The sequence below is a fragment of the Peromyscus maniculatus genome, chromosome 16 (genome assembly GCF_049852395.1).
Source record: "Peromyscus maniculatus bairdii isolate BWxNUB_F1_BW_parent chromosome 16, HU_Pman_BW_mat_3.1, whole genome shotgun sequence".
Lineage (NCBI taxonomy): Eukaryota > Metazoa > Chordata > Mammalia > Rodentia > Cricetidae > Peromyscus > Peromyscus maniculatus.
In genome coordinates this window covers 36,547,055-36,619,143 of record NC_134867.1, presented here as the reverse complement: position 1 = coordinate 36,619,143, position 72,089 = coordinate 36,547,055, and the positions used below count along the sequence as shown (strand labels likewise).

Genomic DNA, 72,089 nt, shown 5'->3' with positions numbered 1-72,089 from the left:
AGGATTTCTTTCTACAAATGAGCATTGCATGTTGCTTAGAATTATCTTTGCATGGAGGAAGAATATGATATTCACCGCTCCACTGTTAGCTGCTCACATGTTATAACAGTGTGGCCATTTGTATATAGGACAGACACGGGCTCCATGCACAAGGCAGTTTACACAGAGTCTATAATTATCAAAGTATAACAGACACTCCATCGCTGTGAGCTCTACATTTACTCCGACAATGATTTACATAGCATTTGCATTGTTAAATATACCTAATCTGCAGATGATCTTTTGGGGTTGCATGCCATTTTATATAAGGAACTAAAGCATCAATGGATTTTGATATTCAAAAGATGTCCGAGGCCAATCCCCACAGACACTGAGGGTGACTGTAATTATTGTGATTTATACATAAGCTTCTTCCCAATGGGAAGTCCAGGGACATGACGTACACACTAAAAATGTCTTGATGTCACAACAGTATAGTTGCTTATTACATTTCAACCAAGTCCATGCTGATGCCTGAAAAACTTGCACTCACCTCTCCAGTGTGAGTCTTGGTCTTTCTTCTATCATTCCTGTTCTGTCTTGGCTAGAGTCTCCATCTCAATAGAATTTCCCCAAACTCGAGTAGGTTCCTACAATCAGTGTGTTTTGGTTGTCATAGATCTCCCACAGCCAATTCAAGACCATATCTGTGTAGAATTCAAACATGCTGCCGTTATATGGTAGATCGTTTTTAAAGCCACCTATCAGCATTTTCACCAAGATGTTCCAACATGTTTATTTCAACAATTGAGAGAAATTTATAAATGCTTGGTCATTAACAATAAATGCACAGTAAATAAATTAGTGATAAAACACCAGGAGGGAACTAGCTGCTCATTAGCAGTCTGTTCTGCTTAAGATCAAAATGTTAAAGAGGAACATCTGATTGGTCTAGACTTGTCCTCAGCTAGCAAGCATCAGGCTTTCTTCTGATCACAAGTGATCACAAGGCTTTCTTCTGATCACTGAAAAGGAAACAGAAAGCTTGTAAGAGTCAGGAGCTTAGGATACAAGCTGTTAGATATTTTCCCCTAGACATAACAGAGAAAATGTGTCCATGAACTCTCCACAATATGGTGGTCTGAACAAGACCAACAAAAAGACAATACCAGTTGACATGCAAATGTAGACATGGGAAGTCCACCCATAGGTAAAGAGCTACAGTTGGTAAATGTTTCCTCAGAGAAGGGAATCAGTTTCTTCCAAGGATGAGCTCCCACACAGGTTTCCAGTCCTAAATGGTCAGCCCTGGACAGCATGTGTACATATGAGCAAAGCTAAATGAACTCAGTAGCTTGTGTGTGTGTGTGTGTGTGTGTGTGTGTGTGTGTGTGTGTGTGTGTGTGTGTTTATGTAATAATAATAATACTTAAAGGAGCTGGGCAGCGGTGGTGCATGCCTTTAATCCCAGCACTTGACAGACAGAGCCAGGTGGATCTCTGTGAATTCAAGGCCAGCCTGGTCTACAGAGTGAGATCCAGGACAGGCACCAAAACTACATAGAGAAACCCTGTCTCAAAAAAAAAACAAAACCAAAATAACAACAACAACAACAACAATAATAATAATAATAATAATAATACTTAAAGGAAAGATTCAGAATTTGGGGACATGGGAGAAGTTGGATAGTTGGATGGGTAGTGATCATGTATGGAAGTCCTCAAATAAAATAAACCTAGGGCCGCCGGGCGTTGGTGGCACACGCCTTTAATCCCAGCACTCGGGAGGCAGAGCCAGGCGGATCTCTGTGAGTTTGAGGCCAGCCTGGGCTACCAAGTGAGCTCCAGGAAAGGCGCAAAGCTACACAGAGAAACCCTGTCTCGAAAAAACAAAAAAAAAAAAAAAACCAAAAAAAAAAAAACAACAAAATAAACCTAGGGCCAGGTATAGTAGCTCACATTTTTTAATAGCTTTTATTGTTTTGTTACAGCATATCACTATGTAGGCCTTGCTGTCCAGAGCACAGTATGTAGCCAGCACTGGCCTTGAATTCACAAAAGCCATTAAAAATAAATAACCTTCTTAGACAGAGAGGGAAGTGAATGCAGGGCTGTAACATACAACAAAACACAGTCACACATGCAGCCGTTTCAGGAAACAATGCTTTTTTTGTCTACGTTTTCTTTTTTACAAGACTAAGAACCAAGTGCTTGTATAAAATCCTAAACATAGTTTCTTACAGGACTTGAGCCCTGTTTTAAAAGTATGGCATGCAGACCTTTGATTCGGACTATGCTCTGAAGTAGAACTGATAAGAATAATATGTACCTTGGAAATGTCCTAATCTTAACAAATACAAGCACACATTTCACAAGAAAAAAGAGACTTGGTTCTTGCCTCCTACCTCCACAGCCTCCCTGGGGAAGGCCAGGTCCCAGTGGGGTTCAGTTGTCCTGTGTCTTCATGATCTGTACTGACTGGGCAGAAGAGTTATGAGGAGCCTCAGTGCTGCCAGCATGTAGCTGGCATGGGGCGGTCATTCTTGAAGTGCCACTGGCCATGATGTGTGGCCCAGTCCAGACTCTTCCTTCCCTCACAGCTTTTTGTGACAGGTGCAGCCAATGAACCCCTGCCACCGTCTTCCTTAAATGCACACAAATAAAGCGTTACCAAGTCCTGGAGGTGAAGCTGTGCCTACTTCCATGAATCATATCTTGTGTCCATGACGCTGCAACTGGGAATGAGTCATTTCGACTTAGTTAGTTCCTCCAAAATAAGAAATACCCGTGCTAACGATTTAGTAGCTACGTGGGAGTACAAAGACAACATCTAGAAAAGTGTTGATTTACACACTTTTACCTCAAACACCAAGCATATTTTGTTTGCACTCTGTCATCAGAACCCCGAATGAACCCTGAGAGTCATGTGCTGAAACGGACCAGTCTCCTATGCATGCAGTAGGAAGACAGAGTCGAGGGCAGGTATTCGGTGTTATGGAAGCCAGCCAAGGGCTTGGAAGACATTCATGGACAACAAAAACAGACACAAAACATGCTCATGCATCTTTGAAAAATCTGTATTTATGTTTGATAATGTTACTAAATTTAGAGCCAATGACAGAAATGCATGACACCTGCTTTTACTTAGGTAGCCAAATCCCAGCTGTGAAGAAACAAATGCACTACCAGAAATACTCATAATTTTGTATATCTCATGCTAGATTTGGGTTTGGATTTGGGTTTCTTGTTTCATTCTGTTTTTTTAGTACGAATACATGTGATCAAATATATAGGGTGAAGTATACCCTATCTTCCAGTTTATATCTCTACACAGTTAAAACTTATGGACACAAAATTCAAATGAAATTTAATAAGAGGATTAGATGGTTTGGCACATAGCTTGAATCCTTTTCCCCCTTTAAGCAAAACAAAATAATAGAGCCCAGCTAAAGAAGTCTATGGCTGTTGATCCCAAGAATATTGCATAACATAGCAGGTGGATCTCCACGAACTCTGGGTCTGCAATCTTCCCGAGAACTAGAGGTTCTTTGCATGACCAGCCATGCCCTACTCCAGTGACAGAACAGAAGAAATGAAAACTCTCTTGGCACTATGAAGCTCTTCTTTTCAGTGCCAGAAGCAAAATACAGACAACTGGTTAAGTAAATCAGATTTCCATAGCACTTCTGTTATAACCCATTTGTCTATTTCCTTGGCCACAAGAGCTAGAATTGGCCAAGGAGTGTTCTGTCAATTTTTCTGGTAGTTACTGTGTTTTGGAAACTGTGCTTGAAATGTAAGGGTGAATAAAACATGGTACCTTCTTTCAATAGATTCACATTCTAATGGAAAAGTTACCATATGAATAATTACAAAAGAAAATAAAGAATTCTTAATAGTTTTAGAAACAGCATTCTATAAGGGAGATTTTTAACTAGAAGAATCAGAGATGAATCCAGTAACTGAACTGAACAACAAAAAAAATACATATTTCATTAGGCAGGAAGTAGTAAGAAGATATTAAGATATTATACATTATGTATTCTTTTATAGCTGGCTTATTTCACCTGCATAGGACATTTTCAATTCACAAATGTGTGCATTTGTAATATGTTCATTTTTATTACTGTGAAGTATTTTGTTAATAATATAAATTTCATATGAATATATCACTGAGTACCTACCATTTGTCTTAACTCAGTCTGGCATAACAAAACACAGACTTAATGGCATACAAGACAGAAATTTATTTTCTCTGGTTCTAGAGGCTGTCAAGTCCAAGATTAAGAGGACAGCATGGTTCATGTCTGGTGAGGGCTCTCACCAGGGGCTGCAGGTGACCATCATTCCATGTGTCCTTATCCAACCTTGTTGCCCGCCTTTCCCTTTTATTGTAAGGACAAATTGATCCTACTATGAAGGGCCCATGACCTTGGCTTCATTTTCCTCAAATAATATCACATTATGGGTTAAACATCAGCATGAATTTTAAGAAGACACAATCTCTTCCATACCATCATTTTCTCGTCTTTTTTATTTTATTTTTTCATATATATTTTGGCTCTGTCTTGGACCCGGCCATGGATGTCTGCAGCTGCTTTCATCAGTCACTGGATAAGGGTTCTATGATGACAGTTAGGGTATTCAGCCATTCGATCAGCAGAGTAGGCCAGCTCAGGCACCCTCTTGACTATTGTCAGTAGTCTACGGTAGAGTCATCCTTGTAGATTCCTGGGAACCTCCCTAGCACTCTGCTTCTCCCTGTTCCCATGATGTCTTCATTTATCATGGTATCTCTTTCCTTGCTCTCAAACTCTGCTCCCATTTCAGCTCAAACCTCTTGTTCCCCTAAGCTCTCATGCCCTGTCCCCTGCCCTCCAATACTCCCCTCACCCCCAGTTTGATCATGTAGATCTCAATCATTTCTCTATCACTGTGCGATCCATGCATCCTTCCTATAGTCCACCTTACTAGTTAGCCTTCCTAGATCTGTGGGTTGCAGTCTGATTGTCCTTTGCTTTATATCTAGTATCCACTTATGAGTGAGTACATATGATGTTTGTCCTTCTGAGTCTGGGATACCTCACTCAGGATGATTTTTTCTAGTTCCATCTATTTGCCTGCAAACCTCATGATGTCATTGTTTTTCTCTGCTGAATAGTACTCCATTGTGTATATATACCACATTTTCTTTATCCATTCTTCAGTTGAGGGGCATCTAGGTTGTTTCCAGGTTCTGGCTATTACAAATAATGCTGCTATGAACATAATTGAGCATGTGTCCTTGTGGTATGATGGAGTGTTCCTTGGGTCTTGAGGAAGAATGATTCCCAATTTTCTGAGATACTGTCATGCTGATTTCCAAAGTGGCTGTAGAAGTTTGCACTCCCACCAACAGTGGAGGAATGTTCCCCTTGCTCCACATTCTCTCCAACATAAGCTGTCATCAGTGTTTTTGAACTTAGCCATTCTGAAAGGTATAAGATGATATCTCAGAGTCGTTTTGATTTGCATTTCCCTGAGGACTAAGGATATTGAGCAATTCCTTAAATGTCTTTAAGCCATTTGAGATTCTTCTGTTGAGAATTCTCTGTTTAGCTCTGTAGCCCATTTTTTTAATTGGACTGTTGGATATTTTGATGTCTAGTTTCTTGAGTTTTTTATAGATTCTGTAGATCAGCCATCTGTCAGATGTGGAGTTGGTGAAGATTTTTTTTCCCATTCTGTGGGCTGTGGTTTTGTCTTATTGACCGTGTCCTTTGCCCTACAAAAGCTCCTCAGTTTCAAGAGGTCCCATTTATTAACTATGCTACTGGTGTTATATTTGGGAAGCGATCTCCAGTGCCAATGCATTCATGAGTACTTCCTACTTTCTCTTCTATCAGGTTCAGAGTAACTGGATTTATGTTGAGGTCTTTGATCCACTTGGACTTAAGTTTTGTGCATGGTGACAAACATGGATCTATTTGCAATCTTCCACATGTTAACATCCAGTTATGCCAGAACCATTTGTTGAAAATACTTTCTTTTCTCCATTTTACAGTTTTGGCTTCTTTGTCAAAAATTAGGTGTTACTTGATCTGTGGATTAATATCAGGATCTTCAGTTTGATTCCATTGGTCCACATGTTGGTTTTTATGCCAGTACCAAGCTGTTTTTGTTACTGCAGCTCTATAGTAGATCTTGAAGTCAGGGATCATAATGCCTCCAGAGGTTGCTTTATTATATAGGATTCTTTTAGCTATCCTGGTTTTTTTTCCATATGAAGTTGAGTATTGTTCTTTTCAGGTCTGTGAGGGATTGTGTTGGGATTTTGATGGAGATTGCATTGAATCTGTAGATTGCTTTTGGTAAAATTGCCATTTTTACTATGTTAATCCTACCTATCCATGAGCATGGGAGATCTTTCCATTTTCTGATATCTTCTTCAATTTCTTTCTTCAGAGACTTAAAATTCTTGTCATACAAGCCCTTCACTTGCTTAGTTAGAGATACCCCAAGGTATTTCATATTATTTGTAGCTATTGTAAAGGGAGATATTTCTCTGATTTTTTTCTCAGCCCTTTTATAATTTGTATGTAGGAGGGATACTGATTTTTTTGAGTTAATCTTGTAACCTGCCACATTACTGAAGATTTTTCTCAGATGTAGGAGTTCTCAGGTAGAATTTTTGAGGTGGCTTATGTATACTATCATATCATCTGCAAATAGTGAAAGTTTGACTTTTTCCCTTCCAATTTGTATCCCTTTGATCTCCTTTTCTTGTCTTATTTCTCTAGCTAGAACTTCAAGTACTATATTGAATAAATATGGAGAGAGTAGACAGCCTTGTCTTGTTCCTAATTTTAGAGGAATAACTTTGAGTTTCTCTCCATTTAAATTGATGTTGGCTATTGGCTTGCTGTAAATTGCCTTTATTATGATTAGGTATGTTCCCTGTATTCCTGATATCTCCAAGACCTTTATCATGAAAGGGTGTTGGATTTTGTCAAAGGTCTTTTCAGCACCTAATGAAATGATCATGTGGTTTTTTTCTTTCAGTTTGTTTATACGGTTTATTACATTGACAGACTTCCATATGTTGAACCAACCTTGCATCTCAGGGATGAAGCCTACTTGATCATGGTGGGTAATTTTTGATATGTTCTTGGAGTCTGTTTGCCAATATTTTATTGAGTATTTTTGCATCAATGTTCATGAGGGAGATAGGTCTATAATTCTCTTTCTTTGTTGCATCTTTGTGTGGCTTGGGAATCAGAATAACTGTAGCCTCATAAAAGGAGTTTGGTAATGATCCTTCTGTTTCTATTGTGTGGAACAATTTGAAGAGTATTGGTATTAACTCTTCTTTGAAAATCTGGTAGAATTCTGCATTGAAACCATCTAAAGTCCTAGGCTTTACTTGGTTGGAAGACTTTTAATGACTGTTTTTATTTCCTTGGGGGTTATTGGACTATTTAAATAGTTTATCTGGTCTTGATTTAACTTTGGTATGTGATACCTATCCAGAAAATTGTCCATTTCTTTTAGATTTTCCAGTTTTGTGGAGTACAAGTTTTTGAAGTATGACCTGATGATTCTTAGGACTTCCTCATTGTCAGTTGTTATGTCTCCCTTCTCATTTCTGATTTTGTTAATTTTGATGCTCTCACTCTGCCTTTTGGTTAGGCTGGATAAGGGCTTGTCTATCTTGTTGATTTTCTCAAAGAACCAACTCTTTGTTTCATTGATTCTTTGTATTGTTCTCTTTGTTTCTATTTTATTGATTTCAGCTTTCAATTTGATTATTTCCTAGCATCTATTCCTCCTGGGTGACTTTGCTTCTTCTTGTTCTAGAGCTTTCAGGTGTGCTGTTAAGTCATTAGATTTCTCCAAATTCTTTATGTGGGCATTTAGTGTTATGAATTTTCCTCTTAGCACTGCTTTCATAGTGTCCCATAAGTTTGGGTATGTAGTACATTCATTTTCATTGAACTATAGGAAGTCTTTAATTTCTTTCTTTATTTCTTCCTTGACCCATTGGTGATTCAGTTGATCATTATTCAGTTTCCATGAAATTGTAGGCTTTCTGTAATTTTTGTTCTTGGTGAAATCTAACTTTAAACTATGGTGGTCTGATAGAATACAGGAGGTTATTCCAATTTTTTTATATATCTGTTGAGATTTTCTTTGTGACTGAGTATGTGGTCAATTTTAGAAAAGGTTCCATGGCGTGCTGAGACGGAGGTATATTCTTTTGTGTTAGAGAGAAATGCTCTGTAGATTTTGATTAAGTCCATTTGAGTCATAACATCAATTAGGTTCCTTATTTCTCTGTTAAGTTTCTATCTGGCAGATCTGTTCAGTGGTAAGAGTGGGGTATTAAATTCTCCCACTATGAATGTGTGGAGTTTGATGTGTGATTTAAGCTTTAGTAATGTTTCTTTTACATATGTGGGTACCCTTGTATTTGGGTATAAATGTTCAGAATTGAAATTTCATCTTGATGGATCTTTCCTGTGATGAGTATGTAATGTCCTTCTCAATCTCTTTTGATTGATTTTAGTTTGAAGTCTATTTTGCTGGATATTAGGATAGCTACACCAGCTTGCTTCTTAAGGCTATTTGATTGGAAAAACTTTTCCCAGCCTTTTACTCTGAGCTAGTGTCTGTCTTTGAAGTTGAGGTGTGTTTCTTGTATGCAGTAGAAAGATGGGTCCTGCTTTTGTATTCATTCTGTTAGCCTGTGACTTTTATAGGTGAATTAAGTCCATCAATATTAAGGGGTATTAATGACCAGTGATTGTTAATTCCTGTTATCTTTTGGTGGTAGTGTGTGTGTGTGTGTGTGTGTGTGTGTGTGTGTGTGTGTGTGTTTTTCTCTCCTTTGGGATTTACTGCTGTGGGGTTATTTGTTGCCTGTGTTTTCGTGGGTGTATCTGACTTCCTTAGGTTGGAATTTTCTTTCTAATGCTTTCTATATGACTAGATTTGTGGATAGGTATTGTTTAAATCTGGTTTTGTCTTGGAATGTCTTGTTCATCCCATCTATAGTGATTGAAAGTTTTGCTGCGTATATTAGTCTAGGCTGGCATCCATGGTCTCTTAGTGTCTGTATTACATCTGTCCAGGACCTTCTGGCTTTCAAAGTCTCCATTGAGAAGTCAGGTGTTATTCTGATAGGCCTGCTTTTATAAGTCACTTGGCCTTTTTCCTTTGCTGCTCTTAATATTCTTTTTCTATTCTGTATGTTTAGTGGTTTAATTATTATGTGGTGAGAGGACTTTTGGGGAGGTCTGGTCTGTTTGTTGTTCTATAGGCTTCTTGTATTTTCATAGGTATTTGCTTCTTTAGGTTGGGACAGTTTTCTTCTATGATTTTGTTGAATATATTTTCTGTGCCTTTGAGTTGGTATTCTTTTTCCATCCCTATTATTCTTAGGTTTGGCCTTTTCATGGTGTCCCAGATTTCCTGGACATTTTGTGTTATGACTTTTTTTGACTTTTGTGTTTTCTTTGACTGATGAATCTATTTCCTCTATTTTATCCTCTTCACCAGAGATTCTCTCTTTCATCTCTTGTATTCTGTTGGTTATGCTTGCATCTGTGTTTCCTGTTCATTTACTCAGATTTTCTTTTTCTGGCCTTCCCTCTTTCTATGTCTTCTTCATTGTTTCCGTTTAACTTTTCAGATCTTGAACTGTTTCCTTCACATGTTTAATTGCTTTTTCATGGTTTTCTTGGCTTCCTTACAGGGATTTATTGATTTCTTCCCATTTTTTTTCTTTTCCTCAATTTCTTTAAGGGAATTTTTCATTTGCTCTTTAAAAGCCTCTAGTATCTTCATGAAGTTATTTTTAAGGTTGCTTACTTCTACTTCTACATTGTGATGTTCAGGACTTGCTGTTATAGAAGGGCTGGATTCTGGTGATGCCATATTGCTCTTTATGTTGTTGTATGTATTTTTGTGCTGGTGTCTACCCATCTCTTCCTCCAATAGGTGCGAGAGGTGCCTGTGTCTGAGTGAGTTACTTTTGGTCCAATCTGTGCTTGCTGTTCTGTGTCTCAGGGGGGCCCTCTAGGTCCAATCTTGGCTCTTGGTCTAATTGGAGCTGGGAGATTCTGTATCTCCAGGAGCTGCTCTTGGTCCAATCCAAGCTAGCTGATTCTGTGACTCATGGAGCCACTCTTCATCTTATCAGAGCTCTTGGTCCAGTCAGAGCTGACCAATTCTGTATCTCAGAAAGCTACTCTTGGTCCAATGAGAGCTGGAGGATTTCATGTCTCAGGAAGTTACTCAGTCCAATGAGAGCTGGTGGTTTGGTTTCCATTTCTTAGGAAATTACTGGGGTCACAGGCAGATGGGCATTGGGGTAGGGCATGGAACCTGTAGATTGCAGGGTTTGATGGGGGCTTGGGGAGGCTCCCACGGGCGTTTTCCCTGCTGGCTGGCAACTGGGGCAGAGTTGGGTGGGGGTTCCTGGGGACTGGCTGTGTCCCAAGGCCTGGGTCTTAGAGGCAGAACTCTCTGGGTGGGAGAAGACTCACTCACCTCTTGGTCCAATGAGAGCTGGTGATTTGGTTTCCGTGCCTCAGGAGGTTACTGGGGTCACAGGCAGATGGGTATTGGGGTAGGGCATGGAACTTGTAGATTGCAGGGTCTGATGGGGAAGGGGAGTTGGCAGGTGGGGCTTCCTGCAGTAGTTTTCCCTGCTGGCTGGCAACTGGGGCAGAATTGGGTGGGGGTTTCCAGAGACTGGCTGTGTCAGAGAGCCATTTTCTCATCTTTGAGCATTTGTACAAACCATTATGTGGACATGAGCTCTTGTGTGTGCTCTATGTCCCTAGAATCAAGAACCCAATGACTAAGTTTAGCATCATCAGAGAACGCATATAAAAGAGTTTTCTCAAGTGGTCACAAAACTTCAAACTCTAAATTTCCACAGCAATGTTTAAGAATTTTAGCTGATCTGTATCTGTCCTGCATTTAGTATTAGCCATGCTTTCAAGTCTAATTAAGCTGGTAGTGTTCAGGATTATTTCTAATGGTTTTTATGTGTGTTTTCATGAAGGGCCATGATATTTGTAAAATGTGGACTCATCATCTTTCTCAAAGAATGGCTTGTCTTTTTAGTTATTTTGTATCTTACCGTATTAATTTCTGTTTTTTTTTTTTTGTTCTAGAATGAGTTCCCTAATGTATATAAGCAAAGCTAATGCCTTTTCCTGAGCTATCATTTTACTCTCATGATGGTATCTTTTGATTGCTGTATATCCTTAATCAATTAATGGAAGTCAGGTTTTTTATTTGGTTGTACAATTAGCTCTTGTCTTATTCTGTTTAAGAAAATTTTGTCCACCTTACATTTTCTATAAAAATTAATAACCTTTATTGCTCTATCTTTCATAAAACTAGATCTAAAATTCATATTTCAATCTATAATCCACTGAACATTATATTTTGTATCTGATATAAGTTAAGGATCATAATTTGTTTATTCTAAAAATGTATCAATTGTTCTAGCATTCTTAACTAAATCGACTATTTTTTCCTTAATTGCAACAGGAATTTCTTAAATTAAGTTGTCGTATACATGTAGGGTGACTCCTACACTCTTTATTTTATTCTACTGGGTCTCTTGTTAGTTTTTTTTGAAGTCATCATTGTGCCAGTACATACTGCCTTGGTGAATGATAGTGGGTCTTTAAATAATGCAAAACATAAATCATCACATTTATCTTTCTCAAAGTTATATTGTGTATTCTAGAGTTGGACTGACAATTTTCACACATGATATATTGCAGCTGAAGTTTTCCTGTGCCCACCCAGCTCCTGTGTTCTCACAGTCTCACAGCTGCTCAGACTCATGCCACATCACAGCAGAGGGGGTAGAAAGTACATAAGAGCCAGAAGTTGGGGAGATGTGAAGCAAAACATATCCTCTGGGTATGACATAGCATTGAACTCTTGAATGCACTGAAGCAATGGTTATCTACATGAGATTTGCACAAAATTGGGCCTGTCAACATTTCATCATGGATGGGTAAGAGCCCATGAGGCCCTATCCTTCTGTGAGGGACTATAGGCAATTAATGATTGGGGTAGGGTGTCATTTTCTCTAGTTGTATAGTCATGAATAATTTGCCCTTGCTCCAGTAAACAACACTCTACCCACGCCTGGGTAAGAAACTCTAATTAAACTCAGATGGCCATACACAAAACAAAGACATGAATGTAGGAAAGGGACATTTTGAGAAGCCTACTCTTCTAGTGGGAAAGGGATGAGAATGAGAGATAGTAACGGGTCATGAAATAATTAAATTCATTACATAAATGTACAAAACTCTCAACAACAACCAAACTTTCTTTAAAGAAATCTGTCTTACAGTGAGAAGGTTTTGTTTTTAAAATAATATTTTCTGAGGAGAAACCTATTCTCACTGAAGAAGCTCACAGAAATTCCTTGTCAGAGGTCCTTTCAGCCTGTGAGCTAGCTCACTTTGAGAAATCTGTCAGCTCTGCCCACATCAGGGCATCTGTGAAATTGTGAGAAATACAATGACAGTTTGGGTCCAGAGGAATTAGACATGAATCATTTTCTTATGCACATGGCTTGTAACTTTGGTCTTCCTTTCCATGTGTTCCAGTCACGGGACACTAACTCTGCCTTTCTCATCAGGCTGCTTCTCTCAACTGCAGAGTGAAAAAAGCAAAGAAAACATTTCTTGGGAACCCAACGCCATGGCTTTGTTCCTTGGAGTGTTTCTCTGTCTAGTGCCCCTGCACACATATGAAAGAGGTTTCAATGCTCAGGAAATCTCAGAAGCCTCAACATGAGAAGGAGACAGAATAAAAAATTCTAATGTAGTTTTGAGCTGCTCTCTTTTTATTCTAACATAATTGACATCTTCAAAGCAATGATAGGAGAGACATAACTTCGAAAGGAAAAATTCCAATGTAAACTAAATTTAGAAGAAACTATGTATAACCAAATGTGCTTGCTTTCATTTCAGCAAACAGCAAACTGTAATTTTGGAAGGAATGAAATATTTCACAGAAAAAAATTATTTTGCAATGACTCTATCTCCCAAGAAACACCTAAAAATTCAGTTACCTAAAATGTAACAAATTTAAAGTTTATGAGTATATTTCTTTGTGACTTATATAAACTAAAATTGAAAAGGAAATTATTAACATGAATAGAAATAAATGGTAGAAATAAAAATATATTTTAAAGGTCTGGAGAGTATTAGGACACACAAACAATGCCATTTGGGGCAACTTAGAATATCAGAGCTCTATTCAGAGTTCCTTTAGTTACAACACTGTACTTGGGCATTGGAGTGGAAGCCAAGATCATTGCTGGTGCTTGGTATCACAGCAGGGTGGCCATAATAAAGGGCTGTGCTATGGAAGAACAGTCAAATCTGTCTCAGGTGTCCTCAACTGTAAAATTAGGATAAATGTTGGAAGATACACTAAAGTGATTTTCATACACATAAAACGCAAGATTATGAGAAGTCCAGAGACTTTTCATAGTCAATTTCCTGATCCAGCAGCAAGCCTTCATCTGGGGGACCAAGTGACTATTGTACAATCACCCATGGCTTATGGAAATCATTTCCTAGGCCTTGAGCATTTAAAAATCTGTATCATGAATTCAACATGTTTGTGTGTCTTGTCTTGAATTTTTACTTTGAGATGTCATTTTTCTTTCCTTAAATGAGGATATACCGATTTGAAAATTAGATTTATTTGTGGAGTTTTTTGCCAAAAATTTGCATCAGTGTGTGTGTGTGTGTGTGTGTGTGTGTGTGTGTGTGTGTGTGTGGTGGGGGATCAGGGTATACATGATAGGCATGCTATGTATATATATTCATGTATGTGCATAGATGTGTGCATGCCACAGTACACATGTGGAGATCATAGGACAACCTGGGTTTTGAATCTTGCCTTCCATCTTGTTTGAGGGGATGACTTTGTTGTTATTCCTGTGTGTTGCAATCGAGCTGACCCACAAGCTTCTGGAGACTGCCCTGTCTCTGTCTCTCATCTCACCATAGAAGCCCTGGGGTTTCAGGCACACACTCCATCCTCGGCCTTACATGGATTTGAACTCAGGTTCTCATGCTTGCATGGCAAGCACTTTACCTACTGAGCCGTTTTCCCGGTGCCCTGCCCCCCAATTCTTTAAAATAAATGCATTACATAAAATGTTCACTCATGCTGGGTGTGGTGCTAGCTGCCTTTAATTCCAATACTCAGGAGGCAGAGGCATGTAGATTTCTGTGAGTTTGAGGTCAGCCTGGTTTACAGAATTCCAAGCCAGCCAGAACTATATAGTGAGATCATGTTTCAAATTAAAAGTGTGTTTTACAGCCAGGGTAGCAGGCAATATGGAATAAAAATTAAGGAGCAAGAGTAAACACAAATGTAGGTGGAGCCACTTACGAGACTGATGAAGGATTTAAACCAGTGGTTAAACCAGAACTTCCTAATGTTGAGAACATTTAATACAGTTCATGTTGCCGTGGCCTCCAACCATAAAAATATTTTGCTGCTACTTTATAACTGTAATTTTGCTACTGCTATGAATTGTAATGGAAATATCTGTGTTTTCTGATGGTCTTAAGCAACCCCTCTGAAAGACTCATATGAGCCACAAAGGGGTTGAGACCCATAGGTTGAGAACCCCTAACTTAAACCATCTGTGACCAGCCTGGATAATTTAGGAATCAGACATCTCAAAAGAAGGCAAAAACATTTGTTTACAAATGACTAAATGCATCTCATGAACCTTCAAAGACATACATTTCACCTATACAGGCTCTGTTATGAGCAACATATCAGTGCAGAGCAGGATGGGCTACACTCCTTTCCTTCCAAAGGTCTCTGAAAGTCGGTAGACAGCTGCCTTGGAGGTGTTCCTTCCTGCTTTGAAGTAGAATGGAAATGGCCACAGAGGACCTTTTGCATTAACAGACTTCTATCTCAAAGTGATCTTACTTTTTTATCTTATTTTACCCAGCAAGCTCTCTACAGCAGTAGCAGGAATTAAGAAATAAAAGCACATGTAGGTAGACTTTTCTGTCCCACCAGCCAGTTCCCAAATTACCACAAAGAGACTTATTTTTTAATTATAAATGTTCGGCTGACAGCTAAGGCTTTTTACTAACTAGTTCTTACATTTTAAATTAACTCATATTTCTTATTTATGCTATACCATGTGGCAGTACCATTTTTCAGTATGGCAAGTTCCTCTTGCTTCTCTCACAACTCTCAGCTCAGCCCTCCTTCTTCCCAGTGTCATCTTTGTCTGGTTCCCCTGCCTAACCTTATCCTACCCAGCTATAGGCCAGTCAGCTTCTTCATTAACCCAATCACAGGTGACATATATTCACACAGTGTAAAGGAATATTCCACAAGCACATGTCATTGAATTGACCCAAGTACCACACAGCTAGCTCATGATAAATTAGACCCCCAAGTCAACTCTGAGCTGAATGATCTAGCTGTTAACTAAACTTATCAGCAATGAAGATTAAAGATAAAAACATTTGCCTTCTTATAATCTTTTAATAAAGCTAATTTTTTAAAATTATTTTTTATTTTTTCATTTTTCTTTATTTCCTGAAAAAGGAAAACCACAAATCAAATAGTAAATGGAGCTTAATATAAATGTTTCTCTTGAACACTTTGTCTTGTCTACAAACATAAAAACAATATGAACATAAAATACTATTTCACTTAAAGTAATTATCATGATAATAAAATTTAAATGTTGAAAGGTGAGATTTGGGTGATGTCTGACTTGGGGGTCTATATATTTTTCTTATTTCAATGGTATCCTGACATTCTATTAGTCAGTTTAACATCTCTTAGTCTTTGAAGACCACAATTATGCTTATTATTAGAAAGGCAATGTAGAAGTTGAAATAGGTATAAAAGTCAATGTGTCTCTCAAAAGATTGCAATCTAATTAATAAAAGAAGTCTAAGACAGTTGGAAGAAATAACAATAATTAATTTAACATCACAGCCATATTCTAAAGAAATGTATATACCTTTTGAGAGCTGTGCTTATTCACTGAGCTCTTTCATTTATAAGATAAAAGATTTGATTTTGTTCTCTTTCTATTCTGAAACCCTAATATCTCTTTTATAATAAATAAAAATAAAAAAAAATATCAAGAAATGTAGGCATTCTCCAGAGAATGCAAAACAGAGCAACTAAATAGTCATTAAGTAAATTTTGCAAAGCAGTATATAAACAATGTCATTATATACATTTTAATCAAATATAAAAATACTTTAAAGTAGGGAGGGGGCAGGAAGGGGGAGAACAAGGAAATCTGTGGCTGTTATGTAGAACTGAATAGTATTGTAAAATAAAATAAAAAAAAAGTGAGTATTCTGCATTCAAAAAAATACTTTAAAGTAGTAGTAAGTTAGTTGGCAAATAATTCTTATTCATTATTCATGCCATGTACTGTTGTAATAGCTGCTCTTATACAGACAAGAGTTTCATGTCTATAAAAGTCTATAACAGAGCTTATATTCTAGAATAAGGTATATGAACTAAAGCATAAGCATTAAGTTCATTTGATAGTAAGAGCTACAAAGAACACAATAAATGGGAATGTGATGACTTCATCCAGGGCAGATGTGAAGACTACTGTACTACTGTTTGTGAGTCTTTCAAATATGATGACTTATAAGCAGAACTTCCCCCACAAAAGGCTCAATGGCAATTCAGAATTTGTGAGGAAAAGAACTTGAAAACAAGGCTAAGAGCCAAGAACCATGAGTCGAAGCCAAGAATGATCAACGTCATTTTTTAAAGGCCAACAGAAGAAAATCTGCATTACCAAGAGCTAAAAAGACTAGAGAAAGTTGAGATGAAATCCCCAACAGAGCCGTGGACAGTGCTCATGACTCCAGATTTTTTAGAAGATACATTACCAAAAAACTCAGTCATGCATGATTCAATCCTAGTACTTTTCACAAGTCTGGGGAGCACTACCCCCAAACTAGCACCACCACCAATGGCTATTGACTTCTTCTTGAAGTTCTATCATCAAAGGCAAATCCATCTGTCCTCTGGCTGGACTTTTTTTTTGCCTCTACTGCCAATAGACACTGAGTACCTGCTTCCCCGTAGCTCTTGTAAACTAATCCCCGTCCACTATTTCATGCATGATCTATGGATGACCCCATACATACTCCACACTGACAAACTTAAGGATTGCCAATCTCAACATGATCACTTTAGTCACTCAAACCCAAATGCCCACTCATCATAGGCCTTTGTGACTATTGATGTGGGTCTAAGCACTGACCAAATGCACGAAGTGTCCTGAAAATCCTCTTTGTTTGATTCAAGAAAATGGAACTCCCAGCATACCAATACCTCTTTCTAACATCCTCTCTCTTTCCCCAGATTTACACAAACAATTGAAAAAGATCTAGTTTTTAGCCATCTTCTTTGAAATTGCAGCATCTGTATTCAAGTTTATAAATTTTTGTGTAAGTTTAGGAAAAAGACATGGGAACCTATTGGACAAGGATCCTCAGTAGAATCCAGAAGTGAGGAATTGAAAAATAAACCACTCAGTTTTCTCATCAACTAAATTTCAAGGCTCAAAATTTGGGAGTGGTAAATCTATAAAGTAAAAGAGACTGAAAGGGAGCACAAATGCTATAATGGACTAGACTGGATCCCAATTCAAATCTATAAGGAGAAAGAGGTGGAGTAGAAGGAGAAAGGGATATTATTATTGGATGTTTAATGATATTTAGGAAAACAGTTAAATTTCCAGTTAAACAATGCAGTTGTGTTGGAGTTGCATAATTGTTCAGTGACACATATGAAGGTATTCATAGGTGATGTGAGATGATGTTTAGAATTTGTTTTGAAATAATATTCTAGCGGAGGTAGAGGGCATAAAGAAAGCAAAAAGGGCAGTCATGTGTTCAAGCCCTATGATAGTGGGACTCATGAAACTATTCTACATTTTTGTCCACATAAAATGTCTATGTACTTGAAGTTTTTTCAACAAAAGTAAAATAAAATAAAATACTGCCTCATCACCTCACAGCTTCCTTTGAAGTTTAGTATTGTCTTGATGTTTTATGCAACTTTCATTTTCTACTTTTCCCATTAAATGTGCTAAAAGTACCAACATGGCCACTGCATGGGTTGGCTGGTACATTGCTGCTTCTACCATGCTGTATTGACTTTCCTTGGAAACTCTACTTGGATGCCTGAACTACTCTTTCCCAGACCCCTTTACAACCATGTCTAGTCAGACTGACCATGTAGAAGCAGCATGGTATAGAAAGCACGTCTCCAGATCTTTAGTCTATATGCCATTTCCTCTTCTACTCTGGCAATTCTCAAAAAAAAAAAAAAAAAAAAAAAAAAACCTTCTACTGTGAAGTTTTGTATGGAAGGCAGTCATACTTCTTATCAGTCTCAAGGGGTGGGGAATTTCATTTAAGACAAGCACTTTAAATGACAGGTATCAGTGCTTACATTTTTGTAACTCTTTAACATAATATTTTACCATCAATGATTTATGGACTATCACTTGCACTTTTGGTATACTCTGGAATCAAATGCCATTTAGAGTCTTCCCTACAATGACATTATGCCATTCTAGATCCTTCCTCTGGGAGAAAAAAACCTTTTTTAGTATATGCTGTAAATTTTATGATTAGTTGCTGATACGTGGTTCACAGAGCCCAAAGTCCTTATGCTTCTTTATGTGTTGTGTTCTTTATTAGGTCATCCAAAAATACTAGTGCCAAAAGTCATTAGAGAGATAGACATTTAGAGGAATTTTAGGATGAAGCTCATGAAAAGCAGATTAAAGAATAAAGATCTGCATAATATTCCTGCTTACGGTTTCAATTTCTTTAGACCCAAAATTCTTCTTTTTATAACATAGGTAAAAGTGAAGGCAAAGTAAATGTTCTTGCTACTATTAAACATTACTTATTACAGATGTATTCCAGATATCCATCATTAATATGTCATAAATTATCTAAATTTTCCTTATCTTCTTAGAAAATGCCAAGGAAATCACAAACATACACACACACACACACACACACACACAGAGTGAGAAAGAGAGAGAGAGAGTCAAAAATGTCACTGAAATCATAGCACTGAGTAGAATTCCATAATATCCTATTTTCATTTTCTGCATAACAAAATAATCTATTTGTAGACATACAAAAATAAGTCAAGGAGTCACCCTACTGATCTAGAATATAGGGACAATTATGGGTTGGAAGGGGAAAGCAGGGGACAAGAGGAGCGAAAAGAGGGGGATCTGTGGTTGATATGTAAAATGAATAACAAATTTCTTAATAAAAATTTTAAGAAAACAAAATAAAAGTGTCTCTTTTATGAGTCACTAGGGAGAACAGCAATGTTTGGACTTTATATATTCTCCATTTGGAAAGAGCAGAGACAGAACAGATCTTGGACATCAAAATGTTTGACAAAACATTGGAAATGTGTTAAAAACTTATCATCGCCCAAAATCAAGGAGCAAACTTGAGGAGCAAACTCGTTAGATTAAGTAAAACTTGAACGTGGTGAGCAAAAAGAGCAAAACAAACCATCCTGGTAGTGCTTATAACCTAACTGCAAGTCTCACGCCTCACAGGAAGAAAATGCATCCGATAACTGGACTGTCAAAAGTGTCTTGCCTGTGGCCTGAAGGGTACTGAAACGAATGTCACAATGTAAATAATAGCTGGCGATGTTAGAATATCACCCAGAAGTGAAAAAAATCACACATGCTACTGACATGATTAAGAATAAAACCCAGAAATTGTCTTTAAAGAGTATTGCACTTTTATTGATTGCTTCAACTTTTGAATGCCATGGTTGTAAGAGTAAATGGATGATTAATTCTTAGTGAATGTGTACTAGAATGTGCAAGGAGTTGTTCTGCAGGATTTCTTGCCATCTTGCTAGCACACTATGAGAAGGTAGACTGTCATGACTGATTCATCTTATGAATGTATTAAGTAGACCAAGCTCTGAAGGATCAGAAAGGAAGATCAGCCATACTTGGGACTATGCTAGAAAGCACAGGTTAGAAAGTTTGTGGAGTTGACAAATTATCAGATCAGAGAGAAATGACCTAGCTACTCTTCCCCCTGCTCCCTGGTGCCAACTCTTCCCTTCCAGAGCTCTCTTCAAAGCCATCTGCATAGTGGAAAGTTGTGAAGGGATTCTTCATCATAGGTGGTAAAGACTTTAGAGAATAACAGGAAAAGACAGAATGAAATGTTGCTTTAGAGGTGGCATTTATATGACATTCAGAGGTTCTTGGATGTCAAAACTTCCATTCCCTGAAAATAGCATATAACTAAGCAAACTGTGAACTCACTTTCTCAGTACTTTTATGATGAAGGAGAATAACATATTGCTGGCCTGTCTAAGATCAGGAAGATGGACCAAAAGACTTCAAGGTTTTCCTCCATGGTAGTTGACTTGGGGTGACTTCCGGGGAAAACAGTCTACTGTTAGGCCTCCGGCTTACTCTCAGGTGACTGAGAGGCTTCAAAAGAACTGAATAAAAAGAGTAGGTCACACGAACTCATTATAATAGCGTCAATACACTTACACCCAAATCCCTGAGGATGTGCAAAATCTGTTTCTACTGATCTTGTAACTACAGTCTACCCTCCTTAGCAAATATAGCACCAGTGTAGTTCTAGCACTGAGGCAGGGGTTTCAAGTTACTGATGAGGTCTTCTGCCTCTTTAAAGGTGGTATTAAGAGTACCTCAGAGTTCTGAGCAATATCATCCCTTTTTAGATCTGTCCATTCATCATGATCCTTTGCCAGAATTTGTTAGGTAAACATGATTGACAGACAGCCATCTTTATCCTTTATATGGCTGGAGGTCAGCCGTGGTGGAAAGTAATGCTTTTTTAATTAGCTGTTAGGGGATCGAGTTTCCTTTGTGTGGCTGGCAGAAGGTTCTCTCAGCGCCAGCCACCAAAGTGGATATCTCTTCAGCCTTGCATGTTTGGTATAACTCAGATGACTGAAGAACAGCCATAAAAAATTCATATTGAAGCTGTTTTCTTAAAAAAAAATCGCACAGCTGGAAAAAAATGTTATGGAGAAACATACTTGAAATAACAGAGTTCTCTGAAAGGAAAATGAGTTACATTTTTAAAGGTTGTCCTGGCAAATGGTAGTTATAAAGAGAAAACTATCGGGTCATTTTTTTTCTCCTGCAAAAATAAAACAAACACAGTTTGTGACTGTAATGTGCAAAACATAATTTCCCTCCTAGGAATTGGTCCTTCCATTGAAAGGTAAAATAAATCCCTGCAACAGTTTTGGAGTGGCAGAGTTTACAAAGAGTAAAGCAGAAATACACACAAGGCAGGCATTCGTGACTAATTGAAGGGCCTTGGACCCCTGTACTCCCTGACCATCTTCGGCAAGGCAGGGTGCTCGCTTCCAAAACTGCTTCTGCTTTTGGTGCCTAAAACAATTATTTTAGTAAAATGCGAAGCCACTGTGAAATGAAACATGGGTGTGCTCAAAGTATTAATACACATGTAAAAACACATGGTTTTCATTTGAATGTAAAAATTATTGGGCTGCAAAAGAAACACTTTCAAACTCACAATAAACTCTGAAGTAGTTTGAGAGGACAGTGATTAAAGGTGATATAAGGGCTAACATATTAAGATCCTGAAATGAATTTTCTACATTATAAATCAAAAGTAAAATCAATGGTTTGTATACAATATATAAATCAATGCACAATCTGTCTCTACTTTCTGGTTCCATGTCCAAACTGGTCTATTGACTTTGTTTGCAACTCCGTTTATTTCTGCTCTTTGTTATTTTTCCATCTTCTGTTCAATATATCTAAACACATGTCAGCTCCATGAGGTGAAGTTAGCGGTTAATCTGCTGTCCTTCACTGACGCTCTTTCCTCTTCCTGGGGTTTCCTTGCCCCACAGTTTTAAGAGGTGGAGTGGCTTGGAAGAAGGGAAACCTGGAGGCAAATTGCCTGCATTTGAATCCCAACTCTCCCATCCACGAGCTTTGTAAATTAGAGAAAATTACACAAGCTCTTTGGAACTCTGTTTCCTACTCTGTGAAAGGGGTCTAAGATATTTTTGCTTGTTAGACCATCTTAAAGAATTAATGAGAAAGTATACGTGAAGAAGCTGGAGATTCTTTGCAATACATGGAATGTACAATGCTCACAAAATGCACATAGTTATCAAACACTCTACCAAAAATAAGCTAAAATCATTTAAATAACATACCAACATTTATAAGTATTTTTTTTCTTTTTGACTCCTTTTCTGTGTAAACAAAACACTGGGTTCTGTTTAGGAGAGGAAGAAAATCCATTTGTGAGGTTAGTAACACCTATAATTTCGTGCAGGACCCCAAGATAGCATGTTTGCTCATGCAAAAATTGATTATTATAACTTCTTCTTGTTATATAATTAGCCACATGCAAATCAATTCATTAGTAAGCTATGTGTTTTTCTCTTTTCAGTGACCTAGTGGTCATATTGTTTAAACAAACAGCCCACAGAAACAAATAGTTCTTAAAATGAAATGACTACAAGACCAGATGAAATGCACAGCATAAAATACAAAAATAAAGAGAAACATCTAGAGATAACACCCACTAGTTTTATAGTTGACATTAGGCAGACAAATGCTCTCTTCTTGCACTGTGCAACTTCAGACACAAAAAATTCGTCCGTACAACCTGAAACATAGACCATATTTGATGTCACTTTCATTTTTAGCTTGCTAAGGCTGAGTTTTTTCCACAAAAGGCTCATAATGGTTGTCAAAGAAATCCACATATAAAATTTGTTTACCACAGTTTAAACAAGCCATTTAATCTGGAGCTGGTCTGGCTGCCTGTGAAGATGCTGAGGGGAGGGCCAGCCGAGTTACATGGTATTCGTGGTGGGAGATTCATGCTTTCTCTGCAGCTTTAGCCAAAATATGGCATCTTTGCTCTCAGTGACTGTGTGTGTGAGTGGTAGCCAGCAGCTATATAGAAAGAAACTTCAAACAGGGAGGGGATAATGAATTTCCCTGTTACATACCCAATATCATGCTAAGTAAGCCTACAGCCTATTTTATTTGATGGATGGAATGAAAACAAATTAGAAAGGCCTTTCAAAACAAAGGCTACAGGGTTGTCCAGGTCTGCTAGGAAACAAGTCATTGAATAATATTTTAAAATGATGATTTCAGGGGGGGGGCACACCTGAGACTCTACTAGGACCATAGCTTGGTTAGTAGAATGCTAGCCTTCCAGATGAGAAAGATGAAGCCCTGCATTCAGCTCCTAGCACTGTAAGAAGAGAAAATAAGAAAAGAGCTGAGTAACTAGTGGCCACTGGCAGCTGTTGGCTGCTGAGGGTGGGTCACTTTTGTTGGTGGAGGAGGCTATTGGAATGTTGCCCATGCCCTCATGGGTGACCCCTGCACCCATGTTGGACTCAGTGGGTTATAAAAAGAAAGAAAATAGGATCTGTAAGTTGGGAAGGAGACATATTAGGGGGGGCCCAGGGCAGTTGGAAAGAGCATTTGAGAGCTTCATACACTCAAGATACTTTGTCTACATGTATGAATTTTTAAAAGACTAAATCATTATTTTTTAAAAGAAAATAGATAAAATGATTCTTTGTGTACTTGGGGCTCTCCCTTCTGTGGGTTATATGGTGGTAGTGCCTAGCTTGAAGCAGCTAGCATTCTCACTGTGCATAGGCCCACCCATGCCGAAATACTAATGAGTATATAGAATCGTAAAGGCTTCATTTTTGATTTTGAAATCCTGCTGCAGGAACAAGTTTAGACTGTGCATTTTTATTAAGCCTAATTCCTCTTGCTGCAACCTAAGATTTGAAAAGAAAATGATGCTGCCCTGGCGCTCCATCTCATTATATTACTCTGTGGAGAAGGGTTTGATAAAAATGTATAAACACACGCTGCATTATGGGTCTCATTGCAGGGAGAATACCTGGATAAATGGAGTCTATCTGTCACAATAACCCACCCTTCCCCCACCCACTTATATAATAATCCTAGCTTTCAGAAGACTAATCACTACACACCATCTACACAGCATCTAATTTCCTCATCAAATTTCTCTGCTGGGTTTAGCCATGCTTGTCAACTTCCCAGGGCCCTCCTCAACAACTGGGTTTATTCTTAGTGTCTCACCAATACACATTCCTATGAGCAAACCCATGAAAGGATGAAGTCCAGATTTCTTTATCGCTCCCTCTTTCAAGAACGGTTTTCTGCTCACGCTCCTGGGAAAGGTCACAGGTAATATTGGCTGGTCACTTTGGGGTGGCAGGATTGCATGGAGCACATTGGCCTCTTTTGTTTCATGGTCTCACCGACCACCAAGGGGGGCTGTAAGCTGCGGGGAAAGCATTTAGAAAAGCAAATGGATCATTATGCTCAACTAAGTTCCCCTTCTAGCACACATTAAGTTGCCAATATTCTATTTCAGAACTGGAGCAGATTCTCTGTACACACCTACCTTCCTTTCCTTTGTTCCTTACATTTTCCCAAATGTTCACAGGGAGTTTCAAGGTATCTTTTTGGAATGGAGAAAAGTACCACAAATGGCTTTTCAGGTTATCTTTACAATGGCAGTTCATTTACTTAAATCTCTTCCATTATGGCTAGGGTTGTAACTCAGTGGTAGGATACTTGCCTGGCAATGAGCAAAGCCATGTATTAGAACCTCCCAGCGAATCATATATACATATGTATGCGTATCTCACTACTTTAGAGCCCACAATATGTACATATGTATGTATATCCCACTACAAAGTATTTGTTTTTCTAGGTGCTCAAAAGGAAAGGAGACCTTCAGGAAGGTACAGAAAAGAATAATTGCTGAGCTGGTCATTTCTAAAACAGAATTAGAAGGGTTTGGGATGTATCTCAAGGGCAGAGAACTTGCCTAGCACACACAGGTCCTGGGTTCAATCCCAGTACCCACCCTCCTTCTAAAATAGTATTGGCCTAGGACATTGTACAGGCTGTATTATGTCTATTCAAATAAGATATGTTGGAGTTCTAAATCCCTGCATCTCATAACCTGGCACTCCTTAGAGACAGAGTTTTTACAGAAGTAGAGCATTGTGATGGACTCATGAGAGTGGACTTTAATCCAACACGATGGGTCTTTTAACAAAAGGGAAACTTAGACGTGGGGCTATAGACAGAGACCACTGTGGGTCAATGAAGGCAGACATTGAGGTGGAAAAGCTAAGCAAACACGGGCTGCAAACAAACCGGCGAGTGCCGAGTGAAGCAGGAGGTAGATTTATCCACAGCGCTGAGGAAAAGCCAGGCTTGTCTGCACCTTGAGCTTGGACTTCCAGCCTGAAGAATTGTGAGGCAAATTTCTATTGTTTAAGCCAACACACATGTAAGTTGGCTGCCACAGGACTGGGAAACGAGAAAAAACATGTTAATAATGAGTCCAAGGGTATTAGGAAGAAAGTGGGCCTGCTAAAAGCTAGAGTCTGTGTTGGGGCGACTTGCTTTTCGTAACAATTAGATGTGCGCCATTTTGCCATGTATAAGACTCTATACATCAGACAAGTGTTCCAATGCTTCCCTCAGAAGTCAGCAAGGACTCAAAGCAGAGTTTCCCATCCCCACGTTGTTACCATGTGTGGTATGGCTTTCCAGGCCCTGTAGGATGATGCTCAGTAGCATCCCAATGTTGCCTTGTCTCTCTAGATGTCCACAGCACTATCTCATGGCTTGCGGCAAACCTTCAGATATTTTCAGCTGTCCTGTGGGGGACAGGGCTGCTGTTTACAGAAATGCCATTAGGAGGCACGAAAAACCTGAGTTATACTTTATAGTCTTTAACCTTTGGTTCCCTGGTCATCAGAGACTTTTTCCAAACATTTAAGAACAATAGCCCTTTGTTTTATTTCTACAGGCAAATAAACCCTATTCAATTATACTATCAATGACTAAAGGCTAGCCATTGCTTTCTGGGTTAGGATGATGACATCATACCATGTTATCACAGTCATGAGACTGACCTCAGAAAGGTGTCTACTAAAGAGTGAGTCATATCACGAAGTGTGGCCTTCCTTCTGTTGTTGATGTTGAAAAATTAGTGTGTAGACACCATTGTGTTGGAAGGGAATGAGGGTCTCTCACAGACATAAGATGTCTTGGCACAGGTACAAGTCTGCAAATGTTTATTGGATCAGTGAATGGCTCTTGTTCCTAAGAGACAGAAGACAAAAATATTTCTTTTAATTTATTCTTCTCTCATCCATTACATCCTGGCTTTTGGATCAGCAAAGTTCTCTGCTTTCCTCACAAATTCTCTGAGACAAAACCCCTAACCCTGGCACGTGTGCCTCCCTTTCTCTCCATCTAGTTCTTTATTCTAAAGCCAAAGTTCAGTCTGGTAGTAAGTCAGGCTCCTCTTTAGAAGGCAATCCCCACAACAGGCATAGAACCTTCAAAAAGAAATTATTCAATCCTAAACATATATAGGTTGTGTCAATGCAGGCTGTGTTTCGAAGCTTTAAATTGTAACTCAAACTTCTATTCTACCTAAGAGATGAAAGAGCAGCTCTGAATCTAAGTCAGAGAAGAAAATGAGATGCTTGACAAGAAGGATGTAATAACCACCGCCACCATTTATAATTTGATGTCCTTTGTGGTGTTCTCAATGTGGGCATGTCTCTTTCTTGTGAGTGCCAGTCTTGTTCATTCAAACCCTAGATACCGTCTGACAGACCACAAGTATACTAGTCTGCTATGACTGCATCAAAGTTACAACAAACTTCACAGCTTCCATCCATGCCCACCTGCCAAGCTTAGCCAAGTTGCTGCACAAAGTCTTTCAAGTAGAAATCAAGATATCAGCCTTGCTCCTACCCCATGTGGGACTCCATATCCTCCACCAAACCTCAAAATTCAATGCTTGTTTCTCTTACACTGAGATCCTTGTATTCTTCCTGAGGGCCAGCTGAGGAGGCCTTCAGGTTCCCAGGCTCTCACAACATAGCACTTTCAAGGACAGCAGGAGAAACTCTAGGACTTCAGAGGAGCCCTGCTTCTATAGAGTTCACACACTCTGAGTAATCTCCCTGTTCATTAACTCAAAGTCAACTAATCAAAGAAGGACTTTAACCTTCTCTTCAGTTGAATTCATTCACCTTTAAGTATCACACAGCATCACATCCGACCATGGTCACAGGTCTTATCCAAGCTCAAGGAGGCAAGAGATCACACACTGTGTAGTCTAGGGGTAAGAATCCAAGGAACCATCTTAGAACTCTGCTAGCAGGGTAGGGGAAACTGCTGTAAAGACACTGGCAATAAATTGTCCAAAAATTCTCTATAGAAATGTATGTTACGTATATGTACACACACATATCTACTCTCTACATGTGCAGACACATACATATGCACACACACACACACACACACACACACACACACACACACACACACACACACACAGTCCCTACTATGTGCATTCATTCACAAAGGATACATTCCAAGACCTCTAGTGAATGCCTGTACATAAAAGTAGTTCAAAACCCTATCTATACACGTCCGCCCCACTCCCCACCCCCACCCCCGCATACACACTATCGTAATCACTGTTCTATTGTTGTGAAGAGATAGCATGACCCAAGCAACTCTTATAAAAGAAAGCATTTGACTTGGAGGTTTATTTATAGCTTTAGAGGGTTAGTCCATGGTCGTCTTGATGGGAAGCAAACAGGCAAGGCACTAAAACAGTAGCTGAGAGCCTCATATCCCAATCTGCAGGCCGAGAGAGACTGGGCTTGGCACGGGCTCATGAACCTCAAAGGTGACCCCTTCTCCACAAAGTGACACACTTCCTCCAACAAGGTCACAACTCCTCCAACAAGGTCACAACTCCTATTCCTTCCTCAACAGTTCACCAACCGGAGACTGAGCATGCAAATATATGAGCATGAGGGGGTCATTCTCATTCAAGCCTTCACAATACATAACTATTATAAAGTTTAATTTATAAATTAAGAATAGTGAGAAAGTAATACCAATTACTAATAAATAGACAGAACACTCTAACAATATACTGGAGTAAAACCTATTAAAACGTGAATTCTTTATTTCTGGAAATTTTTATTTAATATTTCCGGATTCTGTTTGACTGTAACTGAGAGTATAGAAAGCAAAGCCACAGATAACATCCATGTTCTCTATCCTCACACATGTGTACAAACACCTTACAACACACTCTTGGTGATGAGCTCCAAAACATTGAAAACTGTGCATCTGCAGTTCCTACTCACCACATAGCATGCTTACTGTTTATTTGTCAAGGCTACTCCGTCAATGGTGTGTGCCCAGACCGTTGCCTGAGTGCCAGAAGAAGGAAAACTCAATGGTTGCCCTCTTGATGGGGACAGGAACCCAGATGGGCCTTTCAGACAGGACATTTATCTTGCCTGGAAAACAACAAAGTGAATTTGAAACTGTGGACAGCACTACAGGCCATCACATGGATGTGATTTTTTTTTTTTTCAAGAGGAAGAGCTGAAATAGCAGGAGCCTTTAAGCTGTGTTCTAAATTCCAAATCAGCAGAATATTGCTGTTGGCAGTTCCCACCCATCCTCAGCAGGAGATATGACAGAATATGCTCTATACATAACCCACTTGAGCCCCAGATCAAGAGGACAGTATTTGCATAAACAGAATCCTAGAGACCATGTCATCACTATCTCCCTCTTCCTCCTTCTCCCCTCTCTGCCCTACAAGCCAGTGGGGTCGAATTTCCCAGGCTACCTTCCATGAACATCAAGGAATGCAGCAGAGATGAATGTTACATCGACACCCACCGTGCCACGGCAAGAGAAAACTGTTTGTACACTCTTTTCATTTCTCAGGACGAGCAAGCATCTGAAGACTTTGCACCTGTTCTCGTTATCCCTGGCAAATGCAGCGTGCGTTTATATTAATAGAATGATGTTTTCATAACAGAATGGGTGTGCAGCGATCCTGGCACACACTCTGGATGCTCTCATGAGTGCGCAGACCGGGGGAGGGGTGGCTCTTACATAAAGTCCCATGGCAAGAGGACAAGACCTGGACTCCCAAGCTATATCCTCAGAACAGTTGAAGAAGTCTTTTTTTCTGAAATGTCTAGGCTCCAGTCTTGGAAATCCAATTCGATATTTGATGAAAAGGAAAATATGCTGTATACAAACGGGCTTTTCATGGGTATCTCAGAGCTGGGAACTCTTTGGGGCTCCATCTCCTGTTTCTCTAATTCGGGTCTTATCTCCCCGGAGTGGAGCTGAGAACTGGTGAGGTCATCGTTGGCTCCATCCCTGAAAGTTTGTTTTGAGTCGCCGGTGTAAACATTGCCCACCCAATCTGTACATTTGCACAAATTAACTGAAACCAGCTACCCGATTTCTTGTGCGTGGTTGTATCTTTTGATTAAGCCTGACAGCTGTAACCTCATTAGCCTCCTTTCGACATGGCAGAGCAGCTGTCAGAGGAGGAGGAAGTGGATTCATTCAAGTTGCCTCTCTGGACCAGGCACATTAAAATCAATAGGCGCTCTAAAAGGTTCTGTTATGGTTCCAGTTCTAATTTATGTTGTGCTGTGGGCTTGCTCCTAGATACACAACAGGAGCCTAAAGTCAGTAAGTCACTCATGGAAAAGGCCAATGTGCTCTCTTACAGTGAGAATGTGGGTTTCACCTGAAGATACCAGATCTGCATTCTTTGGAACAAGGCTTGAGCATGCACTATAAGACAGACATTTTAATATATTTTAAAATATTAGTTCCTAATGTGTTTTTTGGCATGAGAGATTTTGTTAGTTTTGACAGGGGGCCAACAGAGTCCCAGCTATGGAAGTAAGAAAGACCCTGCAGCTGGTGCTCATGGGAGATGGAGATAAAAAGTGAGGAAAGAGTTAGAAACACTCCAATAGGAATGTGGTTTTCCTAAACAGGACACGAAGTCCTTGGAGTGAGTCCTGTTAGTTTCTGTAATAATATGCATGAAGGAAGGAGGCAGAGACGTTCTCAATAGCTATTCATTAAACCCGGGCCTCAGGAAGACTGCTTTCTCTCCACCAAAGTGTTGAAAAGGACAGTGAGGCTGGAACAGACGCAATGAGTGGCCTTCTCTCGCAGATTTTTACTTTTACTGGAGTGAGGGAAGAGGAGATCATGGCAGAGGAGAAAATCCACTAGAAAAAAAAGTCATTGGAGACCCCAGCTCAGGTCCATATTCTACCATAGCTTATCCAACCATGAGGAGCTTGTGGCAAGTCCTATCAGTCTCTGCCTCTGCAGACTCACTAGGAAAACAGAGATTCGCTAGCTGTTGGCAGTGGTCCCATCTATCTCCAGTGATCAAAGACTTTTTGCAGCATCCCATTAGTACACATAGTATTCCACTATGGTGCAAGATGGATTCATGTACTAATTGTCTAGCTTTGGGGTGATTCTTTTTCTACTCTTTCACAGGGCCCTTAATCTAAAATGCAAACAGGTGCTGTCCTTTGGCACCCCCTGGTGGTGTCAATAGCTGTTACAGCTGTCTGAACCTTATGGTCCTTGAAGAATGCATGTGTGCTGTGGAGACCAGGAAGAGCAGGGGTGCACACTGGTACTTAGTAAATGGAAAAATACTCCAGGAGCTCCCTCTTACTGCCTTGTAGCTTCCGGTCCACTGCTTCTTAAAGGCTTAAGTGAGTATGCTTATTTTACAAGGAAGTTGTGTCACTGGTGTCAACATGACATCATTGTTATCAACATTGTAAACCAGACCACACCAAGTTGAAGGATTTGCCCAATAGTAAAGACTTCTACTTTCATCACTGTGAAAAAAAGAAATAGGAAATATTGAAATATTAGTGCACACCAAATGCCTCCTTTGTATGTGAGTAGCTTTAGAATTTCCAGAAATATTGAATAACATGGGCTGACATTTCCTAAAAACAGGTAGTAGTAGTAATGAGGAAGTATTAAAAATTTCCTGAGCCCTTTTCTTTGCTTTTTTCTTCAGTTTAAGAATCATTTACAAAGAAAACTTTGGAACTCAAAAGTCAGATGAAAGTGGGGTGGTTTTTTTTTTGTTACAGAATGAGAGATAAATATATTTTAATTATTGTGAATCTACAGAAATAAAACTCCATTTCCATCATGGTGGTGTGCTACCAATTACATTAATTACATTTTCTGTAAGCACACGAGTTCCTTCTTATGTTTACAATTACATTCTTTCCCTTTCACTTTGAAACTATGTTGATTGAAACTTGGCTTTTAAAAGTGTGTTTGATTCATCATAAATTCAGATAACAATTTTAGTGTGAATGATTTCAATTGATGCAGTTTATTACTGTCTAAAGAAACCAAGGAAACACACTGAAGAGAAAAATGTCTTACTCTTAGCGACTAAGATTGCTGATGTAGACCATATTGTGTGATGATGCTAAGGGCTTTCCAGACTCTTTCATTTCCAGGCATTTGGGTTGGTATAATTACAATAACTACAGCTGTTCCATGTAGCTTTAAAAAGAAACAGTCATAGGAAAACAAAAAGTGAATATTCCCTGAAGGAGAAAAAGAAGTTTCTTTGCCTGTGTTTCTGGAAAAAGGGTTGTTAACAGTTGTACCAATATAGTTCAACCAGGACTGAAATATATAGAGAGTGTTATGTCTATGCATATATACATACGTGTACATACATCAGCATCTCAGAGATTTGTTCTGAAAATCTGCATTTTTTCCCCAGCGCTTTGTCTCATCTCAACCACATTTATAAGTACTTTCAAAGCCCTTTATGAGCACTTTGCCTGCCCCTCCACACTCCTAAATATTCCCCTCCGATCCTTATGACTAGCCATGTTTTCAGCCTTGGCCAAAGAATAAAACATTAGTTCACCTCAAAGGCTGCCATTAAATTTACCTCATTTATTGGCCACCAGAAGTTGCACCCATGCTACTGAGGTCAGTCTTAACTAGAGTGCTGTGGAGGTCCCCAGAGCCCTACACTGTTTCCATGTTTAATAGCCGAGGGGCCTCTTGAGCCAGGTAAATCCTGCTGTTGACATATTTGTACCATTGGCCGTGGAGCACCTTTGATCCACGAGTGTGCTCCGTCTGTTTAGGGATGGATTATACTGTGCGTTAAATGAAAGAAGCCAGGTGCGTGGAGAAGCGAAGTGAGGGGAACAGAGCTGCCACTGGGAGAACCAGCCACTTGTTCATCTCTGCTGTAGACAGCAGCACTACTGGTCCCTCCAACCCAAGGAAAATGAAACCTTGAGCATTCTGCTGTCTGAGTAGAACCATGGTGCCTTGGCTGCCCTTGAGTTGTCAGAAGTACACTTCCAGCTCACTAAAAGCTTGCTCTCCCTGCAGAATGACCTTTCAGCTGGGACTTCACTGCTTTGCTTCATCGCCACTTTGTCATTCTGTAAAAATGTGAACTTGCTCAGCACAGGGGATTGGCTTGGAACAACCTTGAGTGCCTGAATACACTGTTACATAGTGCCTGGAGTATCTGCTTGTATTTTTAATAGGCTGATAAAAGATCATATTCAATATAAAGGAGGGGTTTCCTTTTTGTTATTAAATTAGGCCCATAAAACTAAGCCAGATAGAAAACCCTTGATATCTGAATAACCATTTTATCCATAGACTGTCAAATAGCATCAGGCAATAGCCCCTTCAAGCTTCCCATTTTAAGCACTGTGCACACACCTCTCTCAGCCTGACCTGGAGTGACCAGGTTAGATGGTCAGAACTCTCAGATCTGAATGCTGATTCAGGCCTTCACTCCCTGCTGCCAATAATAGATCATCGAGGTGGCAAATGCAGTGGTGGTTTCTTATGATGTGGATACCTGTCCAGAAGGAATTGGAGTGTGACCACAAGCCATTTTCCTTAAGCCACAGAATAACTGTCAGATGGTAATTGCTGATCATCACCACTCACAGGCTCAGCAGCCACCCAGTGAAGGACTTTCATGGCCTGGGTTCTTCCCACAGGGAAGGCAATTTTTCTCAGTATGCTGTCATTTCCAGGGGTGAAAAAAGTAATGTTTGATCTCCAAGTCTGAAACTCATCCAAACAGGGCAAAAACTACAACAAATTTCACCTCTTTTCTTCTCCATAGCTTGGTTCTTTGTACTTTTACAAGAATAATTTTCTGTCAATATCTTTACATATTCAAATAAAAGCCATATCAAATAACTTTGGTCATCAGTAGGGACTAAATGTTTTAAGATTACAAGTTTTGGTCATGCATTGCTTTTTTTTTTTTTTAGAAGGAAGGGTACCTTTAAAACATTTTACCTAGTGTTGCTGGAGGGCTTCTCTCCAGGTTCCCCAAGCCCCGCAGTCCCACAATCCACATATAAAATAATCACTCAGACGCTTATATCACTTATAAACTGTATGGCCGTGGCAGGCTTCTTGCTAACTGTTCTTTTATCTTAAATTAACCCATTTTTATAAATCTATACCTTGCCACGTGGCTGGTGGCTTACCCGCGTCTTCACATGCTGCTTGTCCTGGCAGTGGCTGCAGTGTCTCTCCTCAGCCTTCCGCTTCCCAGAATTCTCCTCTCTCCTTTTCCCACCTATTTCCTGCCTGGCAACCTACTTCCTGCCTGGTCACTGGCCATCAGTGTTTTATTTATATATAGAGCAATATCCACAGCAACCTAGAGTCTCTTTCTTGAATAAGCAAATAGTCTCCGTTTTCTTCTCTTAGTAAATAATCCAGTATATCCAGCATATAGGGTACAATGGCCTATACATTGGGTTACATCAGTAGTGATCACAGTAGTAATTCAGGGCTACTAGTCACTTCAGACTGTTTGGAGGCCTCTATTCCTAAGTTCAGTGCAGCCAACTTGGACAATGTGTTTCAGGTTGTGTGTTGAAAAGACAAACAGATGTTTACTTTGAGTAATGCCTGACTCCTGGATAGAGTTTTCGGGAAACCTCAAATTACACCAACTTCTGTTTCGTTTCTCATAAGTGCACAGCATTTTTATGCATGGGAGTACCTGAAAAACAATTACTTCTTAAACCACAAATTGGCATAAATGATTATCTGATTCAAATAAGTAACTAAATATAAACATGGAAATATAAATTCATGTACACATTTAGATTGTGTGTGGATGAAGGAAAGCAGTCAAACGTATAGTCAATCATTCTCTGGTATCTGTCTATGAGGAACTGCTTTCAAGATCCACCTCAGACACCAAATTCCATAGGCCTTCAAATTCCTCCTGTAAAACAATGTTGTATTTGCATTTAACCTATGCACATCCTTCTGTATACTTTAATTTATGCCTAAATTACTTACAGAACCCAGCAGAATTAAGAGGTTGTTACACTATATTATTTCAAGATGATGAGAGGGAAAACAACCTGGATATGTTCAATACAGATGCGTTTTTCTGAATATTTTTTATCTGTAATTGGTTGTTCTGTAGATTTGGAGCCCAGAGATAGGGAGAGCTGACTGTACAAACACACACACACACACACACACACACACACACACACACACACACACACACACGGGGAATAGTCAAATGTGTTTGCAGTTAGAGTAATTCATAGCTGGCTGTGAAGTTTAACATACACTCATTGGGGAAGGAAAATGGAGTCATCTAAGCTTTTCCCAAAGTGAGAAGTCAGATGACTAATGACTTAGAAGCTATTTTATTTCTGTTGGCTGTAACTGAGAGGCTTTCCTGTAATAAAAAGCATAAACATTTTTCATGTGAGTGAATCTTAATTCTGTATTTTAGCTTAGAATCAAATATACGCAATTATAATTTTTTTATACAAGGCCCTGAACCCCATGTGGTCTAAACTCATTCATCTTATAGAAGAAAACAATGACAACAAGAGAGGTTCTGAGGACCTCTTTGGGTCACACAGCTTGAGTCATTCATGACATTTTATAGATCAGTGAATATCAGTTTCTCCCGGCTTGCCTCGGTGCCTCTCTGTTTCGACAACACCACAACTGGTAATCAAGAGGTTTATGTGACCCGATGTATCATCAGTACGGCTTCTTCTCTGGCTTGACCATTATAGAAAACCCAATTCAAAAAGTTATGATCAAGCTCACTCATTCTATTGACCCCCAAGCCAGACCTTCAAAGTACTAGAACTAGTATTTACCACATAGTCAAGTTGCCTTCCGAGTTGACTACTCCAAAGCTCTTCACTATCTAGATCTCCTCATGTTGACTTTATCTGAAAACACTGACCCAACACAACAGGAAAATTGGCTAAATTGTCGTAGACCAAACCAGAGAGACTAAAATCATCTTTCATGTTTGTTTGAAGACTAGGAATGGGTTCCAAAGGCTCACTCTTTATCCTTCCCTAATTTACCAGCGTGTTTTGTAAATAAGTGAGTTAGAGCAATTTCTGATAATCATTTCAATTGCTCTATTTCCTCAGACCCATTTTGAAAGTGCTTGAAAGAAGAGGCACATAAAAATCATCTTTCCTAAAAAGAAAGCCTCACTGGCAAGCATGCTCTTTGGTCTCTGTGGCAATGGCATGGAGACCTGATGTATTTTTAACAGCCTTGTTTTGTTCTAGTCTTAGCTGACACCAGTAATTTGAGAAATGTCAAGGGCACCACTGAATATAAATTTTAAGGAAAATAGCTCTTTGAGCTATATTGTTAGAAGCAGGATGAATATTCAATGAGAGATGAATCAAAAAGTTTAGATTCTGTATGGAGTCATGTACTTCCATGATATAGTCCCCTCATGGTGCAGCATCCCCAAGAATTGCATTGCTGTTTGTAACCACCTGTGCTATGGATGATAACCCACCTCCATACTCATTCAAAGACCCTTTTATACAACTGTTGAAGGTTAGGGATAGAGAAAAGTTCAACAACATCATTTTGCAGAAGAGAATGCTGAGGTCCAAAAGGGCAAAGCTCTTCACTTGTGTTTATAGCATACCTTACAGTTGTATTTGAAGACTAGATTTGGAATGCTTATCTGAGCAATGTTTCCCCTCTTCAAATGGTTTAACTATCTCTCATATTCATATTTTCTTTAATGTTTCCAAAGGGTAAGTCATTTTTAAATCTGATCCTGTCATTTGCTCCTTCTATTCCTTTCTTTTTTATGACTCTTAATATATAATTTATTGTCACATTACATTGATATCTTAATGTGTCATTCAATTAATCTTTTCAATTGTTCTTCCAACAGTTGAGTTCTTTCCAACAATTGAGTTTTTTCTTTAGATTATTATTGTTAAGAAATTTTCTATTCATCTTACATACCAACCACAGAGCCCCCTCCTCCCTCCCCCTGTCCCCCAGCCCTCCCCTTCCTTCATTCTCTCCCTCCACCCTTCCATAAGTATTATTTTTTATGCCAGTCATTGTCATGAACTCTGATATACAAAAAAAAAAATGACAATTATCATGACCCAAAGAATTGCCCACTTTTTAGAAAGACTAGCATGGCGACCAAGAAGTTCCAATTCTAACAGAAGACATCTGGTCTTGTACCAACTGACCCCTCACCCAACTCCCAAGTTGTTTTCTTCTTAAGGTCTCTACTCTCCAACCGTGTAAGTACCTTGGGCTCACTGAATGGATTTTTCCTAACAGGCCACCATACATTCCTATTTCCTGGACACTAGGTCTGCCCTACCCTCCCTCATATTTTAATCAGCATCATGCTACCTTTCAAGTGACATCTGAAAACTTATTCTTAGGAAACTTCCTAAACCACAGAGAGATTGTATTTCCCTGTTAATATACAAATATTCACATGATTCCTCTCTTCACTGATGAGTTTAATAAGGACTGACTTACATCTCAAATTACCTAATTCCACCCAGTAGGAATTCAACTGCGTTTATCAAATAAGTGAATATTTAGCATACAATGGGATCATAAATGCAAGCAATCAATTCTAATTCTAGAGGGTGCAGCAATCAAAGGATGCCATCTGTATTCTTTACATTTTTTTGTTGCAGTGATGTAATACCATCACCAAAAACAACCTTAAAAAGAGTTTGTTTAGGTTCATGGTTCCCTCCAGGGGAAGAGTACATGAAGGTGGGTAAGGTACAACAGCAGCTGGACAGAGAAGGAAGCTAAGAGATCACATCTCATCTACACACAGGAAGCAGAGTGAGAGCAGGAAGGCGGGCAAGGCTATAAACTCTCAAAGCCCAAGCCAAGTGATGTACTTCCTGCCTTAAGGCTGCACCTCCTAAAGTACCCATAACTCCTTCAAACATCACCACCAAGTGATGAAATAGATGAGCCTCCGGGGGCTATTCTCATCAAACTCTAACATCATCCATGCTGAATTCACTTGAAGGCTTAAGATTTCATAAGACCAAACAGATACACGACTTACTCATTTTCATCTTTCTGATACTGCAAAAATCAAAGTTAATAAATAAAGCTAGATTTGATCTCTACAGGCAGTCATTCAATCACACTAATTTTGGTTTTTCCATAAAGAACACATTCTAAGACTCCAGTAGATGTCTAAAGCTGGAGCCAGTCACTCCATAGGAAAACATCCATCCCCCACAGTAGATCCGATAACTGAGATGACTACTGAGTGACTCTCAGAGGGCAGTGAATGTGCTCTACAAGTGGGTGCCTCCCATTCAGAGAGGAGCGAGTCTGTGGCACAAGATCAAATCATGCTGCTCATTGTGCTGCACAATTTACAACTGTTACATTGATTATTTCTGGAACTTACCATGTAATATTTTAATTCCTCTGTGTTTGTGTCTTGGTTTGGGTTTTCTGAAGGATCAATTCATGTTATTCAGTCATCTCTGGAATCCCTGAGGACAGGCGATCCTCCTGCTTTGAGCTCTGAAGTAACTGAGAATGCAAGCATGTGCCCTCATACCTGGTTTCTCTTAATATTTTTAGATGACAGTAGATCAAGGTTAACCGGTATCACTGAAAGTGAAAACATAGGTAAGAGAAAACTACCGTACTTTTCTAAAAACTCACAATCTTTCATCACAAGCCTAAAATACAAAAAAAAAATTAATGAAGAAAATGTTTGAATGATGTAGAGAGCAAACCTAACATTGCTGATATGTTATTACTCTTCATTCTACTTTGCATGAATATCCATGCTTTGTGATAAAAAAAAAAATGTCTTTATTTACTCCATTTTCCATGAATGCTTCCATGCCCAGGAATGTTTGATCTCAGAATTCTCCCAGAATATCATATTATTCCAATTTGAAACATGCCTGAAGAATTTCTGAGAGGGGACTGTGAACGCGTATTGATTTACTGCCTCGTGCAGTATGAAGTTAGCCTACCATCAAAGTTATCTCTCCAATTTTCTCCTTGATTAAAATTATTCCCTACTGAGTATAATAGAGGTAGATGTCAGGGAATTTCAGAAACCTAAAGCCTCAATAAGAAGCAACACAGAGAGGCCTGCCACCGAAATTCATGTGACCCTGGATCCTAAACGAAGGTCTGTTAATAGCATGCCTTCCTTGATGTGTAAAGTGGATAAGGCTAGTGAGGCAGGGCGATCTTACCCAACTGTTTCATTTTATGGGAAAGAAAAATTAAGGACCTGGGAAGCCAAGTATTTGTCCTGTACAGCTGCTTCATGCTTGGGCTATGCCTGGAGTATTGTCACTTGGGTCCTTGTTTAGTGTTTTGGGGATTTTCTCAGTTTTACCACTCAAAGAACAAAGAAGAAATATAAAAAGCAGAGTTTAAAGGATCAAGAAGCAAAGAAAATGCTGTAGTGTCTTCGCTGTCTGGGTCTGTGGGAGCATGCTTTTGCACAAGGAACCTAATGCCCAGGCAGCAAACAACAAGAACTATCAGGAATACCAGCCCCAAGGTCCATCCCAGGAAGACTGTTGGGTGACATGACAGTGAAGACTGAGGCAAAGGAGTCACATACTAGATCCTAGACCAGGTGAGAGCCTGGAGAAAGTGGACCATAGACAATCTAGAAAGGAAGACTTTAAACTTTTCAGAGCTAACACTGTGATCATCCCGGCACAAGCCACTAGAAATCAAAAGTAGTATGAATGAAAACATGAACCTAAGATGAATCCATGCCAGAAGGCTTTTGCACAACATTGAACTCAACACAAAAACACAAAAGACAGAACGATATTCATGAAAACTCTTGTTAGAAATTTTTCAAAGACTAGTATTAAAATTTACTACCTTTGAAAAGAACTTTTAGATATTGTTTGGGGAGTAGGAAGTCTGTTATCTACTTGAGATAATGGTGCAATGGAAAAGACTGGCAGATGAAAACCGGTTTCTGAAAGTGAGTGAACTTGTAACTAAAAATCAATGAAATGAAAAAGACCCTAAAATAACTGATGTCCCAGATGATCAAAATACCATCTAGTATCTCTGGATCAACTGAAGAACCTGGGTGTATGACAAGCAGGTAAGCACAAGGCTGCTCTGCAGCCAGTGAGAGCTGAGAAGTAGGGAGCATCATACTCCAGTCAAAAACAAGCTTGGGACATAGAATGTGTTTGCTGGGAAGAGAATATACCACTAGGTCCATTTTATTTTCCTATAGAGATAGCCCATAAATAGGAAATAATTTTTTGACACTGAGGAGATGGCTAAGTGTATACGAGGGCCTGCTGTGTAAGAATAAGGACCAGAGATGGTTCACTTGGCAGAATGCCTGCCCTGCAGTCATTAGGACCTGAGTTGAGATTCCAAGAAGCAGTGTAAAAGAAACTGGACACAATCCTATACCTCTACAACCCTATCACAAGGGTGGCAGGGCCAGGAGGGTTCCAAGACAGCATAGCCAACTGTGAGGAGCAGATTCAGTGAGAGAGTTTGTCTCAAAATATAATGTGGAGAGCTACCATGGATGATACTCAACATTGATCTCTGAACTCTACACACATGCACACACATACACTCAACATATGCACACAAACAGGTGGTGGAGGAGAAGACTTTGTTCTTTTCTTATTTCTTTTCAATATCTCATTGGGTTAAAATAAAGAAATGTCGGGGAAGAAGCACTACTGGAAATTGCCATCAAAACAAACAAGCAAACAAAAGGCTGAAAGACTCGGTTCATATTTTTAGGTCTTCAGCTGTCCTCTTTCAACGTAGAAACTAAAAGCAGTAAGCATGGATTATGTTACTTGACCAAGTGACAGCGAATGACCATGCTGCTGGCCAACATAGTTCTATAACATCAAGCCAAAGGCCTGGATCTATAAGAGTCTGAAAAAATATTTATGCAAGTTTCCTCCACACAGAACTCTCCATTACATACACTAAGTGATATTCAGATTTTGGCAGACAAACATCTTAGACATTGGGTCATTTTTAAATTAAATGAGAAGGAGAAAGGAAGCCCAGAGTAGAGGATGGAATATGGTGAGGGATGACTAAACAAGAAGACTTTTGAAAAGTCATATGAAAACCTACCACTACAGAAGCTTCCTAAATGATATGCATATATAAAAGAAGTTTAAATGGAATTGCCGTGTAGTGGCAGAGACAACACCCCAAACAGACATCGCATGCTATCAAATAAAATCCCTAGTACTAGAAATGGGTGTTTGAGTCATTGCTTAAAAGTGTCCTATAGACCTTCTCACAACATTATGTGTTATTACCAATGCTATTGGTTACCCTCCACAATCTGATAGTAACACCTCATCACTGAAGATGTCACATACTTACGTCATTGAACATTGAGAAATTGAGCTGTTGCTCAACTAGAAGTTTCACCCCTACTGACTAGCATTCATAGTTCTGGAATGTTATGCAGGGTACCAGGGGGTAAAAAAATCATCATCATCAAGCTCACCCGGTCATGAACATTACACTACCACCTGCAATAGCAACTCACCGTGTGTGTGTGTGTGTGTGTGTGTGTGTGTGTAGCAACCAACAATTTTTAAAGCCAGCTTCGTGAGATGGAACCCATACCTGAAATGGTTAATGAAGATGAGAACCTAGGACTAGATAGGGTAAAACCTGTTGCTATTACTCTGCTAAATAAACATGGCAATAAATCAACTTCTAATGACATATTTCTATGCCTATAGACCGGTGCATCACTCATCCCTTCTCAGAAAAACTTCCTCTTGTAGTAGGTGGTCATTAACACAGAAACCCACAGCTGGACAATGTGCAGAGAGTGAGGGACTCCAGAGCACTCAACCTTTAATGGGATGTCTTTATCACACCCCTCTCTCAAGGCTCAGTGATCTATACAGAAGTGGAGGTATAAAGATCATAACAGACAGAGGTGGTAGGTGACTCAGAGGGAACAATGGTTTTCTGACATAACAGGGCTGATACACACATGCAATCGCTGAGGCTGTGACAATGTGCACAAGACCTGCTGATGTTCAAGCCAGTCAAAGTCCCAGCACAGAGAAGGGGGAAATAAACACAAAGTCACACATTCACACCTCTAACCAAGAAGCTATTTGATAGTGGCTGAGACAGGGAGAATCCTTTTTCTTCATTCAAGGGAGTGACAGTGGATATATCAAGCACACTCCAGGGCAGGCCGCATGCTCAGGAGTAGTTGGCCAACATGAAATGGCTCCACAGCTTTTGTTTGTTTGTTTGGTATGTGTGTGTACATTTTATTTTTTCTTATTTTTGTTTTGTTTTAAGAGAGAAAGAACATGAAGTTGGGTGAGTAGGAAGGGAAGAGGATCTGGGAGGAGTTAGGGGAGGGGAAAGAATATGATCAAAATATATAAAAATGTATAAAATACTTAAAAATAAACATTTTAAAATGCATTGGTTTTTCCACTAATCTCAAAGCATGAGTAGATTTGTTTTAAATGTCTGTTGAATGCCTACAGTGGGCTCTTAGAGCAACCTACACATCTCTTTCCAATATATGTAAAAAGGGCTCTATGAATAAATTCATAATCCAAAATATTTGCAAGGATTAAAAATCAAATAAAAATGAGAATCTGCTCTGTTTTTATAATTTATCAACAAAAATTCACAATAAATGTCACTTGTTCAGCTTTCAACATCTTCTACCTCAGTGCCAATGCAAATTTTAAAACAGTGCCAAGAGGATATTCTCACATCTCAGTAATTTAAACAATTACTCAGTTGTTTAAACAACAACTAGAAACTCTACAGTCTCCCTTCAGTTTTGGTGTGGTTTTTCTCTTATAAAAGGTGACTGAGAAAAAGACTGTAGCCTACCCCTACTCAATACAAGCTGAATGTTTAGAAATTGTTTGTGGAAAACATCATGGAAAATCTCTTAGAAAAAATAGAGATTACCTCATTTCTGCTGCATCAAGACAGGATAGTAATAAGCTGGACACATTTCCTGAGAAGAGAGTTACCAGCCAGGCAGAGCCTAATAGCAATGCTTGCAGAGGGCCAGATGCATCTCGGGGGGTTTTCTGGTTGGCTGACTGCAAGGGAATTACAGTGCAGTATGTACACGTAGCTGTGAGTCAGTGCAGATTGACCCACACTAACAGAGCAGAACCACTCTGGTCCACTACAGATATAATTTGTGGTATGATGACTAACTTTCTAGAATAACTACATTGAAATTTTCCCATACATTATGAAAGTTATGTAAGACTGTAGTTTTATTTTTTTTTCATTTGAATCATCTGTTTTAATTTATGTAGCAACTTGTCCAATAACCATTAAAAAAAAAGCATGGCTTCTCTTGCAGTAGATGGAAACTAACACAGATACTCACAACTGGACCATGTGCAGAGAGTGAGAGATATCAGAACACTCAGTCCTAAATGGGATGTCTTTATTACATCACCCCCACCAGGGTTCAGAGAGCTATTGGGAAGAGAAGACAGAAAGATTGTAAGAGCCAGAGGGAATAGATAATACCAAGGAAACAGTGCCCTGTCAGTCCTGAATGGGATGTCTTTATTGCATCACCTCCATCAGGGTTCAGAGAGCTATCCAGAAGAGGAGATAGAAAGACTATAAGAGCCAGAGGGGGTAGATGATATCAAGGAAACAGTGCCCTCCAAACACAACAGAACTGATGCACATATGAACTCACAGAGACAGCGGAGCATGTACAGGTTCAAGCCAGGTAGGGTTCCAGTACTGAAAGAGGGAAGTAGACTTGAGTTCCCACTTCTAACCAAGAAACTATCTCTAATTGACAACCGCTTGCAAAGGAATAATTAGCTTTCTGCAATGGAGTTCCACTTAAGCATATTGATCACTCTTCAAGGAAAGCCCCATGCCTAGTTGTAAATGGGTAAATGGCCAACACAAAACAAACTGGTATCTTTGTAGACTTTCGTCTCATATTGCTTTGTGGGCAATTTTCTTTTGTTCTTGCTGGTCTTTTGCTTGTATGTTATGGTTTTTTTATTTAGTGCTTTTGTGGGTATTGTTGTTGTTGTTGTTGTTGTTGTTGTGTGTGTGTGTGAGAGAGAGAGAGAGACAGAGACAGAGACAGAGACAGAGAGTTTCTCATAGGTTTTTGGGGGTTTTTTTTCTCCAGTTTATTTTCTAAAGAGAGTAAAAAAGAAAGGGCATGGAGTTGGGTGAGTGAGGAGGTAAGAAGAATATGGGAGGAATTGAAGGAGGGCAAAAGCATGATCAGAATACATTCTGTGAAAAAAATTTCAGTTAAAAATAAGTAATAGAAAGGCATTACTTATCTCTCTACATATAACATAATCAAAGCAACAGTGATACCCCAGAGAAACGTTAGTAAGATAGGTATTTCCAAACATGAGGGCAAACTGGTCTATGATGAAAAATTTTCACCCACACAATAATAAATAAATAGATAAATGATAGATAGATAGATAGATAGATAGATAGATAGATAGATAGATAGATAGATAATTTTTTTAAAAAAAGAAAAGGGAGGAAAGTGTAGCTAAGTATAGTCTCTTTCAGAGTTTGTTATTTTATTGCCAGGTTCATTTAGCAGAATAAATGACAAATTGCTTTACTCATAGATAAGAACATCACGCAACCCTCATCAGAGAAGCTTCTTCTGGCCGTAGGTGGATGTTAACACAGAGACCCACAACTGAACATTGTGCAGAGAGTAAGAGACTCCAGAGTACTCAGCCCTTGATGGGATGTCTTTATCACACCCCTCCCCTCAAGGCCCATGGAATCTTCAGAAGAGGCAACAGAAAGACTATGAGGTGGGTGACTTCTGAGAAACAGTATCGTCCAGACACCGCAGGGCTGATGATGTACTCGTGAACTCAAAGACCTTGACAGTGTGCACAAGCTTAAGCCAGAAAAAAAAAACCCAACACAGAGAATAGAAACTAGGCACAAAACCCTACCCTTAACCAATAAGCTATTTGTAGTTGATAGTGATTGAGAGAGGAAATTTGGTTTCTTCAGGAGAGTGACACTGGATATTTCAATCACACTCCAGGGTTTAATCACACTCATGCTCAGGAGTAATTAGCCAACATACAACAGACTTCGTGTTTGGGTTTTTTTTTTAATTTTGGTTAGGTGTGTGTGTGTGTGTGTGTGTGTGTGTGTGTGTGTGTGGTGTTGTATATTTGTGTGTGCTTTTTTGTTTTTGTTTTGGGTTAGTTTTTTTATTTAAGAGAGAGAAAGAATATGAAGTTGGGTACATAGGAAGGGAAGAGTTAGGGGAAGAAAAATAATTTCTCCAAAATACTTTGTACTTAAAAAAAACCTAAATATTTTGAAAAGAGTTTGATGCTCATTCTGATATGTCACTTGGAATTCAGTGAAACCTCCCTAAGAACACATGGTAGCAAAGAAGTGGGTATGATGTGTTCCTGCTCTGTTACAGGAAGCCAGGAACCGGCAAATCCAAACTCAGGCAACAAAAGTCCAGAGCCCAATCTCAATTCATTAATACTCCCAGACACATTTTTCTATGATTTCTCCCCTGAAGATTGATGAATAATGGAAAGTCTCTCCTGTATTGTGATTATAAGATAAGTAATACCTGCAAGGGTCTTAAATAGTGCAGTGTAAATGGCAATTCAATATAAATGGCTAACAGCAACATATCAGCACTGTGAGCAAGTCAGAGAGGGCACACTAACACTGAGGTTCAAACCCATTTAGCTAACAAGCAGCTACACTCTCAAGAGCATGTCTCTTGGTATAGAATCATGTACCCTTAGTGGCATGCCTCGTGGGGTAGAATCAGCTTGAGTTACAACATGAAACACAAATTTATGTGAGCATAAAACTAAAAGCTAACTTATCATGATAACCGATTTTAAAACTATCAGGGACCTCATCAGTCAATCATGGGAATGGGTCGTTGTCTTGTTAGCACTAAAATACTAACACTTTTATCTGGGTGGGAGGAAATGCATTCTAGAAGGAAAAATTTTGAGACGGGGCCTCACCATGTAGCCCTGGCGATCTTGAACTCACTACATAAGCCAGGTTGGCCTCAAGCTCTCTCTACCTGCCTCTGCCTCCCGAGTGCTGGAATTTAAGGTGTGTGCCACCACAATGGGCAGAAGTTGGGATTCTTAAAGGCAGTGTGCAAGTGTGTGCACACATGGAGAGAGAAAAAAAGCACTTGTAACCATCACTGAGGCTTCAATCAAACTGAAAGAGTGGGACATTTTTCCATAGATATGAAACAAAGAAAACATGTTTAGAGGGTTTTCTCTCCATTTTCTCTTACCTGGGAAGGGAAAGGAAAGAAAAAAGTCGTGAGATTCTTACAAGTCCCTGGCCCCTCATCTCCCTATGTTTTGTCTGCTACTTACTTGTATTTCATCGGCTAATGTAAACATCACTCCTTATGCTGCAGCCCAGTTAGGCAAAACAAGCCTTCGAGGAGATCACCAGCTCTTTGAACTTATGCTTCACTGAGGGAAAATATGATGGAAGAATGAACCAAAGAGGTTGAGGGGATGTCTTAGGACATATTACATTTTTCTCTCCATGCAATTGACCCTACGAGACTCGATCTTACCAATTAGCGGTACTCATGCAACGCACCCCACATCAGGATACCTGACTACTTAGCTTTCTCCCCTGAAGCCTAAGACTCAAATATGGCTCCAATCTTTCATCACTTGTCCGTTTCCTAAAATACTCCAACCATGTGAGAGAACTGCTTTCTTTCTGTGGTGACCTGTGTGCAGCATAAGTCATGGCATTTTGGTTTGGACTTCTTTTTTAATTGGTTTTTCTGACCATTGTTTTTCAAACAGATGGTGTAGAGCCCAATAATAGTGATCAGTTGCCCAAATCAAAACATGGGACTGCACAAACCATGCAGAACAGATTACTTTTGAGGCCAAACAATAGAGTAAGTTGACATATTGCAAATACTGCAGCTTATGTGTAAGCATAGATTTCACCTATCTACTGTTTCTCTTCTGCAGCTCTGCCCTGAGCAATTAGCCTGAATGCAGGCACATCATAGTGTTCCAAGCCCTTCCCTTCCCAAAACAATAGCAGAAACATGGGATGTGCATCCAGTCAGCATTCAAACTGCATCTAGAAGATTCACTTAAACTCTCATCAAGGTTGCAAAATCAGACGAAGCTAACTCAATGCAAAATGGTCCTATATTTGGGGAAGACAGACAGATAGTTTTAAATAAGTAAATGTTAACTATATTACAGGTTCACCATAGTACCATGCTGATCAGTGTTTCAGCATCAACTTTCCAGGGGTGGATTAGAAGGCTTTGTGTTTTGCTGTGTTTTCTACTTTTCATGGTGTGAATACTTGCATCATGAAGACCTTGATTTCTGGTTTCTAATCTGCACACAGAGTGGGAAGAGCTTTGCTGTGACACATCACACAGTGTTTCAACGGGTGGAAAAAATATAAACAACAAGAATACCTAAGAGAGAGTGTGTGAGGTAGGAAAAATTAGTAGGAACAAGTTGAGGATGGATTTCCTTTGCTTCTAATGCAATTATTTCATTCTAAATTTCCATAATGTAATTGTTCCTAATGACTAAAATTAACAACCAGCTTTTGAGATGCCTGAAAATTTGATAGTTGACTTGTACAAGCTAAAACATGTTGGCCTTAGAGCATGGCCAGTTCAGCATTACCATGTACAGCATTATTGACACTTTTCTGTGCTACTCTGGTCCTCAGGACAGCTTCCCTGGTATCAGCTGGGAGCTTGCGCGCCATGAGGACTCAGAATCTACATCTAATAGGATCCTAGGAATGTTCTTGGACACTTGGAAAGTACTGAACTTGTGAGACACTTTAAGTGATGCTAAATTGTTCTCTCTCTCTTTTTTTCAAGTATTTATATATCTGTCTTCCTAAAATCAAATGGATTTTAACATATCGTATCTGATAGTCATGATGTTTCAAAGCATCTGGAAAGGACTGTTGTGAAATCCATAAGGCCTTGAAAGTTTTACTTGGTGAATTCCAGATGAGAAGCATGCAGGCATCCTATGACTTTAGGGACAGAGACTCTGGTATTAAGTTTTTTGAGTTCGAATCCAAGATTTTCCCCAAATTAATCACCAAAGAGACAGTATAAAAAATATCTAACATATCTGTGCCACATACCCTCATCTGTAAGATGCTGTGATACTAATATCACCCACCTCCAATGACTGACCATCAAAAGTAGTGATAAAATACTTAACTCAGAGCTTGACAGATAGTATATTCTCAACAAAACTTTATTATTACTATTTCCTAGGGTGGAAAATGTGAAACATTTCTCCACATCTCAACCCTAAAATAGTTTTAAAAATAAGAAAAACTTGTTTTGCTTGGTAAATATGCTAAGAATTCTAATTCTGATTAGAAAACTCCTATATTTTTTTCTATTCCTGAAAATTTACAAACAAAACTGTCGTTAAAATTATTTCTAAAATATATCTAAATGCCTGATTGATATAACCCAACTTGAAACCTCTCTGGGGTACTCCCAAGAAAGGATTTTGCAGTTTGTAAAACAAACATTCAAAAGAAAACAAAGAAGACTGTATCTCAGCTGCCAAGACTGGCAGTTTGGAGCATCTGTTATATGCAAATATGAACTCTGTGACTACAGGACAGTTCAGAAGGACATGGAGCAGTGGACAGCCACCGTATCTATGGTGGCCTCTGAGCTCTTGCATATCAGAATGGGATGGCTTGGAGCACACCTATCTGGGGACATTATTGTATGACAAAAATAAGTTGTCCTTAATGTTCAAACTGGCTGAGTTCAGTCTCCTGCTGTTAGCAGATCTGCACCTGACCTCACGCACATTTCCGTTAGTTAATGCTAGAATCACCGTGTGAGAATGCCTTGCTCAAAGCAGGTTGCAGTGGAGCCAGGCTTCCCAGTATCCATGTTTCAAGGTAGCCTTTTTCTTTTCTCCCTTTCCTCTCTTCTCCTTCCTTCTTCTTGCTCACTTCCAGTAAAATCACAATTCCAAATCTTTTAGCCAACACTGTACTATCCATTTTTATATGCAGTATGTCTGGTGGAATGATGGAAGCCAAAATGTCCCCAAGAAAGTTGTAGACATCCAAGTAACTGTTCGATTCCAAATTATGTACTTGGAATAGACTTTTTCTCGGCAACTATAGGAGAGACAGCAATTGTGGGATTCAATTACACCAACGTGAATCCAAAAAAATTACTCAATTAGAAAGAAAAATGAATCTGCTAAACTGTTTAGTATCACACTGAGGGAAAAGACATATTTTTTTTAACTTTTGCAATATGCAGGCAATATTTCTGATTTATCTCAGCTTCCTTCCAAATCCTCCCCCATAAAATGTAACCCTGGGAAATTGTATTTAATGGGTACTTTTAAAAAGTAAGTCCATTTGGGCATGGTGGCCACTCCTTTAATCCCAGCACTCTGGGAGGCAGAGGCAGGCGGATCTCTGTGAGTTCAAGGCCAGCCTGGTCTACAGAGTGAGTTCCAGGATAGGCTCCAAAGCTATACAGAGAAATCCTGTCTCAAAAAAAAATAAATAAATAAATAAAAAAAAATAAAAAAATAAATAAAAAAAAAAAGTAAATCCTAACAAGGAAAAATGTTTCAAATGATTTTAGTATAGAACACTGTATGTAGGTGACAAAGAGCTCGAGGAACCCAACTTTAAAAAAGAAGTCCAGAGCCTAATAACAAGAGGAAGCCATCGCTGTGAGTGGTAAAGGAAGAAGATGCTATTGTGGAAGGCAAAGAGCAGGATCACTCAGAAGGTGATATGGCAGATGGGGTTGGTGGGGCTGGACCAATGGAGGAGATGACGTCACTGCTGCAGATGCCATCGATGTGGAGGGAGAGAACATCTTCCCCTCTCTCTTTTCCCATTGTCTAATCTCCCAGCCCAAACTATCAGAAGCAGCTGACACCTGTGTCTGGAAAAAAGTTGCCTGCAATTATCAAATCAGTGTGAGCTCAGGAGAGTTGGTTCCATTTACCCCCACATTTTCTCCCACTTCTCTTGAAAATGCTACCGTGGAACATATAGGACGTGGTATTTTCATTCTGCCCTAGGAGGTTTCCAATCAGAAAGCTTAAGTACTCACCCTGAAGTGGATAGAGATAAACTCTAGTCAGAAAATAAGATTTCCACATACAGCAGAGATTCACCAAGTGAGACTGTTTTAAAGAGACACCCAAGTCAGGAGCATGGGTGGGGATTGTTCCACACACAGCAACAAAATAGGGGCAAACATGTCACATAACTGGAAGCATGGCTCTGTTCTCCCTCTCGCTCACCACTCCCATTCAGCTTGGTTGGTTGGTGGAGACAACCGGACAATATGCAGAGAGTGAGAGGCTTTGGAGTCCTCAGTCCTCAGCGTCTTCAAGCCCCTCCCCTCAGGGCTCAGGGAACTTAGTAGAGGAGGAAACAATGTTAAGCAGCTTAACAATAACCCACAACCTTCGGACCAACTAATGGTGAATACCCTAACTGTCACCATGGAGCCTTCATCCAGCTACTGATGGAAGCAGATGCAGAGATCCACAGCCAAGCACCAGGCCTTGCTCCAGAAGTCCAGTCGAAGAGAGAAAAGACAGATGCTATGAGCAAGGGGCATCAAGATCATGATGGGGAAATCTACAGAGACAACCAAACCAAACTAGTGGCAACTCATGAACTGTGGATCAACAGCTGTGTATGCAACTCTCCATGGGAGGCCTTGCCTTGGTGGAGGTAGGAATGGTGGGTAGGTTGGGAGGGTGGGGGAATGCTGGGGGGTGGGAGGAGGGAGGAGAGGGGGATCAGTGGTTGGTATGCAAAAAGAATAGAAAATTTCTTAATTAAAAGAAAAGAGGAAACAGACAGGTTGTAAGAGTTGAGGGGATGGATGACATCAAGGACACAGTGTCTTCCAAATACAACAGGATGAATGCACATGGGCTGAAGTAATGAGACTGTGGCAGGCAGCACACGGAGGCCCTGCTCATACAGGGTCCCCTCACTGTAGGGGAACATGGACACATGACCTCCCATCCCTACCCAAGGAGCTAGCTCCAATTGGCAACTGCCTGCAAAGGAAAAACCAGTTTTCTCTGACAGAGTCTCACTGGGCATACAAACCACACTTAAGGGCAGGTCCCATGCCTGGCAGGCAGTAGATGGACAACCCAAAATGAACTCAGTGGTGTTTTCGTAGATTTTTTTGTTTGTCTCATATTGATTTGTTTGGGCAATTTTTTGTTCTTTCCCTTTTATATTATGGTTTTCAATTTTGTGTTTTTATGGTGTGTGGGTGCGTGGGTGTCCGTATCGGTGTGACTATGTGTATGTTCATTGTGATTTTTTTTATTATTATTGCTGTTTGTTTGCTTGCTTTTTATTTACTTATTTGTTTTCTAAAGAGAGAGGAAAAGAAAGGATGCATAGAATTGGATGGATGGGGAGGCAGGGAGGAGATGGGGCATAGGAAACTGTGATCAGAATATCTTGTATAAATGTGACTGTCAGGAGTGTTTTTAACTGTTATACAAGTCAAAACATCGATACAAATAATGATCTTTAAACCTCTAACTAAAATTCACATTCTTCCAGCCTCTTGCTTTCTGTAAGTAACTCACTAATTCTTTTAATCTTACTACACTATTAGCCAGGATGAAGCAAGCCGACGTGTATTTTGTTTCTACACATCTGAATGACTTCCTGTATCTTTCCCAAACATACCCCTTTTACTTATCTTAAAGCTTAGCAATGTATCTTCTGAAGATGGGCTTGGTTGGTTGGTTTCTTTTGTTCCACACATGTTTTTCTGTCTTTCAAAATTAGTTTGGTGGCTCACAGCCCTACCTACAAGGGCAGATTCCAGTCTCATTCCCAAGTCAGACTGTGAGGAGAAAAGTCTGATTTTAATTGAGACCGAATTCCACCAATTACATTACAGGAGCACTTTCTCAACGGATTTTTTGGAAGGTTATCTTTCTCGAAGTTGCAGAACTAGGAAATGAAACGGATCATCAAGAAAATTCCTTCAGCCGTTTTCATTGCCCATCAAGGAGCTGGTTAGCTCATATATCAATTTTCTTTTCGCTCCTTTTTTTTCATTTTGTATGAAGTGATTTTTATCTACAAAATAAGATGACCCAGGGCACTGCAAAATGACTTGTAAGTTGATACAGAAAGTAGGAAAGAAGAGGAATTTTAAACAAGATGAGTAGAGGAGACTGAATTCTAATTATTTGAACAAGGCGCATACTTTTTTACCCTAAACAGAAAGGCATTGCTGTTACGTTAAATGTGTGTGTGTGTGTGTGTGTGTGTGTGTGTGTGTGTGTGTGTGCCATGCATTTAGTGAGTGTTTCAAAATGAAATGAAAACATTAAACTTTATAAAGTGTTTGGTTGGTTGCGTTAAATGGGCACCACTACTTCATAAGATGGATTGATGAAACACCTTGATTGCTGTCAGAGCTCAATACAACAGCTCTTATCTAGGAAGAAATAATGCATAAGTATTGTTTGGCAAGAATTTCATATCATGTTTCATATCCATAGAAATTATGTATGTGTGTATGTGTGTGTTTGTGTGTGTGTACACAATGTATTAACTCCATAATAATGTGTTGTGACTCTACCCTGAGAAGATTCTCAAAACAAGGATATTGAAACATTTGAATGTTCAGGAAAATAATAATACACGAATGAAAAAAAAGTAGAGAGAGAAGTAATGAACAGGCCTACTGGAACACCCTAAGCAGTTTTCTGGAACAGCACATGCTCTAATGATCTCTTGTCTGTATTCTACACTAAACTTTAGCGTCCCTAAAATTAGGGCTTGTATCTTTTATCTCTAATCCAGTGCTAGCATACTTTAAGGCACACCGGGAATCTTAATCATGGTTTTTAAATAGTGGAATGACCAAGTAGTATTATGTTCACTTGCATTAAAACATTTCTTGCACATAATTGGAAAGGAGTAATGTTATAGAATCCCATGCTCAGGTGTGGAATGAAACAGCAGTCACAGAAGGTAGTATCTATGCTTGTCAGATTCAGTGCGTTTCCACAACATTATTGACACCAGCCATTTAAATCAGACAGCTGGAAAAATACACAAGATTTCCCTTTGAGGGCTGGAGAGGTTTCTCAGTGGTTAAGAACAATGGCTTCTCTTGCAAAGGACTTATAGAGAGGCTCACAACCATCCAAAACTTCAGTTTCAGGGAATCATATGCCCTTTGCTGTCCTCCATGGGCACCAGGCACACACGTAGTATGCCTACATATTCACAGGCATACACGCACACCAAAAAAATAAAATAAAATAAATAAATTTGGGAGAGACAGTTATAGACAGGGTTTCTCTGTGTAACAGCCCTGGCTGTCCTGGAACTCTCTTCGTAGACCAGGCTGGCCTCGAACTCCCTGAGATTTGCCCATTTCTGCCTCACGAGTGCTGGAATTGAAGGAGTACATCACCACATCTGGCTCAATAGTTTTTTAAAAAGATTTGAATTTGCTTTATTCAAGCAAAGAATTACATGCACATATAGAGTGAGGGCTTCCCTTAAATTCCTATCTAGGTTTATAAATCAGTAAGATTTGTAGCTTTATAAGATATTTGGAGCCACTTGATAAATCATAATAATTAGTCAATGCAGATTACTGCAGTTTAGAATTTATGAAAAACTAAAACTTCTCAAAAGGTACAACATGGATAAATTAATCTTGTAATAAATTTGTGTTTATAAAAATTCAGACCGCAGTATTTAAATTGTAATCTTAAACCATATATTTCTATCTTCTACTTTAATTTTGTAAAGACTTGCACTAAATTTCTCGAAGCAAAAATGTACCACATTAGCAGTTGGCTCATTTCTTTAGTCCTACTGTTTAAAAGGAATTAGCAAGGTGTGGTGGTACACATCTTTAATCCCTCTGCTCAAGAGGCAGAGGCAGACAGAAAGCTGTGAGTTTTGAGGCTAGCCTGGTCTATATAGTGAATTATAAGACAGCCAGAACTACATATCCAGGCCCTATCTTAAAAAAAAAAAAAAAAAAAAAAAAAGAGTATCATATTAAACACACTGGGAAGAACTTCTGAGTGGCTTTTTAAAATGCTCAGCCAAGTACCCAGAGGCCTAGATGCTACACTTCTAGACTTCAAATTTGCTATTGGCATTTGGCTATTTCAAAACCAAAGTTCTCCTAATCTGAGCAAAGTGGGCTTTCTTGCTAAACTAACTTTTGTTTTTGGTTTTGGTTTTTTTCTGGATTCCTAGTGATACATATTTACTAGGAACAAATTCTGATATTTTTTTTCCACCAGCTTTTACAATTGTTACATCAATAGTCAAAGGAAGCCTGTAATGTTACCCTAATTAGCCCAAGTAAATTGTACAGAGTGAGCCTTTGAGCCAAAGATAACCAAGTCATTTGTTGACCAGTGACATCGGACACAACCGAGATATAAATAGAAGCTGAGGGAGGTGGGGAGGAGGAGGGATCTTGGTTCATTCTGATTTCTTTTCATAGTGATTTTTGTAAGTAAGGAGAAATACCCAGGAAACAGCAAGGTCATGGACCATTTAACATAAATGCTGAAATGGCCCTGACAACGTGAGTCATGACTGTCAAAGAAACATGTAAGCACAGTAGGGATAAAACAGACATATTAACAGGAAAAGTCAAAAAAAAAAAAAAAGGTCACCCAGTAGGGCAGAGATGCTTCACAACAGATGTAGAGGCTAAAAGAAGCCTGAGGAGAGTTGTTGGTCTCATGTCACTTCTTTCCCATTGTCAGTTCTAGCCCATGTGTGTCCTTCCATTGGTTTGCCAAGAATCAAAGCTTAGCTGCTTTGCTGTTAATAACTACAGGACCCAATGAACAAACAGAACATTTTTAAAATAATTAATACTTTTAAATTTAAGGGAAAAAAATGACTTATTTTCTGTTAGAAGTATGTTAATATTTATAAATGTGTTTTCCTAACAAGCATGTGGCTTGTATTTTGTGACTCAAATACCATGACCATTTTTGTGTCCTTTAATATCATTTCACAGGATTGTTTCTAACATTTCATTCTTCCGTTTTATCCACCTACTACAGTATCTACTAGAAATGCGTGCCTTGGTGATAAATATTCTTGTCATTTGTAACTCATGTGAACACTTGGTACCCAGTTGATGGTACTGTTTGGAAAGATTATGGAAATTTTAGGATGTGGAACCTTGCTGGAGGAAGTATGTGACTGGGGGGTGGGCTTTGAGAGTTAATGGTCTGAGTCCACTTCCTGTTCTCTCCCTCTGCTTCCTGTGTATGACAGTATCAGCCATCACAGATAGTATTACAACTCAACGATTTAATACACTACCTGAAGCATAGAAGATATTCAATAACTGGTCATTTTGAGTTCTGCTTCTTGTGGTGTTTGGGCAAATACTTACCATGATAACTTTATGCTTCAAAAATAGGAAACAGGAGTCTAGATTGCTAGCATTTCTTGTACAAAGTGAAGTTCCAACAGTGAGTGAAGAGATAACTCATAAAGTAGAGGCAAAGGGAGTCTTGATGAGTGCTCTACTGAGTTAGAGGTTTAGGGCCACAGTTGACAGAACATCTGCTGGGAAAAGAGAAAGAGGAGTGGTATGCTGAGCTTTCCTTCCGTTACTTAATGGGACAGAATACAAAACACATACACACTTGATGCAAAAATGTACAAATACCTAGGTGGCCCTTCAGCTACCTTTACCAAAGACATGTATAAAAGAATGTAGATAGAAGGATAATGAACAAAGCATGGTCCTATTTGTAAGTGGTCAATATAAGTACATATCTTTTCTAATTACAATGCTTGACAAACTAGAACAATACTGGGAAACTGAAAAAAAAAATGAGCCATTTTCAGAGAGAAACACCTCTCAGGGATAATTAAAATATTATTAGACACCATCCATTCATTCACTCATGAATCCACTCAACAATCAGCCCCTTCTTGTAGTTCAGTTTCTGGAGCTGGAGAAATGGTTAAGAGCATTTCTTGCTCTTGCAGAGGACTTGGGTTTCTATTTGCAGCACCCATGTGGTGTTTTACAACCATCTAGAACCCCAGTTCCAGGGATCCAACACCCTCCTCTGATCTCCATGGGCAACCAGGCATGAATGTAGTGTATATATACATACATGCAGGCAAAGCACTCATACCCACAAAATAAATGTATATAAATCTAAAAAACCTTTTAAGAGAAAAATTGGACTATCCTCCTTTACCCCTGAGAGAAGAGAAAAGAAAGAAATTCAGAACTCTGGTCGAGATATGTATCAAATGTATTATTATCATTAATAAATCTTCCTGAGGAAGGGGTTCCTTAGCCAAACCATCCCCACAAAATATCTATAGCATAATCTCTTCCCACTGTGACCACACATTTACTAGTGAGAAAGTGAAAAAGCAGAAATAAGAAACAAGTGCCAATCTCTGTCTTTGTTGGTAATTCTCCATGCTGGCAAATTCATTGTGACCCGTTGACGTCAGGTGGTAAGCGTTCCGATGCCCACGGTGCACCAACACAAAATGCCATCTGAGTAATTCTGAGTGTTGCAGTCACCTTACTTTTGGGTTCTGAAGTCCGTTCATAAAATGACCTGCAGCTGAGTGTCACATTGCACCAGCTCCTGGAGCCTGGGGGAGGAGAATGACACAAATCAATAATGCTGTCTGGGAAATGGCTTAGAATAAAATATTCCAGAAGGGCACAAACATCACCCAGGGGGAGACTTCAAGTGCTGATTAAATATGGCTGGCTCAGCCCTCTTCCACGCAGCGACAGATGGGGACAGAGTGCTTACTTGGGCATTTGATGCGCTGAACTAGGGTTACTGGAGTTGCATTAAGACTCAGGCTTCTGTGTGCTCGGACGCCCCCTGGAGGCCGACATTGCTCACACACAAGCAGAGAATTGCCTTTTAGAAGGACCGTCCATACCTCACAGGAAGTTTCCAACAGGGATATTTCTCAGAGCCCCACCATCAAAGAAATTAATAAACAAAATAAAGTAGATAATGCTTGCTCTACTTTTTCTCAGTTTTCATGCCCCAAAGAAAATCGGAAATAAAAGGAGTTCATTTACTCAAGGCAACAAAACATCTTCGTGTCCAAACAATTAACAAAGTAGTCCAAATAGGAAAAAGCCACCCAGAGACCATCTAGATAAATGTCAACTTTAAATCACATTTGAAACATTAAAAAGAAATAATGAGCACCAGTTTACACTATCGTGTATCAACAATTTATTCTTTCTTTATTTTTTCTATGTCTGAACTGCTGAGGCTTGAAAACACATTATATGGCGTGTGTGTGTGTGTGTGTGTGTGTGTGTGTGTGTGTGTGTGTGTGTGTCCATTCTATCTAATTTCACTATAAACTTAATATAGCACTGAGTTTAAAAGTTCCAACACTGAGCCGGGTGGTGGTGGTGGTGGTAGTGGTGGTGGTGGTGGTGGCAGCGGCGGCGGCGGCGCACGCCTTTAATCCCAGCACTCAGGAAGCAGAGGCAGGCAGATCTCTGAGTTCGAGGCCAGCCTGGTCTACAGAGTGAGTTCCAGGACAGGCACCAAAGCTACACAGAGAAACTCTGTCTCAAAAAAAAAAAAAAATTCCAACATTAGGGGCTGGAGAGATGGTTCAGTGGTTAACAGCACCATCTGCTCTTCCAGAGGACCTGGGTTCAGTTCCCAGAACCCACATGGCAGCTCACAACTGTCTATAGCTCCAGTTCCAGGGGATCTGACACTCTTATACAGACATTCATGCAGGCAAAACACCATTGTACATGAGATAAAAAAATAAATAAATCATTTTTAAATAAATAAATATTTATTTTAAATAAGTAAATAAATATGTTCAACATTATTCTACCAATTCTTTCATTTTGGCCTTTCGTAGAGGCAAAGCAAGCAAACAAATAAACAAAATGTATTTTATCCCGGGAAATAAAAAGTGTGGGTGGCAGAGATATTAGCTTTCAGTAGGATGGACACTAATTTCCTCTGGGAGTGAGAGCTGTGTCCCTGGGTACCCCGTGTCTGGAGAGAGGTCCAGAAAGGCTTGTGGCCTACTCAGCTCTGTTTTAAGTTTGATTGAAACCATTAACTAGAATATAATGAATTCCATATGTCAGTCTTATTTGGTATTTTTTTAAGATAGAATTTTTTTAACATGTAATTGTGATAAATCCACTCTGGCTAATTTATGTATTTCTCCTCTTTTTTCTCTCTCTCTCTCTCTCTTTCTTTCTTTCTTTCTTTCTTTCTTCCTTCCTTCCTTCCTTCCTTTCTTCCTTCCTTTCTTTTTTTCTTTTTTTGTTCCTTCACTGAGAGTCATCCCACCTACTATTTTTAAGCAGTTAAATGCTATTTACACATCAGTGGCTCTAGGCTGACTGCGCTCAATAAATTCACACTTTCCCCAGTATCTTTTCTCCTTAGGAATTATTGAAGCATCTAGGAAAACAGTTTTACTTTTTCAGACCACTTGTGCCTAAAAGCTTTTTGTTTATAGCTAATCTTACTCTTCCTCAAATGTTTAAGAATCAGTCATTCTGCAAGAAATCAGTAACTGAAGGCTAACTTTCCATTTATTTAAATGGAAAAAAAATTGAAATGTGCTGCATCATAACCCCAAACTGCCAACTAAATTATTAAGACATAGTAAGATTTCTATATATAAGTAGCAAACAATAGGTCTGAATAGAAAAAAAAACTTAAAACATCGATTCTCAATTACTCAACAGCTAATACACAGTAAATGTGTGGTTGTTCTGGGTAGATAAAGTAGACTTTTTAAATACGAGCACCTTTTACATAGAATTCTGATACTAACTGTAGTTAATATAACATGAGCCTTTTCCTGTATATTGGTCAGTTTGGAAGAACTTTTTGCCCCTAAAAAAATAAATAAATAAATCACGGGGCGGCGGCGGCGGCGGCGGCGGCGGCGGCGGCGGCGGCGGCGGCGCACGCCTTTAATCCCAGCACTTGGGAGGCAGAGGCAGGTGGATCTCTGTGAGTTCGAGGCTAGCCTGGACTACCAAGTGAGTTCCAGGAAAGGCACAAAGCTACACAGAGAAACCCTGTCTCGAAAAGCCAAAAAAAAAAAATTTTTTTTTTTAAATTAAAAATAAATCAGCTAAATGGTGCTGTGCCAAGGAGCTATGCATGGTAGGTTACTGAATCCAAAGTAGCCATTCTCCCAGCAAACCTCCAACAGGGGAGATCTTCAGCAGGGTGAGTTTTCTTGGCCAGTGCCACCCAGTAACTCTAGCAGCTGCCTCAAAACTACCTGATTGCTACCTGATTGGGGACCACTAAGTCCAAGCTGGATGACCCTGTGGTCAAAACAGCACACAGCTGTGGCCACCAGTGTATTACTTTCCTGAGGCTGCCTATGCATACCACAATGAATCTGATGACTTAAACCAGCCAAGCTTATTCTATTCTAGGACAGTTCTGGAAGCCAGAGGTTCAATATCAAGGTGTCCTCAATGTTTCTCTGAGGCAGAATCTGCCTCGTACATCTCACTTAGCTTCTTGCAACTGCTAGTAACACTTCATAGTCCTTGTCTTGCAGACACACTCTTCAGTCTTCGTATTTCTATCCTCCTCTTCCTTCTCCGTCTCCCTTCGCCTCTTATCAATGTAAGAGTCCACCCTTGACCTTGAGGTACTCCTCTCAGATTTTTAGATTAATCACACCTGTAAAGACTCTTTTCCAATTTAACTCATCTTCCCAGAGCTGAGTGGGTATGTCTTCAGATGTGGGTGGGAACATCCAACCTGTTGTCTGTCCAGCATGGCTGCACCTGCTGACATCAATTCTAGAAAACAGATCCACAGAGGTAAGGCTGACTGCCACAAGTCTCCTTCCCTACTTCAGCAACAGAATTATCACTTGTTACCTTAAGTTTTCTTTTCATTTGGAAAACAATGAAGGAGTCTGAAGTTTTTGTTTGAGTAAGTTGAGGGGGTAGGGAATCCCCCATCTGAGGCTATCCTAATGGGGGGGGGATCCCCTGCCTGAGGTAAACCACTCAGATAAACCTAATCCTGAATTATATCTTGAAGCTACCATAGCCTATACAGGTCTAAAAGCCATCTAAGAGCCTGGGGGCAGGGGGCTGAGGGTCTCCAGAGGCAGGACCCTGTGGCGGGTGACCACCAGGGTCTCTCTGGAAATGCATCAGGAGCTTTGTGAGCTTTCTGATTCCCTTTCTTAGACATTGCTTCTGAAGCACTTCCATTAAAGTTGTCAATAGGCAGCCTTTCAAGTTAGATACAGTGCGTGAGAATCTTCACATATGGCAGTCTCCAGATTTCATGATTGGTGACTTGGACAGGCATTGCAGTACTTGTGTAGATAATTCACCAAGAAACTGAGCTCACAAATTTCACCCGGTTTTTATTAATAGTGAATAAAATAAAGGTGAGGTGTGGTGTTTACAAACGTAGATACACATTTACATAAGCATATGCATCTATTTACAGGCTGTGTGTGTAACCAATGAACACTCACGGGTGTCTCTGCAGAAACCTTTTGTTGTTGTTATCAACAGGCTTTGCCCTTCTGAGGTTCCCCCATACACTACCCCTCCTCCTTTTAACTGCTTCTTTTTAATTTTTTTTTTTTTTTAAATAAAGTTTTCTTTCAAGTCCTCTACTGTTACAGTGTTTCGGCCATCAAAGTCCCCTCCTGGCCATTTTCATTTACCTTGTGACTCTGACCCTTTGTGAAGCTGAGCATTTTCGGAGTAAGCTGATCCTGCGGGTCCCCAAGGATGTTATTCTCATTTATTCTCTCTCGGCCCTTTGAATGGAGCGGTCCGCCCTTGGCAGCGGTTCAGCGGGCCCACATTCAAAGAGCACACAGTCCTTTCTCTTCCAGAGGCCTTTTCAAAACGCAGCCCAGGGTTTGTCGAAGGACTGACTCTAATGGATGTCAGTCATTGAGCACGTTCCATTTCATTCATGGCTGCCAGCGAACGTGATGAGTCGAGAGCAGCAGGAAGAGAAAGCCAGCAGACAATCGGGTTAATGGATCGGTTCCCCCCACCCCCCCCCCACCCCCGCCGCCTGTGTGACGTGGTAGGGCTGGGAGACTTAGGACAGGGGAGATGAAACACAGGAGTTAGTGCGCTTGCCCTAACGTCTCACCCCAGCCTCCTAGACAATCTCAGAGGCAAGATCTCATGAAACTGAGCATTAATCCGAAAGGCTGGTGACCTGGGGGGGGGGGGGGGGGGACACGGAGCTGTGGAGCGCCAGTCCCTATTTCTCCCTCCCCGGGCTGTAAGGAAGCCTTACCACCCGCTTTCTGTGCCTTCCACATGGTTCCCTCTGGCAGCAGCGGGGCTCTACTTGCCCAAACTTCACAAGGCTTGGGATGTCGCAACCTCTGGAGAGCTGCTACGAGGGGGGTGGCTGATGAAGCTCAGAGACGGTCCCAGGGGCACAGATGGGGGATGGGGACAAAGGCTTTGGCTGGGACCTCTGTACCTGCCAACTGGTGTGTCACGGAGAGGCTAAAATTACTGGCTGGCCAATTATCTGATTAAAGAGAACCTTTCATTTGAGGCTTAAAAAAAAAATCCAGACTGAAATCAAAACCTTCTAGTAAGTTACCTAAACTATTTTTTTTTTAAAGCATGGGCATAATCTACATGGGGGAGGGGCGATTTCCAAAAGAAAAAGGGGAGGGGAGGGGAGGGGAAGCAAGTGGGGGTGGGGGGGGGAGAAAGCAAGGAGGAGAGGAAAGGGAATAGGAGAAGTGATGCAGGGAGACACAATTTGTTCTAGAATTTTCTTTCTTTCTATCTTGGCTTTGCTTGTTTTGGAGAGAGGGTCCCATACCAATATTATAAACTAGAAACTTCTGGTATCAGATTTAGTTTTATTTATCCTCTCTCTCTCTCTCTCTCTCTCTCTCTCTCTCTCACACACACACACACACACACACACACACACACACACACACCCGTAGCACTCATAATCATAGTTTTAAACCAGTTGAGTCAATTGATTAAATAAAGAACCGGTGATCCCCCAAAGCAATTCATGTTTTATTAGCTTTACGGTTTCACCGGAATCTTCTTAAATGCTGCAGTCCATGAATTACGCCTCTCTCTGTTCGGCTGCATCAGCGCTGTGCTTTTATGGGTCTTGGATTCCACAGAGGCGGTTGTGGTTTGAAAATAAGAGAACAACGTGCTGCTGCTTCGCCAGCGGGTTAATGACCTGCTCGGTAGTTAAAGGCCCCAACCACACAGGGCAAGTGGGCGGAGCCTGCCCGGAACATGTGACAGCCGGAAAAGTTGTTGTCTTGAAATCTCACTAATAACTTCACCGTAGTTTATGCTTTAGCAGAGAGAGAGAAAGGGAGGGGAAGAGGGAGAGATTGCAAATTGTGGAGTCAGCAAATACAAATGTCAAAACTTTTTTTTTTTTTTTTTTAATTCTTGGACTAGAATAAAGACTTCGAGGTTTCAAGGGTACAAAATAACCGTGTGCGGGTGGTGTTGCTCAATGACAGAGCTCAGGCTTCACGTGTTCAAGGCTCTGCATTGAGCCCAGCGTGTTTGCACACAGTAACACACACACACACACACACACACACACACACACACACACACACTATTGTGTCCCTTTGTTTGAAAAATAGGCCAGAGAGTAAATATAGGAGGAAGGAAACAGATGGAGAGAGAAAGGAATAAAAACAGCATGAAGTACAGACCAGGGAGGGAGGGAGGGAGGAAGGAAGAGAGGGTGAAGGAAAAAGAAAAAGGAGAAAACCTCATTTTTTAATCATAAACGCATGCTCAAAGGATGCCCACCAACAAATTGAACGGTGACACTACACACACCAACACCCACAAAAGAGCTTAGAAGCCATAAGAAAAATAGATGCTGATAAGATAACAGTACTACTTAGTGTGTTCTTCCTGTACAGTGAGTGGTTCTGTTCCCAAACCGCACCCCAGAATACACACACTTGTGTGACATGACTGTTGTCACCCTGTCGTCAAGGAGCACCTGTCCAGCGCTTGTTTCTTGCTTTTCTTCAGTCTACCCCAGATCTGCCTACACCCCTTACAGCAGAGCTAGCTCAGCCTCCCGAGAACTTCCAGTCCTGCCCTCGCCTGCTCTCACAGGTGGCGCCCAGACTCTGCCCATGGCTCCCCTGTGGCCAGCAACTCACCATAACTGAAACTCCCTACCCGTGATGGACTTAATTGCTAAAAGCATTTTCATCCGGGCGCCTAAACGCACCGACCTCTCCCACTCTTTTTAGTTCTATAACTAGGTAGCGATGTCTATGCCCCGCCCCCGGCCCCTCCACCCACTACAGAACAACCTTTGAAATTGTTAACACATCTTGTCATTCTCTCTGGCAAAATGAACACACTCCCCCAGCTACTCCTTGTATGGTATGGTTTCCAGACCCTTCACCATTCCCCCTTTGAACATGTTCCAGTTCGCTGTCAACTTCCCTCTTAAAATGTGGTGCCCAGGACTCGATGAAGCACTTCCCATGTGACCGGCCGTGAATGGGGTTAGACCAGGAACTCCCTTGATGTGGACCCTGTATTTCAACTAATAGAGCATAAGACTGGAGTGCTTAGCAGCAGACCACATGTTTGAGTTACATTAGCTTGAATTCAAACCTAAAGTGAGTTTTACATTCACTAACAAATCAGATATTATCTATTCTTTATGCAAGAAATCGATTATTCGAGGGGCTAGGATGGTGAAAGATAAGAGGATAAAATGCTTGCTGTACAAGCATAAGAGCTGTGTGGGGAGATGAAAGGATTCCTGGAACTCCATGGCCAGCCAGGCCAGCCAAACTGGTAAGCACCAGGGTTGGTGGGAAGACCTTATCTCAAAAAAATAACATGGAAAGCAATAAAAGAAAACACCCAACACTGACCTCTGGCCTCCACATGTGCAAGTACACATGTGCACGTCTATAACTGAATATGTGTGCATACACACATAGAAACACAAACTGATCATTTGAATCTAATATTTTACATTTATCCTATCGAGTGTCCCCTTGTTTCAAGTATTCTATCTACCTCATGAAATATTTTAGAGAGCTCTTTTCCTCCGTTTGTTAGCTAACCCTCTAAATTTTGCTTTGTTTGAAATTTTAGTAAGACTTCTTTCACGGAACAAAAGAGGAGATAAGTCAATCCGAATATCAGTGAGGCACCTTGGCATTAGGTATGTAATAAATGTCTGTGGTCACCACCATTAAAACATTTCGAAGACCTTCGTTTAGTGGCCATACTTCCTTCTCTACCTCAACAACTTATAAAGTCTTTTGAAAGGAAAAAAAATCACGAAGTACTATAAGTAAAAGAGAAAAGCTAGAAAATGAAAATAGTGATGCATCATGGGGCTGGGGATGGAACTCAATGGGAAACCCTGTGTCCAGCATGTACAGGGCCCTGAGTTTGAGGCCCAACACGGTCAAAAATAAAGAGGGTAGCATGGGGGAACATGTAACTCACTTGCCCCTCAGAAGGCCAGACTCAAGGCCTGGTAGCTGAGATACAGGCTGGGGAGATGAGTCTGGCTACCTCAGGCCCTCGACATTCTCCCAGATATGGGCTCACATCAGCTCCTTATTTTCCTTTTCTACTGTTTTAATAAGTGAAAATAAAGTAAATAGAGTGAAGCCAAGTATTTTTCTTTTCTTTCAGCTGAACATAATTTCCATCTAGTAAAACAGTGGTTAGAAATAACCATTGTAAGAGCCATTCATTTATGGTTTAGGAAAAAGAATGGTATTTTTACTGTGGTATGTCAACACAATACATAGTGTTGCCTGCTGGTTCTGGTTCCATCGATTGGCAACAACCTGAAGAAAAGCCCCTTTGGTGAAATTTACAAATAGTTCAGTATTGTGCATTTTCAAAGAGAGTTCCTAATATAGTCAGAAAAACTAATAAAGATAGTTTTGCTATCTGGTAGCTGAGGCAACATTTTTATTATCTGGCTGCCTCCATATGCCTGTATTTATTCTTTATTTGCAAAGTGGATGAATAGTTTTTATAACACGTGTGTCTAGTGTGCATGAAATAATTCTCAATAAATGAGAGTTTTGTGAATCAACATACTATCGCTTTTTTATGACCTATTGATTTTTTTATTTTATGTGCCTTGGTGTTTTGCCTGCATGTATGTCTGTGTGAGGATGTCAGATCCTCTGGAACTGGAGCTACAGTTAGTTAGGAGCTACCATGTGGGTGCTGGGAATTGAACCCTGGTCTTCTGGAAGAGAAGCCAGTACGCTTTAACTACTGAACCATCACTCCAGAACCCACACTATCTCTTCTATTCTGTGTTACCTAACTGCTCATCTGTGGTCTGAAGAAAGGCAATGGTTATTATTTTCAGAAAAACAGGTTTGTAGTATAAGAGGATTATAAATTTTCAAATAAACTTTAGACTTCTAGACTAGAGAGATGGGTTGTGCTTAAATAAAAACAAGTGAGTACCCATATGAATAGAATTGTAAGCAGAGATTTAGAGATGAGATGTGTAGAACACAGGACTGAGTAACTCGAGTGAGTTATGAACAAGTCAATATCTTTCATTTTCACAAAGAAAATGTAAAAATCAGTTACCCAGAAAGTATTTTTATTATATGAAAATATTGCTACAGGGAGCAGAGGAAATGAACTCATCACTGGGGCTGAAGGAGATTTATACAGAAGCAGGACTAACAAAAGCTTGTCCTCTTGCTATAAAGAGGTTTGCAAAACCAAAACAATGCCCCAGTGCAATGAGATTTACTTAAAGCTGTTCATTGATGGGTGTCTTATCTTGGAAGAACTCCTTTGCTGTTCTTCAGCCATTGTTATATGGCAGGGATTAAAATCAACTGATGTCAGTTAATAACAACATTTTTAAATAATCAATAAGTAAACTCATGAAAAGGTAGTAATTCAAGGCAGAAGCTATAGTGTCCAGGGACCCCATGTCAAAGGTGGCCCTGGAGGAGGTTGTCCCAAAGAGGGACTTTGGCCAACATGTTCCCCATTCATTTCCATTCCCTGTGGTAACTTCAGGGCAACTGATGAACAAGATGGCAACTCGTCAGTACTGAGCTTCAAGCCTCTGTGGGAAGTGTGGCCATTCACGGATTCTAGGGGTGAACAGAAAATGGGATTACAGACCATTTGAAAGTGGCAAATTCCACTGAGACACGAGAGATGTAGCCATACTATGTGAGAGAATCCTTCCTTCCACAACATGTGTCAGTTGTGTGGCTCCCACTTTCTATTATTTTTATGACTCTCTAACATGATTGGATCATGCCTGGGCATGAGGGTGTGTGTGTGTGTGTGTGTGTGTGTGTGTGTGTGTGTGTGTGTGTGTGTGAAGAATCTACTTTGATGAATTCAGAAGTTGCATAGTTAGAATTTATTTTTTTCATATGTAAAATATAGATAAATCAGTGTCATAGAAAACTAACCAGTCCACAGAAGGGCAGCAGTGGAACAGCTCAGTGGTAGAGCACTCTTCTAGTATGTGCAGGCCCCTAGGTCAGTCTCCAGCACCAAGATAGACAGACAGACAGACGGATGGATGGATGGATGGATAGATGGCCCAAATAACCAAACAAAAAAGTAGAAAAAATTTAGATTGTTCCAATCCCTTAATTTGAGTTTGGTGATGTTCAAAATCCCCCACTCCCAAAATAATTAGGTTGCTTTTTAATGTGTTTACAGGGCCAGAAAAACTTCTTTCACTAACAATTCTATCACATCAATACATAGCTTTATTCACATTACAAAATAATATTCAGCATTTCTGAGTCCAAAATTGACCTTCCCCAAATCTCCCGGATAAAACAAACAGAAATGTGAGAAAAAGTACAGCGGCTCAAAGTATTACTATTTCTCCTCTGTGCTTCCTTCCTTCAAAGCAGTGTCTAACTCTAGCCTCCCAAAGAGGGCATGAAGAAGCCGTGAGGGCTACAGAGGCCGTGTCCTATATGACAAATAACAGTACCTGCTCTAGGTGACTGTTTGCATGCAGGTATACACATGTTATGCATGTATGAGTGTATTGTGCACATATGTGTGTGCCATGCACTTAAGTGTGTGCCATGAACCTGTAGAGAGGAGAAACCAGCTGCTTTTCTGGCAGTGATTATTTTATTTGCATAAAAATGCATTGCAACACGTGAAAATTATCTATTTCTTTATGGCCAGAAGAAAAAGGAGATGATACTTCCTTAAAACTTATATGGACATAACACCTTATTTTTTCTAATATGCATTGTATTAGATCATTTTAAAATTTGTTCTAACGAGAGCACTGTATATATACTTTTGTGGATTGATATATATGAGACATTAAATGGCTTACCATTTGGGGCATTTACAGGGAAAATGAAAGTAATATAAGCTATGTTCTACAGAGGACTCAAATTACAGTAGAATCGAGTTGTCCACTGATTTAATATAGACCTTAAACAATGGGCCCAACTTTTTGCATATTCAGTTTCTGATCACTAAGAAAGAAATGCACTGAATATAACAATAACAAAAACGTAAAGTCATGTTGACATAGTGTTAGAAAAATATTCTTGTCGTGGTGGCAGGGTAAATGTGCTATTTTTTTTTTGTCTTTTATTTTATTTTATTTTACAATACTATTCAGTTCTACATAATAGCCACAGATTCCCTTGTTCTCTCCCTTCCTGCCCCCCTCCCCTTCCCCCCAGTCCACCCCCCATTCCCACCTCCTCCAGATCAAGGTCTCCCCCGAGGACTGGGATCGACATGATAGACTCAGTCCAAGCAGGTCCAATAGCTTTCAGAGAACCTTAAACAAAAGGTTCTCTGAAAGCTATTGGGTCTAAAATGTGAACTAGTGGGAAGAAACTATTATCATATCAGGGGTATTCTAAGTCTACCTATTACTATAATGAAGTCAATGCGATTCAAAATGCATTTCAGAGAATGTCTTTGGTTTGTACATCATAAAAACAGGACCCTGATTAGCTTGTCCAAGAAAATACAGATAGCAAATGACTGAGCCAGACCCAAAACCAGGGCCTTGGATCCCAAGATTCATGTTCTTTCCCACTGCACCAGGCTTGTGTAAAACTCCAAAACACACATTTTAAACAGGATGTGCAATTTAGAAAACTTAGAATTATAACCCTGTGCCCTGATTATTTCCATCAGTATTTATTTTTAAATCTTTCTCTGTCCCTAGAGCTCTCTCTTTCGGATCATTGCTATCTGATTTTCCTAAACATTCTTGTTTATCTTTCACTTTCTCTACACAATTGCTTTTTAGTTTTAGGCCTTATTTCACCTTTTATTTTTGTTCTTAATTTATTCTTATGGTTTCTGAAAATCCCCAGCGTGACACTGTTATGGTTACTAAGATTCCAAAAGGGCATTATGTTATCATCAAGAACTTGGATGCATCTTATGTATTCCAGAAAAGTATAATCATGTTTAAAATTTACCTTTCTAAGTTTCTAGTTAACTAAAGTTCTTTTATTACTTTGAATGACCTAAAATTTGCTTTTTAGGCTAGGAGAGATTTTTTTTTAATGGGATGAGTGTGGTTAGGATAAAGAATATGACTCTGGCATGTAATCAACAGCAATTCAACGGAGAAGCAGAATTTCCAATTGATGTATCCGTTTAAAGCAAATTATGCATTGTCCAATTCAGGAAGTTGGAGTCTTCCATGATGTCTCATGTCTGAAGTGCTCTCCGGCAGAGAGTTGGAAGCTATAAGAACAGAACACAAGCCACAGTTTATGGTGCTGTATCATCCCATGTCTTTGAATTCTGAGAAACAAGCTAAAGCACTGCATATGTGGTGACTGCTAATAGATGTACTCACATCATGTTCACAGCACATATCTTCAATTCTGGTTAAGTTTGCACACTGTAGAATAGGAAGTCATTGGGAATTTTCAGAGAGGTACCTAAGTTCAAGTTCTAGCCTCTTAGGTGTGCAGGTTTTGGAGACTTATTTCTTTTCTGGAACAATACAGGTACTGTTACAATTGAAAGAACACTCACAGGTCCCTGGTAGACAATGGCTGAGTGATGATGATGCTGTTGGACATGAGGATGAAGATACTGAAATGTCTTAAGGATGAAAGAGGAGGCAGAGGAGCAAGCCAAAGGGCAGGGCAAATCTTTTTAAGATAATAGCATTTTAGAATCTGGGCTGATAACTCAATAAATAATTCATCTGGGAGAAAAAATTTTCTCTTGGAAGATAACCCACAAAAATAGGTCTGCCAAATCTTTGATGCCTGTGTTTGGTCCTGATGTAATAAATGTAATTTATTAAAAGCAATCTTACAGAACTTTGCAGAAAAGCAGAAAACATTTTCCCCAACGTAGTGTTGTTTTGGAGTATATGATTGAGAAATCATAGAATTGATTTTTTAAATTCACCATTTAAAGTTAACTGTAAATGTAAATGAGGCCCCCCAAAAGGAATATCCTTCAAAATATACTTCTTGTGATATCTGCAATATTTCATCCTAGGGTAGTGTAATTTTAAATTGGAGAGCCTCTGTGAGGAGACTAAGAAGTCCTGAGTGAACATGTGCTGCTGACAAGGGCATGACCATGTCACAGGCCCCCAGTGCCTCAGACCCATGGACATGGATGGCAAAGCCTTCCCAGAGGAGACTCAGAAACATGGCAAAGCCTTCCTCTAGTTCAAGAAGTGCTGAGAAATGATTGACTTTTCACTAAGACAAGCACCCACTACAGCTCCCTCTACCCCACATTTAGGGCCTGAGACAGCTCCCCTACAAAGACCTCCTACCAACATGTGCTAGCCCCTCCCCCTTGTTATACGCATAATAAACAGGCCAAGTTCTGGATTTCCTAGGTGGAGCCATCTACCAGAACAAACACAACCCACCTGATCCCAGCTTTTCTGTATGTGTGTCTGTCATTTCTTCAGTGTCTGTCCTTTTTCCATCCCCATGTCACCCCACTTAGATTTCCAGGACCAAGCGGTGTAGAGGGCAGCAAGCCTCGAGAGAGAATCAGGTTCCTGGTAAGAAATGATATACATGTTGGGGGCGGGGGGGGGGGGTGGCAACTCGGACAAATTTTAATTAATTTTAGGTTAGAATGCAATGAAACTGGTTTCATTATAGCTTTTCACATATGTGTCCTTATACTTTCTTCTCAGCCATCCCGTTCCCTCTGAGATAATTTTAAAAAAAGAAAAGACTAAGGGATGCAAGAGAGCAAACACTTCCAGTCAAGCAAATCGCTCCAATGCTGCACTGGGTCCTTGTTTTATTTTGGGTAGCTTCAGCACAAACGAGCTGACATCAGCCCTGTCTCATTGTATGGTCTGATCGCTCATCTCCTAGAAGCGTCCCTGGGAAAGGGCACAGTGGAAGTGGAAGTCCCAGCTGGCAGTGCAGACATCTTGTGCCTCTCCCTGGCTCAGTGCAGCTCAGAGACTGAAAAGAACATCACAGGAACTCCCTTCTTGCTTGCTAAACCTAATGCTGTTTGTTCCCACCTTTGGAATTTCAGACGCATTTTAACACTTTAAAGATTGCATGAATCACACCCAAATTCCCCAAAAAACAAGGAGCAGACACTTTGACAGTAGCTGGAGGAAAAGGAACATTGTACTATAGCTCCCTCACATGAGTCCTAAGTGTTGAATAACAGCCTTCAGATAATGATTTCTTCCACCCCACACTCTGCTCCCTTTTGGTGAGCTGCCCAGGTAGGCAGCCAGGGCTTAACATCTGATAACATGCCTTGTTGGGCAATGTAGAATAATACCTTCCAAGCCCTGTAATCTTGCCCCTCCACAATCCAAGGCTCCGTGCCCAGCACATCTTATCCTTTGGGAAACCCTCAGAGTTTCAGTGGCCAAAACTTAAGCTATTTCTATGTCTTCCAAGCCAACGTGAAGATGATTTGAAATTCCTGTGTGCTGACTGCCTGCTGAACTTACACAGTCCAAAATATTTAAGAAAATACAAACGTAAAGTGTTCTCTGAAAGTCCAGACGTCTTCTCGATGGTACTTTTACTGGTCGTTCTTGTTTAATGGGCTTACAAAGATGGCAGTGAATTTATGTTTTCCCATGTTATGAAACTGAGAAAATGTTATTGTATTTTGCTTAAGGAGGTAGATATCTAAACTAATTTGCATATTCTTTTCCAGATATTTTGATTTTAGCTATAATCTGAATTCCCTTTTTTTTTTTTTTCCGAGACAGGGTTTCTCTGTGTAGCTTTGTGAATTCCCTTTTTTATGTTTACTCATTTACTCTTAGGCCTATTTTAAGGATTTAAAGCCTGAGATTCAGGGGCGACTAAGTTGGCAAAATGGGTACAGGTACTTGCTACCAAGCCTGAAAACAGATGCAAATGATAGAAGAGAACTAAATCCTACCAGCTTTCCAATGACCTCTACATTGGCACACACACATACATGAACACACACACACACACACACACACACACACACACACACACGTACACACACTCACGCACACGCAAATACATTTAAAATGTAATTAAGAATGAGTTTCTTGAACACTTAAATGTTCAAGTTTAAAAACAAACGTTCAGAAAAATCAGTTAATCATATTACAAATACAGTTTTGCTTTGATGTTAATGGTATTTAAATGTTGTCTTTGAGAGTGCCTCATCTTGAACTCATTTTGTAAAATCTTTTCTCTTCAACTGTCAATGACTTCTCATAAATAAAAAATAATAAAGACCACACAGTTGAATTCTCTTGGAAAATATAGGGACAATGGAAAAAAACAACAAGATATTGGTTTCTCCTTCTAAGCAGCTGTACCAGTGAAAGGGAGATGTAAAATCTGCCTTTATCTTATATGCAAATAGGTATGTGGTCATCTGTGTATGCAAATAAGTATGTGATAATTGTGTGGTTGTGTTAAGTGTAATTGGGGCAACAATATAGTTTCTTATACAGTGTTGCAATCAACAAAACATCTCTATTTTTGCCCACCCACTCTTTTTATCTCCCCTAAAACTTTGTCTAAAGCATGCCCTCCCAAGCAGACTTCTCAATAGATCACCTTTGTATGAATCAGTAGTCATTACTGTATTGCAAAATGAAGTTCAAAAGGACAGATTCCTCAGTGTTGTGGTTAACTATTTCCTAACTTGGGAATGTGATAGATGAAGACAAAAGTGCATTAAATTGTTTTCATCAGGTTGTGTTCTGGTGGGAGACCTGTGTGTGTTTGCTTCTGGGCAAGTTCATGACACTCAGCTGTTAGACACAACAAGGTCAGGGAGCCACACAGAAAGCACCTGGGAAGACTTCACAACTGAAGAGAAGGGCATGAGTTTAAAGCAGCTGGAAGACGTCAGAGGGCAGACAACCAGGAGCTGAGTGTGAAGGAGACCCATGTCAAAATTTGTTGGGAGTCCTGAACAATACAGAAACAGTCCTCAAAACAATCCATTCTATTGCAGTAGAAATTATTGATGAATGATATGGTAAAGATCAATTTTAGAATCTGGGATAAGAAATAACTTTTTAAGGTTTCTCTAGACTTTGAGAATTTTAGAT

At 39.8% G+C, this 72,089-nt stretch overlaps 1 protein-coding gene across 6 annotated transcripts; it reads right to left on the bottom strand.

The window, feature by feature from the left end:
* Window positions 1–22,557: 22,557 nt before the first annotated feature.
* On the bottom strand, window positions 22,558–60,900 carry LOC143268882 (uncharacterized). 6 transcript variants are annotated; one of them, XR_013045030.1, is made up of 12 exons: window positions 60,208–60,558; window positions 59,196–59,317; window positions 56,051–56,124; window positions 54,890–55,062; window positions 37,796–38,004; window positions 28,351–28,490; window positions 26,067–26,256; window positions 25,680–25,808; window positions 25,300–25,455; window positions 24,536–24,712; window positions 24,208–24,412; window positions 22,558–22,735 (listed from the first exon to the last, which is right to left on the bottom strand). XR_013045030.1 is itself a non-coding variant. In XM_076552629.1 (4 exons), exons 2-4 carry the CDS (start codon window positions 60,285–60,287, stop codon window positions 55,955–55,957), a joined length of 372 nt encoding a protein of 123 aa, XP_076408744.1. In that variant the 5' UTR covers window positions 60,288–60,468; window positions 60,801–60,900; the 3' UTR covers window positions 55,752–55,954. The 6 variants fall into 6 exon arrangements, 2 of the variants coding, with proteins under 2 accessions (XP_076408744.1, XP_076408743.1); XR_013045031.1 differs by lacking the exon at window positions 59,196–59,317 and having other exon boundaries at window positions 60,208–60,554; XR_013045029.1 differs by lacking the exon at window positions 22,558–22,735 and having other exon boundaries at window positions 24,172–24,412; window positions 60,208–60,567.
* Window positions 60,901–72,089: the final 11,189 nt, after the last annotated feature.

Excerpts from the sequence above, each read along its gene's own strand:
- LOC143268882 (XM_076552629.1), bottom strand. The coding sequence starts at position 60,287 with ATGAGAATAACATCCTTGGGGACCCGCAGGATCAGCTTACTCCGAAAA. Across the intron at positions 59,318-60,207 it reads CAAAGGGTCAGAGTCACAAG|AATTGATGTCAGCAGGTGCA; the intron begins GTAAATGAAAAT and ends TCTGTTTTCTAG. Across the intron at positions 56,125-59,195 it reads TTGGAAAAGAGTCTTTACAG|GCTCCAGGAGCTGGTGCAAT; the intron begins GTGTGATTAATC and ends CTCCTCCCCCAG.